Consider the following 71,600-nt stretch of genomic DNA (forward strand, 5'->3'; position numbering starts at 1 on the left):
TTACCCGCACCAACGCCTGGGAGACCCCCTGAGATAAGAAGTGTGAGCCGGTCTCCCTCTCATCCTGGAGCAGAGACTTCTTACACTGCTACTGGTCCTGTGGGCTTCCATCCCAAGCTCTCCCCTTTCCTGCTGCTGGTTTCAGGGCTGACCCACAGAGATCCCTGCATTGTTTCATGGGGTTGGTGCCACCGAACAATGACAGCAGTGTAGTGGTGGCTTCTCCCCAGGCTCTCACCAGGGCAGTGAGGGGCAGACACTCCACTGCACAGGATACCTAGATGGGGCTGGTGCTGGGCTCTGTGGGCTGAGCTGGCTCCCACAAAGGCTGCAGACTGCCTGCCTAATTGTTATCCACATTTATGTTTTACAAGCAGCTCGAGGGGTTTTTCCTGTGATAAATCATTCTGAACTTACTTCATTCCCACATCTACCCTCTAAGTGTTTGGACTAGACTTTGGTTTTGACTAAGAGGCATTAGTAACCATCCAGTTAAATGCTCCAGGTCATTGGATTTTTACTTAAACAGAGTGGGAGAAAAAAATCCAGAATCTGAAGTTTCCTTTTGCATGGTTGGACAAGTTTGGGCTGTGCAGTGGAATCGATCATTGATTGCTGAATGGCCTGAGGGAGGGGAGTTCTGCTGTGCTCTGTCAAGGACCTCTCCTGATGCAGTTGAGGGCATCTGGACATACACAGATTAATAATGTAGAAATTGCATAGGACAGGACTTGGTGCTGTTGTGGGTGCCTGAAGGAAGGTGTGCCTGCTCTTCTTTCCTCTTTTTTAGTCCCTTTGTTCGTATTTTCATACAGCCTTCTGTTTGCTGGTGCCTGAAATACAAATCTCATGGGGGAATAGCAGCTGCTGCTGGGGCTTGTGACATGCCAGAGAATTGCTTTTATGCTTTCTCTTCTGTGGGGCCAAGTGCTTCCATCTCCTTAACTCTGTGGAAGTCCTCTCCTCACCATTGCTGCTCTCCTGGAAGAAGGGGGAGAGCTCCTTGTGCATAAACGTTTCTGCACTTCTCAGGGTGCTGAGTGTCATAAAGGGGAGCTCAGTGGGGCAGAGCAATGAGCATGAGAACGAAATGGAAGGGCCAGGAGGAAAACAGCTCTAGGCATTCACTGGGGCTGAGCAAACATTGCACGGTGTCTGAGAGGTTCTGATGCCACGGGTCCTGTGCTTGCCCTGCAGCATGCTCCAGAGCTGCACGGTGCTGAGCATATCACGTTATGCCAAGGAACCAGTCTTTGGAGCCAGCCTCCTGTCTCACCATGTTGTACCTCAGCCTGCACTCAGTGTCCCCAGGTGCCCTTTGAACCCTGACAGTTTAAGGAAACTGCGGAATAATATGGTTTGTGAAGCCCTGCTGCTCCCAGCACTGGCCAATATCTCTCCTGTCTCCTCAAGTGGCTACATATAGGTAGTGCTGAGGACCACACACAAGCCTTTACTGGTAGGGGTCAAGAAAGACCCAACTCATCCCACAAGGATGGAGTAGAGCAGTCATGGAGCTGCATCTCTGGAGGCATCAATTTAGAAGCTGCCTGTGTCTCCCGCTTTAAGTGCCCAAGGTACAGTTCAGTCCTTTGGTCTTGGTGTGCACAGGGGGTCCATTTCATTAAATATATTTAAAACACTAAACAGCTTGACATACAGGACATTTTTCCTTGGAGTTCCAGTCAGTGGAAATATGTAATTTTCAGCTAAAATTAGGCTGGCTCCAGCTGCATTAAAGAAAAAAGGGAATTAAAAAAAAAGAAAAACCTTCCAGAACTAAACTCTTTCTGTTGGACTTTGTCAGATGTAGCAACTCCTTGCAGAAATAACTCAGCATCCATCCAGGACACAAAACTGTGTCCAAAAGTCTGATTTTCATTCGAAAAACTTGGAATTCTTGGAGACAGCAAAACAGGCTGGCAAGGCAAACAAGGTTTTTTCTCGCATGTGAGACAATGTAAATAAACTTAGAGAATAGCGGTACATCTTTCAAAGGCAATAAATGAAATCTGTGAGTAGTTGAATTTTAAATTCATTTTGCAGTTGTATTTTACAATTCTTGACAGTGGAGTGAGAAAGGAGGGGCAGAGAGGGAGTTGAAATCAAAAATGTATTTACTCATTACCTCTATAAAATTTGATATTACAGATTTAATTTAATAGGAGATGCTTGAGCTGAACCTACAGCTACCAGCATAAAAAAAACAAACCCATAGGTCCATTTTCTTTTACAGTAAGTATAACTCCAACTCCAATTTGCCTAGTGCATTAAACTCTAAACAGAATTTGGAGTGACTGGACACTGCTTTGTGAGGTGCAACTCTAAAGTGAGTGTGGAGGATAGTGGGGAGGAGAGGTGTGGACCCAAAACAAACAGGAAAACACCCAGAAAAGAATTGAAAGTTAAATACATATTTTGAATAATCTATTTCAAACGATTTTATTGAAGAAATAACGACATAGGAGTGCAAAACCTAACTACCTATTGTGTTGTTATTCCAGGCTTCACCAGCAGTTTCTTCATGTTTGGAAAGTTCTGAGACCCACTCTGTTGGACTACTTGTAACCAGTGCTTAAGACTACAAAAACCTAAGCGTGGAAGAGCCTTTCCCTTGAAGGGAGCATCCATCTCAACACTGTGGAAACTCCGTGCAAGCCTTGCAAGGCCGGAGAGCGATTTGTGCTTCCGTTACCGCACGTGTGTGATCTCTGCTTCTTATGCACTCCAGCACCCCTATCAGTTCCTTGTTCTCCTTCACCAGCCCTGCAGTGAAAAGACTGCTGGGCTGGAAACAAGGAGATGAAGAGGAAAAGTGGGCAGAAAAAGCTGTTGATTCCTTGGTGAAGAAGTTAAAGAAGAAGAAGGGTGCCATGGAAGAACTGGAAAGGGCTCTGAGCTGCCCGGGTCAGCCCAGTAAATGCGTCACGATCCCACGTTCCTTGGATGGGCGGCTGCAGGTGTCTCACCGTAAGGGGCTTCCCCATGTCATATACTGCAGAGTGTGGCGCTGGCCTGATTTACAGTCTCACCATGAGCTGAAACCACTGGAATGTTGCGAGTTCCCATTTGGCTCGAAACAGAAAGAAGTGTGCATTAACCCCTACCATTACCGGCGGGTGGAAACCCCAGGTAATTATATCATCTGTAAATGATTTGCATCTCTGTAAGTTGTAATTGCTTGTGCACTGGCAGGTCTAGTCTTGGTGCATCCTACCGAGCTGTGCTCTGAAATCTGAACAGGCAGACTCTGTTTGTTGGAAGGAAGGACCCTGGATCTTTCTCTGCCTGGTGGCATCACAACTCTGGCAGCCAGGAGTAAGGAGGGTGTGAGGAGCGTCTCGCCTCCAGCCATCTGACCCCCGAGGGCTCCCGGATCTTGTCCAGGGTGCTGAAAGCGAGCTCCCTCTCCCTGGGTGTGGGTGCTGGCAGCCCTCTAAACCCTCCCTTTGTAAACCCGTGTCCATTTGAATGAAGTCTCGGCACCAGCCTAGACTTGCCGCCCTGGCTTAGATTTATGCTTCGTTCTTTGGAAACCAACAGCTAGAAAACGTACAGGAGAAAGTATATCACTGGCTGTCTAAAGTTCAGAGTGGCAGTAAGATGGCTTATTTTGCTGTGGATATGAAACCAGGTCAGTTGATTCTTCCTGAAATGCCTGGTTGCCTCCCTTCAGTGGGATTCACTTACCTGAATGGATAGTTTATGTGAAATAAATCCCCCGAGTTCACATAACACATGGAATTTTTCCACTGACAATCCTCTTTAGACTGGACTTGGTCAGCACTGGAAACTTAGGAACTTGTTGAAGAGTCACTTGATTGGGTTTTGTGTCAGTGAAACAGCTGTTAAAAAATACGGTCAGTCGGTGCTGACTTCTGTAGGGATCTTAGAAAGCAGGGCTGGCAGAGATCTGGAGCAGTCATCCTGTTCTCCCTCTGCCCCTGCTCCCAAAAGAAAACAAATTGCCAGGTACATTCCTGACAGATGTTTTTCTAATGAGCTCTAAAAATCCCATGTGATAGAGGCTCCACAACCTCCCCAGGCAAGTGAATCCATTGCTTTGCTATCCTTACAGTTCAAAATGATTTCTAATGTCTAACCTAGCTCTGCCTTGCTGCCAAAAATCACAGTAATTTAATTTACTAATGGATACGGTTGGTAAGTGTACACTTACTATTCTGTGATTACTCTTTGTCTGGCATGAACTTTACTCTGAGGTGACATTAGGATCAGATAAGTGAACTGTGGGATGTTTCTTTTCACACAGATGTAATAAAGGGAAGACATTTGTTAACATTTGTTAAACAACAGGGGCTGCTCCCTTTTCTGATAGTCCTTCCACTGCAGCAGAGCTGTAATTTTGAAATTGTATCTGAACTGCTGTAAACATTGTCACAACTAAAATTTTACAGCTGCACTGAGCGGTGCTTGTTGTCAACAGTTTTCAGTGGAAAGAGCTGATCTTCTGCCTTGCTAAAATAAACTCTTCCAGAATTTAAGAAAAGATCCTCATAAAATATCCCATTTTGTGTATCTTTCTTTTTGAAGGCTGCAGCCTTTAGTGTCTTCTCATTGCTTCTGGTGTAACTCCAGTGTAGTTAATGGAGTCTCCTCAGCGTGGCAGCTGACAGCACTGCACAACGCAGATTTCCACCCCGGCCTTCAGATCTGCTCAGTGCCAGCTAACCAAGAGGAGCATTGGGATAATCCAGCAGCTGCTAAGTGACTGCCAGAGGTTGTTGTTCTGACCCTGAGACTCAGAAGGTTTCAGCTGTGAACACGCCTGTGTCATTTCTCTGTGCAGCAGACTGGCTGCGTCTCTGCTAGTAAACGAGACAGGGCCGAGGTGCAGGTATTGCTGAGTGGGTGGCATGCTCCTGGGCACAGCTGTGACCCATGTGGGCTCACGTGGACTGGCAGTTCTCCACAGGAAGGACTTTGGCTGCTATGGACATCACCACCTTGTTTTGGAGGTGAAAGAGAGCGCAGCTGCCAGGATGAAAGCTGTGCTGTGCCAGTTGTCTGCAGGACTCAGGAGTTGTTCTTGGGCTGTTGTGTTCACCCTTACTGCTCTTCTTACAGGGGTAGCTTAGCAACTGGATCTCACTTGTGAGTCACCTCACTGCTAAAGATGAGGTACAGCGGGAAGTAAAACCTGGGGCAGCAGCAGGAGAAGGAACCTAGACCGCTGCAAGTGACTGTAATACAGGTCTGAGCCAGAGGCAGGAGAAAGCAGTGCTGCAGGGAGGTGGTGGCGAGGCAAGGGAAGAAATGAGCTTCAGGAGAAAGAAGTGACAGTGAGATCACCACAGAAAAAGCTGGGAGTTGTTGATCTAGGTGTGGGTCTTGAAGCAACAGGCCTCTGTTAACTACAGGAAATCTTGTGCATCTTGGCTGTTGGTGATTTTAGGCTTATATGAGTTTCCCTGAGTCTCATCCTCTGGAGCTAAAGAAATCAGTCTGCAGTGCAGTTTTTTATAATCCCCAAGTGTTATGTTCATACAAATGTCAGTCCTTTGGGGGCTCACTTTCCATCACTGCAGCCTCTCTTGCAGAGTCAACTGTGCCATGACCAAATCTGTTAACTTTTATTCAGAATAAATGAGTTGTGTTAAAGATGGGAGGGCCTCACCCTTTCCTTAATAGCCTGGAAGATCCCTTTTATTAGAGGAAGACCCCTTTTACCAGAGAGCAGCATTAAGCCCCTATGTGTGATTCAGAGGTATCATTGCCTCCTCTGTGTCCTCAGGCTGCCCAGATGCATCCTAGTCTATGCTGACCAATGCTGCATGGATTATCATAGAATCACAGAATCATAGAATCAATCATAGGGATTGGAAGGGACCTCAAGAGCCCATCAGGTCCAACCCCCTGCCAAAGCAGGGTCCCTAGCTCATATTGCACAGGTCGGTGTCCAGACAGGTCTTGAATATCTCCAGAGATGGAGACTCCACCACCTCCCTGGGCAGCCTATTCCAGTGCTCTGTCAAATGCATATCTTTTTTTTGCCACTACCCATGTCCCCAGCAGATCTCTTCTCAGGTTGCTGAGCAGTAGGTGCCATTTAGAAAAAAAAAAAAAAGCAGCAAACATTTCCTCTATTTGTGCAACATCTCACTGCAGAGTGGGGTTAGGCCACCTAGCCTAAAGGAGATAGGCCTGGTAGTTAGGCTGTGCTTCCCATGTCATTGTTTTGTCCCAAAGAGCTGGTCAGAAGTCTGAATGGGTTGCTGTTAGGAGCAGCTGCAGCGTTCAGAAAAATACAGAAGCTGCCTAAACATGTAACCTATTATTTTTATATGAAATCATTCATGTGTAGATATTGCAAAATCTAGTGTGGACCATTGCTGCAGAGAGCTGGAGACTAAATGAACTTTTGACATGGTCTTGATTTTCCAAGTGGAGCAAAGATGTGGTAGGCTCCGAGTTTGAAGACCACCTGATGGTCTCACTGTTGGTGTTTGTGAGTGGTCATGGGCATAGGGAACAGATAGATCTCACCTAAAGGTAGGTCTCCAAAGGTAGTAAACTCTTCAAATTGTGCAGAGGTGTGAGAAATAGCAGTGTGGATGTTGTACCTGGAATTAAACTGTGGGGCAGATGTGGTTTGCCTGTTAGCACCTGCAGTCTCTGGGTACAGCCAGGTTTCCAGCAAGAACTCTTGCAGTAAAGGGAACAGAAGACAACCTTGTGCAGGGAGGGCAGTGACAAGACTTGGGACATGACCATATTTGTCTGCAGTTCAACTAAGATCATAAGCACTTGGACATTCATAGAAGGAAGGATCCACCCTGGCTCTTGGTGGAGAGTAGCAGGTATAAGAAAAGGATCCCGTTGAGTGGATACAACACAGATAAATTATGAGGACAGGCAGGTCCCAGTGCACTTAGTCACTCAGTTTCGTGCCTCTGGCCACACTTCCTTCAGAGTGGTTGAGCCCTGGAGAGTGACATCTGTTACCAAAAGAACAAGGAGAACAAGGCCCTCTGGGGAATTTTTAGCCACAAACAAGAAAATCTCTGAATTCCTCATCGCCACAGAGGCTTTAGCCCTCTAGGCAGCCACAGAGCAGTCAGTGGAAAGACTGACTGAGGTGGCAAAAAATGTACAGCAGAGCAGAAATGAAGAGTATCCTGGTCAGAGCTGGGAAGGAATTCAAGGCTTGAAAATTCCTCTTGCTGACTCACTCAGGGCGAGCCGAAGTCTTTCCCTGGCAAGTGCTGTTCATGCATCCAGATTCTCTGCTTTTGTTTACAGAAGGAGTTGCACTGACTTCTCACAGGGCTGAAGAAGGCTGCTTCCTTAGCAGTGGTACCCACAGCGAGGTGCCAGCCTCTCAGTGCTGCAGTGCAGCTGTCCCTTGCTCAGCACCTCTGGGTGCAAAGGGATCACCGGTACCCCATTTTCTAGGGCTGCTGGTCACATCTGGCTAAGTAGCAGCAGAGCTGGCAAGTTTCATGCAGCAGCAGAGGGAAACTCCAGAAGCAACAGGGGTTCACATGTTCCTATGATTCTGGGAGGGATCCAGCTCACCAAAACCACATCTGCAGTGGTGGGACTGGCTTTGTCCCATGATAGATAAACTGAGCATGAAAAGAGTCTGTTTCCCTCCATTGTCAGTGAAGATATCCATGGGGGACAGGGCAGTGCATCTTCAGGTGTATTCTCTGTATGAATCCTACCTGGGCAGCCTAGGAAATCCAAAAAGCTAAAGGAACTGTAAAGAAACAGAAATACCTTTCTCTACCAAAGCACTTCAGAGGGTGTCAACAAAACCTTCATCCCACAAGTAGGGATGTATCAGAGGCAGAAGAAGCAAAAGTATTTTCCACTATCCTTACGCTGGCCAGAAGCTAATTAAAAATGTATTGGGACAGGGAAGGGCCTGTGTATAGTCTCTTAAAAGGTATCTGGGTGCCTGTTCCCAGGCAGGTAAGAAGATAACTTTGGAGTGAACCCCCTGCCAGCAGGCCAGTGTTCTGTATGGTTTTTTAGGGCTCACTTCTTTTGGTTCACAGGTGACTGGCAGCGCAGTTTAACCCAGCCCTGGGTGCAGCATAGTGCTACATGAAGCAAGAAGCTGTAACCCTGCAGTTGGTACCAGGCAGGTCCTCCTTCTCCTCCCTTAAACTGCCCCAGCTCTCTGAGCAATTGATACACATTGAGGGTGCACTCCAGAGAGGGTGTTCCCCCCCAGCCTCTTACCATGCACATGGTTTGCATTATCTATGTATTATTTGCTTTATAACAATTACTCCACTCTTTCATTATGCTGGATAAAGGAGGGTTCACTGTAATTAAAAGGTGTTAGCTAATGTAAGTAAAAAGAGTTTGCCTTACTTGGAAAAGAGCTTTTGGGCTCAAAAATACATGAAAACAGGTTCAAACCTTGTATTCCTGTCAGCATTTGTAACCAGGAGTGCACGCTGCTATTTGTTTCCATAAGTGCACTGAAGGATTACGTGCTGCTGGTTTTAGGCCAGAGGAACTCTGGGCACTGGGTCAATCGATACAAACGTGCTGAATTGTTCCTGGTGTTGGGACGATTCATCCTTGTCACAATAACTCACATTGCCTCCTTATCTTATCCGGTGGCTTTTAGATCTGCACAATAGCAGCTGGGGATTCATTCCCAGTTTAAGGACTTAACTAAGACAGGCACTACGTGAGCTACTAACTAACAGAGAAATCGTGAGGTACATGAATTGCCTGTTGTAGGTGCTGTTCACCTCACGAGGACTAGGGGGGACTCAGTTAAAGCCTCAGGTTGAACTCCCATATGCAGAGGTATTCAGGAAGCCTCTTTCTGTGTTCCAGCCTAGGGCCAAATCTTCACAGGTAACTCACTAATTGGATTTGCTAAAGTGTTTTGACTCCAGTTCTGCTCTCCTGGTATGTCAGAATCCACACTGATTTGGGTCAACTTCAGGTTTCTCAATGCAGCAATGTTATGACAGCACTGACAGTATGCTGAGTGATGAGAGTTTGTGAAGAGAGGCAGTATCCTCCATTAGACCAGATCTTACATGGATTAATTTGGATTTTAGTTTTCTGACCTGCATTTTTCATGTCTTAACTACCAACTATTGGCATTTGCCTCCTCATGCTAGATCTTTTCTAACTGTATTGCAAGAGCTAAATTAATATTACTGCGATATTTGAATTGCTATTTACATTTCCTTTTAAAGATCCCACTGTCTGGCTGGCAGCATTTTCAGGTACCTGAAGACCTTTTAAATCTGGTGTCTAGCGTCAAGTCTGTGCCTCCTTTTACCCATCTGTAAAACACTGGCAGTGAAAGATGCAGTGTATTGCAGAGCACTGTTGTTATTAAACTTGGCTGTGGTTTTAGCAAATCTTGGTGACAGTATTTAGGAAAACCCTGCCATGCTCAGCCTTTCAGGAAGGAAGGACTAGTAATTTTGAGAGGGAGAAATGTGTCCCTTGCATTTCTGCAAGAGGGTTGTGTGCACGTGCCATACCTGTGAATTCAATGGTATGTTGCTCAGTTGGGACTGAGTCCATATTTTGTGATGGAATTGCTGCAAGTGACCACAAATTTGGAAAAAAAATGAGTCCGAGAGTCAGCTTTTGATGCTTGTTTTTGGACAGGTTTGTTGCTCTTCACTGACTCATACATAGACAGCAGTCCTTGGTCAGCGTGGAACATGCCTCTCTAACTTTCAGAGACGTACTTTCAAGAGTGCAGTTTTAAACCAGATGTTTTTCTGTTCGTGTTTTTTATTTTCAGTCCTACCTCCTGTACTCGTTCCAAGACACAGCGAGTTTAACCCTCACCTCAGCCTCCTCGCCAAGTTTCGAAACACTTCTCTGCACAGTGAGCCACTGATGCCACACAATGCCACCTATCCTGATTCTTTCCAGCATCCTCCATGCACCCCTTTTCCATCATCACCCAGCCACATGTTCTCCCAGTCGCCTAACAGCATCAGCTACCCCAACTCGCCAGGAAGCTCTTCTGGACCAGGCAGTCCCTATCAGCTCACGGGTAAGAATGAACTTTCAAACATCCCAACTGAGGCAGTCAAGATTTTTGCCTGGGTCTGGGGTCAGGTGCCAATTCTGTGTGCTTCCTCTTGGCTGTAGCTACAGATTGAGCTGTTGGATAAGGTATTTTGGAACGTGATGTCTTGTGAATGTCTTCTACTATTTACTGTCTCTCGGTGCTTCTCATGGATGCTCAAGGGACTAAGAGTTGTGGTCATGCCTCTCCTAGAAATGTCTGGATGAGATTTCATGATTGCTGTAAGAGGATAGTTGAGAGGAGTAAGTATGCCAGGTCACCTGCCTAAAGCTGCCCATCCAAGTTTCTGATACAATCCATGGAAAGAGCACGTGCAACAGCTAAATTAGGTACCTCTAATAGAGGTGGTCTGGTTAGGGATATTTAGAAAGTCCATCAAGAGAGACAGGATAAAATGAGGAAATCGGTATTCAGAAATATTTTTTAATGTGTGGTGATCCCACTGACTGTATAAACTTCAGGAAAATAAGGTCTTTAATAATCTGGCCCAGCACTTGGTGAAGCCATCAAGCAAATTCCTGTGACATTGGAATGCGTTTCCTCAGCTCCCTGGTTCTGAAGTCGCCAGGGTTAAGTCACTCAAATTGTTTGTGTTGTGAACTCTGTACCTATTACTGCTGTAATTACCTGAGAATTGAACTATGCTTCTGCTGTTACGTATTCCAAGAAGGTGTCATGCAGCACAGCTGAGAGCTGGCTTTAATATCAAAATATGGTGGTGGTGGTGTAACACTCAGATAGTTTCAGTGATCTCAGTTTTTCACAAAGATGAATTCAGATCAGAGTCTTGTAGTTTAATGTTTGAATGTCTCAATTACAAAGCATTTATATTCATGTCCTTAATGACATGCCTGTTTTGATTTTTAAGTCCAAGAAAGGTGTTTATTTTTACAAAGTATTTGTAGTATTTGAACTTCCTTTTAAGCTGGACACTTTCAATACAGAGCGATGTTTTCCTTCCCTCTCCTTTGATCGAATGAACCTTCATTCATTTCTTCTCTAGATCTGTACTTTAGATTAAATCATATTTAGCAACATTAAAACACTTCAGCAAGTAGTAGGACTTGTTTGTCTTCTCACATCTTTTTCTTTTACCTCTGTATAACCAAGCTGCATTCACTTGAGCTGGTCCTGACAGGTAAATCAGGCCCACGATGACTCTGACTCGTGCATTTAACTGAACTGGGGACCTTGCAAAGCTACTTAAAAATGGAAGTGGCTCAACCTGAGCTTCAGTATATCACAGCACACGGCATGCTGATAAGCATCATTTGCCTGTGTAACAATTAGGGATGGAAGCCTATCTAAGGCAAACTGGAGTTACATCAAGAACCTTGAGTGGGATTGGTGTGACCAAATATAAATGTCAACAATGCAAATTTTTACATATCATGCAATTGTCTACGTAATCAGTGGGGAAAAACAGGCACTCCTAGAACAAGATTCATTGCATCTTAAGGCCTAAAGTAGCTGAGATGCACTGTTTGCAGGTGCCTGTTTTTCTTTAGTGGGGATATGAAGAACTTACGGTGCCTTACTTAGGTATAGACATCAAAAATAGCTGTATAACCACATTATATTGCTTTCTGTGACTGGTATTCGCTTCTACTTTCTTGATTTTGTTCTGCTATTCTAGTTCATTGCATTTTCTGTGGAAGGGTTATGTGATCTGTGTATAAGAAATATTAAACAGTGTGTGAAATTCCTAAATCCTGAACAGTGCTTAAATGGAATAACATTCCTGTGCAGTACTTACTTGGAAGCTGTCTGGATGGTTGTCTTACAAGACAGTCCACATTTATCCACTCTGGGTGAAGTTGCTCTGTTTTGAGGGCCAGCCAACAGACCCCAAACACAAGAGGAAATTTTAACCTAGAACCCAGTTAAACCTTGGTCTTCTTAAAGAGACCTGCAAGGTGTTATAAGGCTGTACCTTACACATAAGCTCACTGGTTTTCTGTACAAATTAATAAAACCACATTCTTTTAGTGCTTACACAGTGAACGTCGACATTTTCTAACATGAAAACGAAGTCCCTTTTCCTTTGGCTTTCTAAAGCCTTCTGTCTTTTGTGAGAATCCCCACTACTGAGTCCACCTTCTGTTTTCGAGCTTACTGTGCCATAAATGAAACAAATCAGGAGCTGGGCAGACTGTGAGTTGATATTTCTTTTCCATATTTTTTCATAATATCCGTTGGGTTTTGATGGGAGACTGAACAACCACAAGACGACCGGTCTTCACTTGTAGGACAGAAATTAAAAGGACAAATGTGAAGTGAGTTTTGCCAAGTCTGCGTTTAGAGTAAAGGCTTTCCATAGGCTTTTTTTTATGGCCTGTGAAGAAAGAGACCTTTCTCCCAGATAACTTCTGAAATCATCATCTTCAAGCTTTAAACTTGAGAGGAGTCTGGAAGTGAAGGATAAAAATGTGTTACTTTCTTGGGGTAACAACTGGTGTTAACAGAGAGCTTGGGTGGACCACCAGTCTAGCCTCAAGGCGCTGTTGTGACTGTTCTCTTTGAAGTGCAGCATGTCCAACATGACAGCCCTTCCTTCCCATCCCCTACCCCCTGTACATGTAAGGGTCTTAATCTGGAGACCAAAGGGAAGTCAGGTTCAGATTTGTGCTCTGTTTCCAGCCCTTCTCTAGCTCAACAATGCTGAAGAAGCATTAAGTGTTCACAGAGAAAAGCCAAGGAGAATTTACCAACTGATGTATTGATTTAGGTGTCTTTTCTTTCTTTTCTTTCTTTCTTTCCTTCTTTGCACTAGTGGAAACTCCACCCCCACCTTACCATGCAAGAGAACCTCCAGGAACCCACAATGGGCGGTCAATGGATGCCATAGCTGAAAGTCAACTAGTGCTGTCTTTGCCCAATGGAGGTAAATCTGCCGATGGAGAAGCCGAAAGTAAATAACCATTTGTACTATTCTTCAAAGAAAAACTGTTAAGCAAATAAACTGTTATTTGAACAAGAAGGTTCAGTGAACTGCAGTAATAGGTTTCAGACAGTTTTGCAGTAGGGCTGTGTACTAGACCCATCCATTAGCGAGCAGAATAGGTTGATTTAAGAATTCAGTGAATTATGTGTGAAGTTACAGAGTTTAGACCTTATTTATATCCATTGACTATTGCAGTTTGAAAGCTGTTAGTGAAAGCAAACACTGTTATCTAGGTTGTAAAGACAAAGATATCAAATCAAGGATGGTGAGGCAATGTAACACACAAGAGCACTATCAATATCAGAACTGATTTCTTTATCACCTTCAGTTCTGGGTTTCAAGTACTTTAAAGCCTTGTGGTCAGGACCTTTCTTACTGCCATCTTTGTGCTAATGGTAAGTTGCTGGCTGGCTAGAAAAGACAAAGGCATGTTCTAGTGAAGTACAAAGAGGTTCTTACAGAAGGCCAAACTCTTTGTGTTCATTTAAGAATGCTGTGGTGGGAGAGAGCATGGATGGTAGGAATAGAAGAGTCTGGGATCCTCCTCACCCCCCAGTAAAGCAACTTCGTGACCTTTCCAGCTTGATCTCTGCTACCTCCAGCGTAATAGTGGCAGGTGATGCCTCCATCATTCAAAGCCCATTACTGCACAGCAGCAAGGGGAAATGGAGTTCCCCTGATGGGTTTTCCTTTGGCTTCCTGCTGTCGTGAAGGAAAATCATGATTGTTCTTTTAGTCCAGCATATTATAGTCCCAAACAAATGTTCCTTATGGCATGAGGACTGAACACTGTGCACAGACGTGCGCATTAAGAAAAAGCTGCCAGTCTTCTGAAACAGCGAGAAACGTGTGTGTATCACAGAACTGGACCAGAAGGAAGGTGAGGGTGATAGTGCTAATTGCAGATGAGTACACAGAATGACCAAATAATAACTAGTTATCAGATACCAACACTTGTAAAGAAATTATCAAGATACTTGAATGTCTTTGCCATAGTTCCTCATCTGTGATCACTGCCCTAGTGAATATTAGTTGGAGGTTTATTAGAGGTTATGTGCAGAGCTGCCCTGGAGGCAGGGGCACTCACATGCCTGTGGTGGGCAGGCAGGATAAGGTTTCCCGCTGATTCCTGTAGGACAAATGAGACTCAGAGATTCTGTTACATTTTTGAGTCTGTCTCTGAGTTAGAAAAACTAGGCAGAGGTCTATCAAAAAAGAAATTACCTTGCTGACATTTCTGCTTACAGTCTTACACGGAAGAGGAAAGCCCCCAAGCATGCAAAAATCTGGGGGGAGTGATTGATTACTTCTGAACTTCAGTGCTTGGTATTAGGTTGAAAGCTTGGCTCAGTTTTGTCTTGCTTTGAGCCCATCTGTCATCCCTAGCTCCTGCTGGTGTGCACAGCAGATGTATCCCTTACTATTTTCAGTGTAGAGATTGAGCCCCAAGGTTCAGCAAGGAATGTCAGCATGTGCTTAATTTAATGCAGTGGAGTTATCACTTGTAGGAACAAGTGGGGCTCCTCAGAGGCTTAGAGTTAAGCCGGTGTGCCAACCCTTTGCATGTTTGGGGCTTCAGTCATAAAATTAAGAAGAAACAGAAGTTGCAGTTGAGATAAAGTCTGACATAAGTGACTTTAGATGAAGAGTTGGGGGGGGGGGGGGGAGTGGGAGGGAGGAAAGGAGACAGAGAATGATTGTTTAAAAAATATTATTGAGACCTGAGCAGCTGATTACTTTTCTTCTTTCTTACAGATTTTCGACCTGTTTGCTATGAGGAACCCCAACATTGGTGCTCAGTTGCCTACTATGAACTCAACAACCGGGTAGGAGAGACTTTCCAAGCTTCCTCTCGAAGTATCCTCATAGATGGATTTACAGATCCTTCAAATAACAAAAATAGGTTCTGCCTGGGACTACTCTCGAATGTAAACCGCAACTCTACTATAGAAAACACCAGGAGACACATAGGGAAAGGTAAGAGGAAATCCCTTCTCATTGGAAATATTCAGAGCTTGAAAGAATCGTGCATTGTGTTAAGAAACCTAGCTGATTTGTTAGATGTGCTTGTCTTGAAACCAAACTTTTGAGATTACTTCTGAAATAGGAGAAAAGCAGCTGATTCTTTTCTGGCTGAATAGCTATCAGCAGAGGAGCTCCTTACAAAAGCTATTTACTTGGACAGCAAAGAGAAAAATGTTGTTTATAGTTGAGTGTTCTAATTTAGCAGTATGTATTTTCATTTTATTTATTAGAGCTTCTGGCAACTGGGAATATTGCCATTGAAATGCCACTAAAAGGATAATTGCTGGTGCCTCAGGGCTGGTTCTCTTACTACCAAATAACAAAGGGAGATGGATGAAACACTTAGTAGTTGAGTTATTTAGCTCTACCAGAGTTGCCTTTGTAGCTCTCTCCCACTCTACCAGTCTGATTCCTTGTCTTGTCACCTTCTTGCCAGTAAAACGAAGTGCTGAATTCTCCCTCCAGTGGTTGTCCCTGCATGCTCCACTTCTGGTGCACACACCCCCTTGTGCACACAGGGTCATAGGATGCTGGTGACAAGTACGAGGAGACCACACCTGGATGCGCCTGGCTGCACACACTCCATCCCAGCTCGCTGGGGCTGTGCAGGGCCTGGTACTCTCCCAGAACTTACTGTTGTTTGTGGCAGTGAGTCAGAAGCCCTGTACTGTCCACTTCTCAGTGCAGACGAAGATTTGCCTGTTCTGGTATATCCAGTCTAGACTCATTATCTTGCCAACCCAGCCTCTCACCAGTAGCTGCCTGGGAATGGATTTCCCACTGGGCTAATTAACTCTAATTGTTCCACTCCTATTATCTTGTCAACCTCACCTCATTTCCCAGGCCTAGAGCAGTGTTTTAATTGGCTAGTGGTAGTCTGGTGTTGAATGAATGCGAGGAACCTCTGAGACAAATGTGACATAGTTCTTACAAACAGCCGTGGACCTGAAGGCTGGTGCGAGGGGTGCTGTTCTCGGCTCTCACACTGTCCTCTGAAGGGAGAGCACTTGTGTGGTGGATGTACTGTGTGAAGCCGGTGTGGTGCCACAAGTGTCTGTCATGTTAGTTTGTTGTGAGGCGTGGAAATGAGTTATGCACCTAGTTCTGACTTAGAAAATAAAGCAAAGCTTCTCTGACAGCCGAAGCTGTCAGAGGGGTGTAGATCAAAGCTAAGCCGGGCCCTGAAAGAAGAATGACAGAAGATCCCAATCAAAGCTGTCATTTGAGGATGTTACATCCTGTGACTTTCTGCCCAAAAAGAGGAAGAGACAGAACAGAAAGAAAATGAGGTAAATGCTAATGGTCCTCATCCATTCAAATCTGAAGACCTGTCTTCACTGATTAAAAGTCCTTTAAAGTCTTATGCTAGGAATCTGCCCAAGGGGAGGGAGCAGGTTGCTCAGAGAGGAGCTTAGTGTATCAGAGATCCTTAATTTTACTGCTCTTCCCTGCTTATGCAAATCTTTAAAAAACCCCAAACAACAGTGTGTTCAAGTGGAATAGAAGTGGCACCAGTGCAAGCCTGCTGAAGAGCACAGAGCGGCTCCAAAAGCGTGTAGTTCAAAGGGGAGCTGGACAGATGAAAGCTGCTGAAATGGATACAATTGTCACATGTTAACCAAGGAGAAAAAAAGAGTGAGTAAACAAGATTAGCTCAGTAGGATAAGGATATGTGATTGAATTGTCATCTAATGTATCAGCGTGAAACGGTTTCCTATAAATACCACATCAAAGCTGAAAACAATCCAGAACACAATGCAACATCTACTAGCAATTGGACCTGTTTCAGCAGTAAGACTTCAAGGACAAAAAGGGGACTTCTGATCAGAGTGTCAAAAAGGTGTGGATGCTTGGAGCCTGCTGAATTCCCAGTTTCTGCAGGGAGCAATGAAAACCCACCAAAACATATGGACCCCTGATTTGGTCTTCTACAATTATGTATTCAGCTGCTTGGCTTCCTTGAGGGTGCTTGTCTCTGGCAAATGAATACCAGAAGAATGGGAATACACACTCACATTTCATTACTGCTGTATTTATTGCTTTTAAAAAGTCCAGAAGGAAAAAGCAAACTGTAGCCTTTGCTTTCAGAAGTGTTTCTGTGGCTGTTGTACACGGTTTGGGCAGCGCCTTTGAAAGCATTCATTTTTTTTCAGACACTGGGTTACTCAACATACACTGAAAATCCAGCCTTTAAAGTATTTCACTTTTGCACCCAGAAGTGTGGTCACCCTAAGTCAGTGGCCAGACCTTAAGATTTGAAATGTGGTGAACACTGATATCCTTTTTCTTCTCTGCCTACTCTGCGTTCTCACTCCATCTGCGTATTTCAGAAAGTAATATGGACCCATCATGGTCACCTAGGACCTTCCTGTTTTCAGTCCAAAGGAGATGCAGGTCAAGTAATAGCAGCCACAATGTGCAACACCCCATAATGTCTGGTGCAGTTGGACTGGAGCTGATGACTAGTCTAATGGAGCTGTCATCTCACCGATGTTCCCAGTGCAATACTAGTGCGTGCCCTGAGCCACACACCCCTGCCACTCACATTTAATTTGAGAGCTCGTGGGTTCATAGAAGTAAGAGTCAAGTGATGGCTTGAAGACAGACTTCAAGGTTCCCATCTGAGTCACTTTAGAAGTCTATGGGAGAGTGTATTTTTCCCAGATTCTTTTCCCACTCAACCTGCTTTTCCCCAAACTTTTCCCACTTCTGTTTAGAAGCTGCTTTTGTCCTAAGGATGTGCTGCTGCCCCTTGCTGTCATGACCACAGAGTGATGAAGAGACTGGGAATATGTAACCAGTCTATTTTGTATGAAAGACAAAAGGAGTAAAGCTAATTACAACTGAATTATTAAAGCATAGTTATCGCCAGCTTTGCAGGCAGTCCAGTGAGACTCTGTGAAACATGTGCAGCTGTATGTAAGGGCTTGAATGCCATACCTGGGAATAGACAGGAGGATTTGGTTTTTATTTAGTGGTGGTTTTTATGAGAACAAAGAACTGAGTTCTTCCACTTCTCTTGGCCATTGGGAGGGGTCCATCTCACCTAATCAAGCCATGAGAAGGGTGAATGTCTAAGCATCTTCACAGGATGACATGACCTCCTTCAGGGTGGGGTTTCATCCATGCATTTAAGCAGTCTGGGGTCATCATTGCCACCCTTGCACTGATGAAGATCTCACTGCACATAAATCTTCTTTTGCTTTGCTTCTTTTTAAGTTTATGAGCTGGTTCAGTACCCCAGTCTGGATGACTGCCCAGTCCCCAGCTGGCTTGGTAGCAGGTGTGGGAAGAAGCATCAGGGGCAGGGAAGGAAAGAGCCTTTTCAGCACCTGCACAGACTTCTATCAGTTTAAACTGGCTTAGAGCCCATGCTGTGCAGTGGATGGAGAGAATCATCTGGTCACAGTGCCTCTCATCATTTATCAGCTAGAGATGGTGTCTACACAATTAACTTACACAAAATCCCTAAACTTAAGATTGATGAGTTGGGCTGAGAGATATTCTTCCACCAAGTTAGGTGCATTTTCATGCAGGCTGACACCAGAGTCTTTGAATGGATAGAAATGCTTCTACCTCCATTCCCTCAAGGCATGGTAAAAAATTTGAGAGTTAGTGTTGGTAAGGCACTCAGGCACCAAAAAGTCCAGAAGGAAATCAGTCATTTTCTTGCTCAAGGTTACTTTGAACAGGATGTGATGAGTAAGTCATGACATGTAAATGCAAGTGTGTGGTTCTAATCTGGTGGATAAAGCAAAACACAGCAAAGCTATTTTAGGCACATGCGATGCTGTGTGTTTGAACTGTGTGAGATAGGATCCTGTAGTGAAAAATAGCGTGCAGTAACGTGGCTCTTGGTCAGCATGCATGTGCTCAACAGCAAAAACAGGCTTAGATGTGTAATGCATAACAGATTTGTCAGTCCTTTGACAGTTTTGATCTGTGCTTTGTACATGGTTGACATATGTTTGACATTTATGTGTGTGTATGTATGTGCGTGTGTGGGTCATAAAGTATTATGCTGTTGGGTTAAAGAAGGAAACCAACCTTCACTAGAAAGAAGGCAGAAGATCACATGCCAAGACTAGACTAGTACCTCCAAATAGAGTTTATGACAATTTCCTCTTCAAGTTGGTGGGTCCTTTGTACAGATGCGTGGATATGCACACAGTTTACTGCCTTTGAAAAGGCTGTGTATGGCTGGGCATCATGGAACGATCCTGGGCTTGTATGCCCACACCAGTAGAGTAGTTAAAAAGCAATTACTGGTATAAAGTGTACTGGGGACAATGGAGAAATAACACACGCTGGTTTTTTTTCTTTTTCAAGGTGTTCATCTTTACTATGTTGGTGGGGAAGTTTATGCTGAATGTGTGAGTGACAGCAGTATTTTTGTGCAAAGCCGCAACTGTAACTACCAGCACGGCTTCCACCCTGCCACTGTCTGCAAGATCCCCAGCGGCTGCAGCCTCAAGATCTTCAACAACCAGCTCTTTGCCCAGCTGCTCGCCCAGTCGGTCAATCACGGTTTCGAAGTGGTGTATGAGCTGACCAAGATGTGTACGATTCGAATGAGCTTTGTTAAAGTAAGGATCCTTTGTTTCCTCTTGCATTTCTGAAAAGGCAAACCCCATCACTGGCCCAAAGGCCCCATCAAATCCTTCCCAAGTGGGGACTTAGACACCCAGCCTGAAAATAGCAATTCAGACTGCCTGTTTCCCAGAATTGCCTTAAATTTCCAGGTCCTTAGAATCAGTAGCTATTGTGGGCAACCTGGAAATTTCTTAGATTCCAAAATTTAGGTATTCAATAGGCTTTTTGTGGGAAAAAAGGAGAGATTGAATGGTGATGTTCCCCCATTGATTGCATAAAAAGCTCCATTTAGAGGGGCTTAGTAACATGTAAAAGTTGTAGCACATACCCTACATATCAGTTGTGATCTCTTCCATTGTTACTGGTTTGCAGTAGAGCTCAGTAGAGCCATAGGTATGGAAATAACAACCTTGTTTCTCTAGACTAACTTGCAGTCTCACCATTACCATAGACCGGTATATATGTTACCAGTCAAGAAACACCAGGTCCTCCATCAGCCACCACTGAGCTTGGAATTGGTGCTGTTTGCTACCTGTCTGATCTCTGGCAAGAGATTGCCTTAATTTCTGATGACATTCACTCAGGCCAGCCATACTACCAGATGGGCATCTTGCAAGCAGAATACAAGACCCAGAAGAACATCTGACCTTTCCCCTGTTATTTGGAAGAGACAGGAGGCCACCAAAGCCATTACTGTTTCCATGTCTTTCATATATGAGTTTTGCAGTCTGACTACTCTGTGTGCCATGTCTTTGTGGGAGTTTCTTTAATCTTCTGAGCAATCTTCTCGCCAGAATGAGATCTCTTGACTCCTTTTAGCACTTAGGATTTATTTAGGTGCCTATTGTAGCATCTAAACCCCAGAGAATTGTATTTCAAGACTGTTTACAGATGCACTAGACTGACTTCTATAGCGCTGCTGGGGAGAGCTGGCAGGCACGTTCAGCCTGCAAACTAGAGACAGGGCACCATTAGAAGCAAGTTGGTCCTGCTAGGTACCAGAAGAAGTGGCTTCAGCGTGTCCCTTTGACTTGCAGATTTGGTTCTATACAAAAGACTGGATCAAACTGATGGATTTCATATCTAAGGTACTACAAAAGCTTGAGGCTCAAGCCCAGTTCCCCTGTATTCTGCAAAGCAGATGAAATGATCCCCACATGACTTTCAGTGTTTGACTTTTTCCAGCCATCCTTGGGGTCCCATCTCTTTAACTCTCTGAGAGCAGTAAAGAGTGCGTGGTAGCTTCTCTCAGGAGTCCAAGCCAAAGTCTGCCTGCCCATGACCATGCTGTTGGTGTTTTCTTGGGAAGGAACTGACGCATTGTTCACAGATAAGCATTAGGGGGAAAAAAGAAAGCAAGAAACCCATCAAACAGCATTTTTTAAACGGAAGACTTGAATGGGCATGTTGTTTATAAAGGCAGTTATGCAATATTTTCATTTGCTCAGCAACTCAGGGGCAGTCTCTTTGATGTGTTATCTGCCTCCATGCCCAGCATGGCAGCAGAAACTGTCTTGATGCACTAAATAGCACTACTGCCATATTATCACCTTGCTTTGTTGTACACAACAGCAGCCACTGTAGTGCCTCAGGCACAAGAAGACCAGTGCAAGGTGTTATTTTGAACCCTTTTCCATGACCTTTGGAAAATGGCTATGCAAATCTCATCCAGGTTCTTCCCTTTTGGCCTGTAAAGAAACTTTTTCTGTACCCGGTCTTATCCAGTTGTTTCTCTCCCAAGGGGTGAGCCTTGGTGTGTTCAGTCTGGGGACAGAAACACCCGTGGGTGTTGGGTAAGCCATGCACAGGGAAGCATGTTGGCTGTCAGAGCCACACACCAAGAGCCTCCAGGTGCAAGGCAGTCCTTTGGCCTGATTCTGGTCTCTGATTCTTGACCACCTGCTGCTGGTCACCTACAGGCCAAGCAGAGCTAAAGGGCTCAAGGACCTACCTCATGCCCCACCAGTGCTAGAGTTCTAGGAGGCAGGGATGGGTAGGGACCAAGTTGTGAGAAACTTGCTAGGGCCACATAATCTGAGACATGGGAGAGAGGATGGTGAAGGTTCTGTTCCCTCTGACACCATTATGTGCCCACTGAGCCCCTGAGAGGAGCTCAATCCCGAGGCAAGTGTTTCAGCAGTGTATCGCCATCAGTTTCCATCCGTTGAGCACTGCTGATACCCAGGCAGGATGGCTATTGTCCCCTCTCCACAGATGAGGCAGCTGAACCACAGTGGAGAGACACAGTTTCTCCAAGTCAAAGCCTGAATCTAGAACCCACCCTTTACATTCCCCCAGGTCCTGGGGCTACAGGGCTACCCAGCAGACTTGGTTGTGCTCCGGGATGATGTTGGAGCTGGGACTGTGAGAGAGCAGTCATCATGGGAGGTGAGAAGGGCTGGCAGGAGCAGCAGGATCCCTTGGGTGATCTCCCCCATGCTGGAAGGCGCATTTCTGGTCTCTCCGTGGTGGCGCCCATACCCCCTTTCCACTCTGGAAACCACTGCCACAGTCGGTCCCATTTCATTCTCTCGGTAAGAGAGCTCTGCCGCCGAGTGCGGCTCAGCCCCGGCGAGGACTGACAGCGGTCCGGGAGTGATGTACCCAGGGGCAGGGCAGGGAGTGCCGCCCTCCCACCGCTTTCCCGGCTGGGAGCTCCCGCGAGCGGCCGGGCCGAGCAGGCCGCTGGGAGTGCCCGGGAGTTGCCAGCAGAGGGAGATGGACGGCCGCCTGCTGCCAGACGCTGCCTCGCCGAGCAGGCTGTGCCTGCAGTGCCGATTCCTCCGCCTCTTCTGTCCCCTCGGCCAGGAAGAGGCGCGCCTCCTCCTCCGGCCCCGGCCCTTCTGGCCGCGTACCCTCGCTGCACCTGAGGACTGGGGATTTCACAAGCTCAGAAGCCCGACGGTGCTTGTTTAAAGAGCGGCGTTTCCTGCAGACGCTTCCAGAACAGGAATCTGAGGTGCCTTTCTAGCCTGATCAGGAATCTGAGGTGCCTTTCTAGCCTGAGAAATGCTCTGCAGGTCAGGAAAATGCTGCTGCCTGTACTATTTGGGCTGCGGTAGGTCCTTACTCTTACTTCCCCTCCCCGCCCCTTTTTGTCACTGAGTAGAAGTGATTGTCATCCAGAGGACTTCTTTCAGCATCTAGTTGTGGTGTTGATCCTAGTTTTGCAGCTGATCATCTAGAGAAGTGGGTTCTAGCAGCCTCCATTGTCTGAGTTGTTCAGCACTCTGCACTTCAGGTACCTTTGGTCAGCCATCAATCTTAACATACCTCTGTGTCCTTTTTTCATTACAAGAATATCAGCCCACCTGACTAGCGTAGGTTGAGGTAAGGCTCAGCTGCTCTGATCGGCAGCCTACGAATCAAGAGCATCATCCTGCAGTGGGACCACATTTTACATGTTGCCCTATGGAAATCCAGGCTCTGATCTGGCAGTGAGACATCTGGTTAGCTGTGAGACTTTGGGCTGTGACTTGGATGTCTTGTGCTGCTCTGAAAACAGGCTGCCTGTTAGACACTGTGCCCACTTGAAGTGCAGGGACTTCCGGTTCTCTTTCCTCCCTGCCAGCACTTCATCCCCATCTTCCTTCAGATGCTCCATATCCTTTAGCTCTCAAAAAGAGCTGGAAATATTACTGCAGGACTTCTCACAGCAGACAGCCGGGAACTGTGGGGGAAAAAAAGGGCATGTTGAAGGATAGAAAACATACGGAAAATATCTGTATATCAGTTAAGTTTAAGATAAAGGGGACATGAGGAACCTTGCTGGAAAATTCCAGAGGTTCAGATAAATACCCAGAACTTGTAGCATCTCAGATTCGTAGGATGTATCTTTACCAGTAAATGAAGCAGTGCCCAGGATCGTTCCCAGTTCCTGTTAAAGTGTTATGACAGGCCTGGCCTGCTTTGTGTCTGTGCCAGATGGTAGTCTGGCGGACTTGCCTGGGCATGTCTCTGGGGTGCGAACAGCAGAGACCATTCCCCACAGGCTGTTTGCAGGCAGCTGAGCTTGGAAACAGGCCTTTCCATGCCAGTTGGTCTCAGCACCTGGAAGTGTGACTGAGCACTTTTAATTTAATAGTAAAGAGTCCCTTATAACCGTGATAACAATGACTTTTAAAAGGAGCAATGTTTCTAGAGAAAATTATGCCTAGGACAAAGTGTTAAACCTCAGGAAGTCTGACTACCTGTAGTTGTGTTAAACTGTCAGCACTTGACTTGTGATTTAATGTTGGTTTGGTTTTTTTTTTTAAAAAAGAAACACCTCACTTTTTGGTCCTTTGGTACTTTTATAGGGCTGGGGAGCAGAGTATCACCGCCAAGATGTTACAAGCACACCCTGCTGGATTGAGATCCACCTGCATGGACCATTGCAATGGCTGGATAAGGTGCTGACACAGATGGGCTCACCTCATAACCCCATCTCCTCAGTCTCTTAAGAATCATCTCTAGAATTCCCTTAGGATGGATGCTATTGCAGGCAGTGGCTTATAGGATTTCCAGTGAACAGAAGCTTCTATATGTAGATGTAAATATATCTATACATAGTCTACTCTGCTCCTTTTTCTTTTATTTTTTTTCATGCTGTGTCTTGTGGTTTCTAGTTACTCTGATGCCAGTACAGTAAGTTTAGAAATTCAGGTATAATGTATCTGTTCTCTAGTACAGAATAAGCCAAATTCCTGCAAAAGTGTCAAACATTTCCTGTGAGCATCTTCATTCCCCAGCCAAGCCAGTAAACAGTGCGACTTCTCAGCACTTCCATGCGGATTCAGAAACCTGGCTGTAGCTGTTCCTAGTAGGTGAAATTCACCCCTCTGCAGGCAACCAAAGTCAAATCTCTGCACCATTTATATCCATTTTACATCCTAATTTCAGGTCTAAAAGAGGACCTGAAGTGGTGCACAGAACTTATGCCTAGACATAACTTTTATCCAGTGAACTGAAGGACTAAACTGCAATTCCAGTCTGTCTCCCTACTGCAAGGCACGATGGGACAACAGATCCTCTGAGGAGCTGAGGCACCCCTGTTTCCCCTGGGATTTGGCAGGAGGAGAGAGCCCTCGGGACGTGTTGAGCACTGGAACCTTATCAGAGCTTTCTGGACACATCCAAGTAGTCTGGTACTGTTAAGCCAGTAGCGTACGGTACTGCTGCACTGAAAAGCAACAAGCTCCTAAGGAAAAACAGAAAATCTGAAATATATGCCTCTGAGTTTTAAAACTAAGTAACTCCCAGTGCTTTTTTGCAGAGTTCATACATATTTGCATATGTATCCGGCATGTAAACTGAATCCTATCCATTATACAGTATTGATGTAGTTTGTTTTAAAGTTAGGACTGTCTGTAGTTAGACTGCTGTGCTGATGTCAAGGGTACGTCTAAAAGGGACTTGAACTGTGATTCAGAAAAGGGAAATGAAGTGTGCATCGAAGAGCTGAATACTTCCTTTACCATTCACCTTGGGATAGTCGCTGTACTGGGAACAGGAAGCCCCACGCTGACAGGAGGGGATGAGGTGGAGGTGGGACTCTGTGTCCATCCCCTGTGCTGAGCCAGCCCTCAGCATCTGACTGCAACGCTGGGGTTTGACAGTGAGGGCTTCCCTGCCACTCACCTCCTACATCCCCGTGGATGGTTTCTCCTCTTAGATACAGGCGTCATGATTTGCAGTGCTTTTGCCTCGCCTGCAGAGGACGATGAGGCCCTGTAAGCCGTGAACAAGCTAAGAGTGATTCTGTGAGCAGAACCTTTTTTTAAAAGCTCCTTGTTTGTGGTCCTGTAAGCAGGGAAATGTATTGCCCATACACTCATCCACAGAGCCAGCCTCACAAAATGCTGTTCACCTGGTAACCTTTTCTGAGGAGGCAGGTGAAGCTCTTATTACATTTGATGGTCCCCATTACCTTGCTGAAAGGGTAGAGGATTATTTCTTTCCAGGCATAAGAGTCCCCTGAAAATTGTTTTGCTTTAAGGGTCAGAAAGAGGGATAACTTACCCAATCTCATTCCTCCTTAGGACACATCAGAAGTATCCTGAGGGGGAAAAAAAAAAAAGGCTTTACAGAATGTTTCTTTCACACAATATGTGGTGCTACATATTTTAACTGCTTAATTAGGAAAGGATACCTGAAATCTTCAGCAATATCACATATGCAAATCAAATAACATTGACTGGAAAGGCTTTCTATGTCTTTTAGATGCTATGTAATACCTGTTCTGGGATGGTATTTATGAAGCAGAAGAACCAGTGAACTAGCAGGATTACTTCCTTTGAATGCATCTTCAACTGCCTGCAGAATTTGTAGAGCACAGAAGGATTACTTATTGTTTGAGCAGTAATAGCAAGTTGTGTAGGAAGTTTGTAAATGCAAAGAACCCTATTCTGTCACCATTTGACGTCAGCAGTGTCACTGTAGGATAGGAAAAGCTTTACAGTCTCCTGTAGCAATGAAATGCAGTAATAATAATGTTACACAGAAATTCCAGGCGTGCCATTTACTGTTTGGCAGACTTAAGAGAGATCAGTTTGGAAAAATACATCTTCCTCATCTCCCTCTGTCATCACTGTCACTGTACCAAGGTACTGGTAACATGTTTTTTAACGTATTTATTACACCCTTTTTCCTGTAATTTCTCTGTGCTTTTCATGTTGCTCATACATTTGCTTTCTTAGCAGCTAAGGACAGACAACATCACCTTTCCTGTCCAGGACCTAGCTCTGTCCTTTATCCTAGATTTTTCCTTGCTTTTTAGGCTGAAACCTCCTACCCTCCTAATACAGAGAGAAGCTTTGGGGTTGCTTTTAGACATTCCCAGTACTGTCATCTTCCTTGCAGAGAGCAAAGGAGGATGTTCTTCTCATCTGCCCTTGGGCACGACTCCAGAACCCAGTTTTCTGCCAAAACTGCAGAGGAAAATTGGATGGTCAGTGAAGAGAAGCAGGTTCTTCTGGAGCATCATTCGTTTCATCATAAGGAGGTGAAATACATGGTGCTCTGACTGTGCTTACGTCTTCCCATTTAGTGTGAAGGGAGCTCAGGGCCAGTAGCTCAGATGTGGACTGCTGCGTTGGACATATCCAAAAGCAGGTGGGGTGAGCCCTAGGGAAGATGTGGTGGCTTTCCCAGTCTAGTTAGTAACGGTGCTTGCTCAGTAAGTGTCTGTGGTGTCTGAGTGGAAGTCGGTAATTTCAGAGGAGTTTCTCCTTTCCTGTATGTCTACTTTTACAGTAGAATCCTCAAACAAGGAGGGTTTGGCTTCAGTGCAGTCCACACATGCATCTCATTGAAGGTAGTCACCTTAACATTCCCTTACAAGTAATTAAAGAGCCGTCTCTGGAGGGTGATTCTTCTGACCTGCTTAAAATGTCTGCATTAGGACAAGAGAAATTTCAGCAAATTCAGCTGTTTGCTGAAGGTTTGAAGCATCTTGTTTGTGAGCAATCAAAGCCAAGGCCCAGCTCAGAGCTGATACCGTTTGGGGTGGCTGGTACCGCGGTGTGAACGCTTGCCTGGTTTGATAGCTAGTAGGGCTCTAGTGGCTTAGTCCTCTGAGATGCTGTGCAGACACACTGACAGCTCCTCCCCAAGAGAAGGAGATTGCTCATATCAGCGGGAGAGGGAGAAGTGGTAACAGTGGACAAGGCCAACAAGTAAATAGGAAGATGATCCCTGCCTGGGTGCAGTGATTAAAGGAAGGTAAATAATAAACCATTTACTTCACCTTCTTATTGAACAAAGTCTCTCTTAAAGGCTATTATGTGATTTGAGATCATTTAAAAATTCAGGTTTCTCAGAATTTACAGCAATGTAACTTTGTATCTCACTGTAATGTCTCCCTGTTTTGGAAGGAAACACTTTCTGCTGAAAGGTCTTCATGAACCTATGGACCTGTAGTCAGTTTAAAGCCTTTAAATGCACTCATTAATACTCAAGCTTTGGATAGGCTTCCTGAGAGATCTAAAACTACTTACAGCAAGACTACTTAGTCAAAGGCAGATTTTTTTAAATTTTTTTTTTTTGGAGCCATCAACAATTCAAACCCTCTTGGAGGTTTGTGTGGAGAAGTACCACGCATCAGCAGGCAGCAGTGGGAGCTTGATCAGGTAGTGCCATAAAGCACATTCATCATCGTGTGTAGACTGCTTGTTTTCATGTTAAGTAGCTGAGAGAAGACGACTGCTGAATTCCTGCCAGTTCTTCAGGCAGCACCAGTGTTAATCACAGAATGGTTTGGGTTGGAAGGGACCTTAAAGGTCATCTGGTTCCAGCTCTCCACCCTGCCATGTGCAGGGACACCCTCCACTAGACCATGTTGCCCAAAGCCCCATCCAGTCTGGCTTTGAACCCTGCCAGGGAGGGGGCAGCCACAGCTGCTCTGGGCGCCAGTACCAGGGCCTCACTGCTCTCACAGGGAAGATTTGTTTTCCCCTAATGTCTAATCTAAACCTACCCTCCTTCACTTTAAAACCATTAAAGTGCTGTTTGCATGCAGAGGTGAGGGGAGCAGGTCTGGCACACTGAGTGTGCAGAGCCATTCAGTGGCACTGGTGCTCCCATGGCTCGGCAGCTGCTCCAGTATGGGACAGCGACGGCTGTAGCTTTCCAAAGCACAGCACGTGCTTTGTCTCCCAGTCAGAGGCTACGCCAGGAACATCTTTAATGCTCATGAGTATTTCATGTTTTGCTGTGCTCAGCCTGAAGGATAATGTGTGAGCAGCATGAAGGGGAACTGTGGCCCCAAGTAACATCAAATGGAGTCGATCGATTTCTTCCCGTGTGTCCAGCAGGTGCTGTGCCACAGCTGTCACTGCCCTGAGCAGCCTTCTCCGAGTGGTCCTTGCCTTGAGCAGGGACCTTGATGCCCTGCAGAAATCCTCCCCAGTTTACCTGATTCTCTGGGTCTGTGCAGGGACTCGATGATAACTGGTCGCCACAGGCAGGAGCTCTGTTAGTAGAGACAGTTTCAGGATAAAGCGTGTTTCTCCACAGCTCTTTGTGTGCGAGTTCCGTGCAGCACAGAGTTAGGAGGCACTAATGTTCCCACAGCTTCAAATCGACACTGCAAACATTTTATCACTCTAAACATCATCTCCACTGCACGACTCCTCTTAAAATAGAGAAAACCAGGCATTTTTGACTGTAATTTTATCTAATCTGCTCATGTTCTTCTTGGTTTACAACACTCACCTTTGCCTATAACATCTACTTATCAGAAGGTCTCACCAGCAATTGGGGAGCTGCACAGCTGGGTTACAGAGGCAGCTTGGGCAGAGACTGCTTCTTGGCTGGATGGAAAGGATTTATGAAGAAGCTTGATCAAATTTAGCTTTGAAGTGGTCTCAAGTATACGGCCAGGTTTTTTGGCTCATTAGAGCCTTCTGTGGTGCAGCTATAGCTTTCAGGAATCCTTGAGCACCACATGGTGCTCCGCAGAGGGAAGAAACATTACAGCATCTACTCTTCACCTCTTCCCTGGCTCCCCATAACCTAGCTTAGCAAAACCAAAAACAGTAAGGAAAGATTAATGATTCATAGGGAAGAGTAATTAAATACCATTTTTCAAAGAAGTTGAGAAGTGCTGTCCAGAATGTAGATTTGCATCATCAGCAGTGCACCGAATGTAACGTCCCACGTGTTCTCCAGGCCACAGGCAAGAGCTCCTTGCTCTGCAGAAGCCTGGAGAGGAAGCTGTTACTTGAACATCTGAACTCAAGCTCTTCTGGGTGAGTGGAAACCCCACTGAAGGTACCAAGAACGTTTTCATAGAAGACTTAGAGTTTATGGTTGGTTTCAGTAGCCAAAGCAGTTAGAGGATGAAGGGACTGGGGAGAAGGGACTGTATGACCAGATATGCTCCGTGGCCATTGCTGGAGGTGCCAAGGCAGTATGTACTTGGGCAGCCATCGTGTTCACCAGAGCTTTTTACATTCACATCTAAATGAAACATCAAGACCTGCTTTCTGAGCAGCTTGAAGCACCACAATCCTTGATCTGGTGCTTCCTACACAGTAAGTCTGTCAGCTTCCTGACTGAGCTGCTAGTTATGTTGGGGCAAACAGTGTTCCACAGGACCCAGGGAGGAGGCTCTGGCTGCATCTGGCAGTTGTGGAATTGCCCTGTGCCTCGCTGCAGGATTGATGAGTTCAGCTTTGGGACAGCCATCTACAGACACTCTGAACACATCCAGTGTGTGCTCGAAGGAAACCCCAGCCTGAACAGAAACCACACGACTGACAGGTACAGCTTGTACAGAGTGTCTGCTTCGGAGCTGCAATAGGGCAACTCACTTCATGCATGGGCAGAACATCCCAGTGCCCAACAGAGGATGGAATCAGCAGGAGCCTCTGCAGGGACTCCTGACTGAAATCACAGCGACAGCAGGAACCAGAAACACGAGTGAGCTTCCCAGAGCGCGACTAAGACAAGTCACCATCAGAAAAAGAACCTGAGAGAGCTGGTCCCGTCTTGCAGCAAGGAGATTATCTGAGAGTTCAAAAGGTTCTCAACCTGCGGCTCCTTCACAGTCCCTGAAACAGGGCGGCTTTCTACCAGCAGCGCTGGCAGCACCTTTCTGTGAGGTGGGGAAAGCCTGAGTGGCCATTTAGTCCTTGGTCAGCAGAGGGAAATCACTTTGTGTCTCTAGTGCAGATAGATGCTTCTGCATGTCATGTAACCAGCACAAAACAGCCTTTGGGTTGTACCAGTCATCTACTCACAGGAAGCTCCGAGTGGCCAGGAGCAGCCAGGATCCTGTTCCCTGTTCCCCCAGGGATTTCCGAACAGCTTGCCTGGGTGTGCCTTACATTATATCACCCTGTCAATGCCACACTTCCCTGCCAGGGTGGTGAGGCACCTGAGAGTCCTATCAGGAGGACAACTGCACTTGAACCTGGGCCAAGCTTGCAAACCTGGTGCCTGTACAGATAACCAACTTAATTTGCTGGCCATGTCTCATATGCAAGGTAGACATAACCACTACGTCACGTCCTCCGGAGTCAGCTACTCTTTGTTATAGCCAATGTGAACATTTGCAGCTAATTGTGAATGGGTTTTAGGTCTTCATAGTGTTTTTATTATCCATGGATGCTGCTATTTTATATTCCACGTTAGTATTCAAATAATACTGCATATGAATAGTGTAAGAAGAAACGGACCCAACCAGATAATAATTTCAAATACAGACCTCATCAGCAAAGAGAAGCTAGGAAAAGCTTGGTTAAAAACTGACCCCTTGCACCTTCCCAGTACTGAGCACACCGTGTTTCAGAGTGGGTTTTTTTGATGCTGAAGTGTGTGTTACTTCTTACTCGTTCACAGTTATGAGATGCTTTGTGAACAAGAGAGCAAGGGAACAAACACAACACTGATGGGCAGAGATAATGCACATTCTGATAAAGTTTCTTCGCTTACTCAAGCAATTGGAGTTTTTAATTATTTATAATAATTTCTAAGTACAAGTGGAATGCACCACAGCATACTTTTCTGCAGATAATTCAGTGTTAGCCATTTAACCCCGTCATTTCAGTATTGCCTCTGTGATAGGAACTGGGATGAGAAGCGAGAGAAGAAACAGGCCTTTTTGCGTGGGGCGGTGAAGCTGCAGGGCTGCACGTTTCTCTGCAGTCAAGGGGGCAGCTGGTGGATGTGAGGAAGATGTGTTAAGTACAAACTAATGGAGTCTGGTGCAGGAAAGAACCATGACTCATGCATAAAGGGTCCCTAGTGTCACTTTTGCCTGTGAGCGATCCTGCCCTTTTTCCATGAGAATCAAGGCAAAACCTATGCACCATCCAGTAGGAAGTGATCTGCACAGCCAGGGCTGTTCTGTGAACGAGCGTAGATCGCTGCCTGAAGAATGCTACCAGGACTCTCACCTCTTGAGAAAGAAAAATCTCAGATAAACTCAGTTTCAGGAGCCTGAGAGATCAGGGCAGCTCAGAGTGCTCCTGTCAGCCCCCAAGTACTCGATCCCCTGCCCTGACACACTGAGAAAGACATAAAAACTGGTACTCAAGTAGACTTTTTCACACGCATTCCTCCTGCTGCGGTTGATTTGAGGCACTCTAAAGTCAACATATTTAGCCTGACGTTTGAACAGTACACTTTTTAACACACTCCCTTTTCTTTGGCTGGAATTACTCTATTGTAAAAGGGATTATTCATGTCTTGTGTTTTACTGTTAATAAAGATATTTCTGATTTAAAGAGCTCTTTCCCTTGTCGGCTCTCATTTTTCTCTCTGAAAGATATCGGCCTTGGAAAGCTGCAGGTCCTGGCATGATCACCTCCAGCTTCAGGAACCAGAGCGTTTAGAAAGCCTTCTGTCGAGGTTCTGCCCCCAGCTGGGTGCTGAGCACCATGCAGCCACTCGCTCTGAGGGGGGAAAGAGGAAAGGGGAAAGGAAAAAACCCAAAGGCAGGCCTCGCGGGTTGGGATAAGGACAGTTTACTGGGACAACAGAGAAAGAAATAACAATAATAGGACTTTTATAGCAAAATACACAAAATGGGTGATACACAATGCAGTTTCTCACTGAACTGCACAAGTCAGGCTGTACAGCTCAGAGCCATCCCAGAGCTGGTCCGTCCCCAAAAACTGCGTGTTCTGGAGCTGAGTGCTCCTGCCCCCACCAGCCCCCCTTCATGCTGAGCATGACATAATTTGCATGGAACACCCTCTTCGGCCAGTCTGGGGCACCTGTCTCGGCTGTGCCCCCTCCCAGCTTCCTGGGTGCACCCTACGAACAACTGAAAAGCCCCTGACTGCTTGGCAACAACTAAAAACATCAGTGTGTTATCAGCACTTCGCCCATCCCAACTCCCAAACACGGCATTCCACCTGCTGCTAGAAAGATAACTAACTCTATCCTAGCCAAACCCAGGACATTATCCCCCCCTTATTCCACACCATTTACATCATGCCCCGATCCAACAACTCCCTTAGGCATGACCAGTTTTCTGGTTTTTCACACACACACACACACATACACACACACACACACGACGTCGGGCTCCCTCGGTGCTGACAGTCTGCCAGGGCAGGAGTAATGATATGTCACATTGGATTGGTACATGCTGCCTCCTGGACTCTCGACTGATGCACTGGGCCTGGTCCATGCTTGTCACCTGTGGGTGGATTTTTTTCCAAAGTTTGTGGGTGCCAGCTGCTGAGGCCAGTTCCAGACTATACCAGATCCCCTTGAGGTACATATCAGACTTCCCCCTCCTTATGCATTACCCACCAACTGCAGCCAGGTCCTTGAGCAAAAACAAAGGGTAGATGACATACTTAAAGGTATGGTTTAGCACAGGACAGGAACGGTTGGACTCCGTCTTAAATATCTTTTCCCTCCTTCTTCGTTAACCTTGGTGTCTGCAAAGTTTTTCACATCTCACTCCTCTCCAGGATCAGCTTTTGGAGCAAGAGTTTGGATTTTTTTTTATTAACTCTGTTACCCCAGAGCTGCCCAGCAGCAGGTCTGTCAGAGGCAGCTGGCACTGGCTCTGTCACACACAGAAGCAGCTTCTAGCAGCTTCTCACAGAAGCCACACCTGCAGCCCCCCAACTACCCAACCCTTGCCACACAAAGCCAAACCAAAGAGAGGACAGTAGAGCTGCTGTGTGAGACATCTCTACGCACATCTTCAGCAAGTTCCATTTGTTTTGAGGTAACCAATTTGTTCATCGCTGTTTTAAACACTTGTGCCCTTTTTCTGCTCTGTGGGTTGGGCTGATCAGATCTGTTCACTTAAATGCTCCTGTGAGCTGACCATTCAGAAGAAAAGCAAAGATTTTATTCTGGAATTTCAGCCCATTATTTTTACATATATTCCTGACACACTGAAAAGAGCAATCCGAGTTTACTTAAAGCTAAAATGACTTCTTATAACTGGAGCCTTGGAACCTAAAATTTTCATGCCACCTAGTCAGAGCTAGCATAGAAAACAGCCATCCAAACACAGAGTAACAAAAAGAGAACAGGCTTTGGGGTTTTTTTGTGAAGAAAAACAGATTTTACTCAAACACTTATTGGTCCAGAACTGCCAATACAAGGGTTTTTGGTTTCATTTTTAAAGAAAAACTTCCACGATGCCAAATACAATCGATCCCGACAGAGAGTTCTATCCATACACAAAGCACTGCCTGTAAGACTTCATTAAGACTAACGACTACTCCCGGAGAGATTATTCAAACTGCCCCAGTACCAAAGCAGCTCTTGTAATGAGCACTGGCACCAGTCAGAGAACCTCCATTCCGAAACGGGGTTTAATGCCAAATTTTATTTTAAAAGCAAAATGTGGGGTTCAACACTTACATGATGCTATGTTTTGGACTCATAACCCAGTCAACTGCAAGTTCCATCAGAACTGGCTGGAAATCTGAGTCCAGCACCTGAGCTGATTAGGTATCTGTTGTCTGAAGAGAAGAATTTTAACCATACTTTTTTTTTTAATAGAAAAAGTGTAAAGGAAAAAAGTATAATTTAGTTTTTTTGGATACATTTGCTGTTATGAGTTAAAAGCTTTAAAATTTAGTCACTTAAAAATAAGTGATACTCTCATCTGTAATTAAGTTATATTTCTTGTTGAAGAGGTTGGTCCTTACAAAGACTCCATCAAACGAAGTCCAACTCTCACGTACATTTCACCGAGTTCTTCTCTAAAGCATTTTCCCATTTATCTCTTCTGGAACTTCTAAACACATTTCTACATGCTTTGCACAGACAATGAAGCACTGCAACCCTACTCAACTTGCAGACATCTACCAGGAGGATCACCTGATTTACACTTTTCTGAGCCACTGGATTAACTTCTTGATGACATGCTGTCTTTAGCCTTTAGTGCAAGATTTGGCGGGGCTTAAGCTTCTCATATCCCTGAGCAAGTGCTTTTAGGTCGCGCCACCGGCCTGGCTCAGATTCAGGACTTTACTTCACAACTTCCATAGAAAGTAACTGGCTTCCTTCAATGATTGTCATCAAAGAGTGACTTGTTTTACAGTAAATCCCTATATATAAAAATGTTAATTTAGTGGAAGACTTTGGTAGGAAAAGGGTGTACAGCTAAACATTACTAATAAACAATTTGCTACTAAAAAATAAACATTAAAACGAAGTTTTAAAAATAATCAAGATCGTCTCCTCCAGATTTGCTCACAAGTTTGCAGACACCCAAGCAGCTCAAAACCTCCAAAGTGCAAACAAGAAACAAGTAAAATAGGTAACAGCAGCAACTTCAGTTCTCCTTTATGCGACATAGGTGTTCTGTTCCTCCTTCCCCACTGGGCTCATCAGCAGGTCACTGATCCATCGGTTTGGATTACCCAGGTGCTCCTTGGAACTGTTGCTGCTGCCTTTGTTCCAAAGCCTGCTGACTTAACAGTTGCTGCTGTTTCTGCAGAAACTGCACTACTTCTGGACTTCTGAGCAGGGACTGCAAGAAAGAGAAAGGGGACTGTAATGAAATCACATCTATTAAATAGCTGCCATGAGCATAGTTCTGTACAAGCAACTGCGAGGAAAATTAACTGCAGCTTGGTAAAAGCAGTACACTCATGAAAATGAGACCTAAATGACAAAACATGGTCACAAAAAAAGTCTAGGAACTTATTTCAGGACATCAGTAACCAGAACCAGCATAAACATATGCTCTGAAAGGAGATTCAGAGTGTAAAGAATATATAACATAGCAAAAGCCAGTCAGGAAACAGGATTACTGACATACTGAAAACAAACACACTTCAACTGTGCTTAAGCTTTGAGCCAATTCCTGCATTTCCCACTGCAGTAGCTCAAAAATACTGTAATAACTATTTTAATTCTACAGCAAGGCTCATGTGCCTATTGAGTTCAAGCATCCCGAGAATGGTCTCAGTCACATGGTTTAGTTTTAGGTAGCCCTGTGAGGAGCTGGGAGTTCTCATGGGTCCCTTCCAACTTGAGCTACTCTGTCATTCTACATTCACTGAGCATTCAATTATCTCCAAGCATTTCAAAATAGCAGTCCAGCCACAATGAAGGAGTTAAAAATATCTCTGCCTTTAGCCAAAAGATGCAAGTATCTAAAACTATCTGCATCTGGTTCCCAGCCTGAACAGTTGCATCAGTCTGTGATCCGACTCTGGGTGTTCGCTCTCTTCCCTGCACGGTGGCAGCACAAGTGTTTGTGAGGTCAAATGGCAAATCAGGTTGGGAAAGAAACCCTCCCAAAATTAATGCTGGAAAACAGAACCATTGTTTTGCAGTTGAATTAATTCCCTAGACTGATCACTCATTGTGTACAGTCACTTTACTGATGAGAGAAGCTGCATGCAACTCTGTAACCCAAATTTACATCCAAATGGACCAGCAACTTCCAGGGCAGGGTCTAGAGCTTCATGCTGTTAGGGGCAATTCTGCAGAGATCTCAACTGAAAGCAACCCCTCTGCACATCTGCTACAGCAGCACGGAACAGGTAAGGGACTGGGCCACTAAAAGCAGTTCCCAACAGCTGAGCCAGTGAGCAGATCACAGCCACCTTCTCCTTACTGCACACGGGCTTTATCAAGCGACCCCTCTGCACGGGGCAGCTCTGCAATATGTAGTTCTTTACCTGCTGCTGTTTTATGACATTAAGGTCATTCCATCTCTCCATCCACAGCTCAGGGGCTTCTCAGCCCCTCACCTCAGCTTTCTACATCTTTATCCAACACAAGATGCAGGCACACAAGGGCCAGCACAAAAGCCCCTCCTCACAGAGATCAACCACAGGCAAGAAACTTAACGAACACCCAAGTGACGCAGCAGTTCTGAGTGATAAACCTGCAGGCAGCTACCACTGACATGCAGTAACTTTCACACACAGAAACACAAGGTGTGGGATAGCCTTGGGCACAGCAGGCTGACAGAGACCTCTGTGGGTCCCCACGTAACCCTCAGGCCTTGTGTTGTGTAGGTATGCAGAAAACAAAGAAACACTAGAAGGAATAATGCTGAATGAGAGATACCAAGTCAGAGCAAGAGAAGCAAGAGCTAGATCTGAATCTCAATTCACCAAAATACTGTAAGGAAACCTCAACTCCTGAAGAACCTTAACATAACTCTGTGCAAAAACTCTCAAGACCTATTTAAAGAGCTTCTGGTTGCTATATATCTAGAAAAAGTAATGTTTCCTTAGTAAGGAGGAGTGAGACACGAAGAACAACAGACGTGAAAAATAATCTCCATGGCTCATCACATTTTTCTTGTAAAACTGAAAAACTACAGATACTCCTCTGAGATTCAGACATAATCCTTAAATAGGTGCTATTATTGAGAAAGAATTCAAGAAAATGGATCTATACAGCTGTATACCTGAAAGATATGATATCTCTTTCAAGGCTTTTTGTATTCCTGAACAAGGACTGCAGCACTTAAAACACTCATTCAATTCCTTTGCACAGCTAAGAGAGAACAAGCAGACAGTCCCATCAACTTCTGGAGATAGGAGACTTAAAACCAGTAACATACAAAGCTGGGATTAAGAAGCTCAAGGAAGAATCATACCGGATTATTTCCCTTCCTTGTGCTCCATTACTTAAATACACTTGCAAGAGCAACAGTAAGTTTTTCAAACTTAAACACATGGTATTCATACAGTATACAAGTATCACAAGTCATACTGCTTGCTTTCATAGTTTTCTTTACCAGCAAACAAATATGTGATCTCAAACGTAAAACGATAGGTCTAGAGCTTTTAAAAGACAATACAACAATTAAAGCTTATATCAGCCCTAAAGTCCTCACACTGTTCTATCTAAAGGTTTACAGAAAAGTTGGTTTAACAAGTTAAAAACATCTTGGTTATATTGTAAGCACTATTTACCCTGAAAAAATGACCATGTCTATTTAGTACTACCAAAACACTTGACTTCAATTGACACAGCAGTCATCAATCATTTCAGGCACCAGGCTGGGGAAGGGGCTGGAGGGCAAATCCTCTGAGGAGCGGCTGAGGGAGCTGGGGGTGTTGAGCCTGGAGAAGAGGAGGCTGAGGGGAGACCTTCTCAGCGCCTCCACTGACCTGCCAGGAGGGTGCAGAGAGGTGGGCGATGGTCTCTTCAGCCAGGGGACAGGAGATGGGACAAGGGGAAATGGGCTCAAGCTGCACCAGGGCAGGTTTAGATTGGATATTAGAAAAAAAAATTTTTACTGAAAGAGTTGTCAGGGCCTGGAACAGGCTGCCCAGGGAGGGGGTTGAGTCACCTTCCCTGGATGTGTTCAAAAAAAGGGTTGATGAGGTACTTAGGGATATGGTTTAGCATAGGATGGGAATGGTTGGACTCGATCTTCAAAGGTCTCTTCCAACCTTGTGATTTTGTGATTCTTCACACAGAGGTTGACAAATGTCCAATTTGGGAATGTGCACATGTAGCATATGACTACTAAAATGATTTACATCCCTCACAAAGGTGACAGTTAAACATTGTTAGGCTGCCTTTATTTACATGAGTTCAAAACCTCTAAGAACACAAAACTTACCAGCCTCTTTTTATTCAATACTTGTTCTAAAAGGGTAGGTCTCGCTGGGCGATCTCCAATGGATCCTGTTCTCTGTTTTGTAACAGAAACTGAACCTTCAACATTATCCTGCACATTGAAGAAAATAAAAATAGAGAAGTGAGACTATAAACCCTGATGCAATGATAAATTTACTTTTCACCACAGGAAGTCCCAAGAGCAAAGGCTGTTTTGCCTCCTTAATCTGCAGAGGAAAACAGCAGCACCACAGTGGCAATGTTCCTGTTCAAAAGGTGGTCAGTTTCATCCATCACAAGAAAAGCAGTGCAGCTGAGTTAGCCTTCTAAACTGCAAAACTAACCAAGTTACTATGGGTGATTAATGGTTTGCCTTTGTTTGACTACATCTCTTAAAAATTAAGTAATTCACAGAAGCTCAACCTCCAGCTTGTGGAAGTGAACTTGAGATTGGGTAGGAATGATGGTAACATTTCTAATAGCAAAACAAAGCATACTACAGAACACAGCTATGAACTCCTCCAAGCCACAGGAAAGACAATATATCCTACATTGGGGTTTATTTGTAAATTTGTTCTGTTCCTTGCACAATCACCAGTCATATGAATTAAGCTACAGAGCCACGTTGTTCAGAAGACAATCTGCTATAAAGAAAATATTCATGGTTTGGAAAACTTTCATCAGTGTTGCATCCTATGTGTATTAAATTCACAACTTGGTGACACTGCCATTTACCTGAAGGGGTTCAAGCAAGACCCCCCACCAACACATCCCAGTATATTTCTCTTCCATCCTGTCCACAGGAGTGACAAATTAAGCTCCTATTAGGAATCTAATTCTGACCCCACAAGACAACAGCAGCTTGTGGGGCACTGATAGGCACCACCACAAAAAAAAGCACACTGATTTAAACACTAAATATCCTGCTTGGTTCTGCAGTTCAAGCCTTGATTCTGTAACATTCAGAGCAACCTGCGCTCACAGAAACTGGGGGAAGCAAGCCCTGTCTCTTCCAACATGCAGTCATCACTGCTTCACGTTACAGATCAAAGAGTCTTAACCCTTCACTGCATGAAATGCAGGAATCATATGCTTCTCACACACTGTCCTCTTTTCTGAGCTTGCACGAGGATGTGTGTAGACACCTCAGGAACTGAGCAGGATGAAATATTAGGAGAGGGGCAGAGAAGAAGGGAAATCCTGCCAGTATATAAATCCAGAATGCACCTACATCTTGCATTCCGTGTGTCTTTTCTGTTCTCTCATCTAAAAGCCAGTATTGGGACTACAGAAGGTTCACAGAAGAACAACAAGGATAACAAAAGTAAACAACCTTTCACCTGTAAATAAATATGCTACACCTCTTCACTGGAAAAGGAAACAACTTGGCAAGCCTACTTAGCATCACAAACTGAGCAAGAATTCCTAGTTCATTATCTTCTAATGTAAACACTAACTAATGAATTAACAGTGGCCAAGTCCAAGAACCAGAAGGATGCTGAGAGTTTACAAAGGCTCAAGAAAATTCTGAGGAAGTACAGGGAACATACAGCACAGAGTTATAAGATACATCAGGAAAGCCACACATGTCTGAGCAAGTCCTCCGAGCTGAACAAGAACCTGGGAGAATACTCCCCAGGAGCACCACACAGGTTTGCCTTTTTTCTTACACACAGCTAGACAAAACCAATATATAATATTAAGTTCTTTGGTGCAACACCCAGTATGGCTGCTGTTATATTTACCTGAAGAAAAACAGAAAAAGGGAATTTTGGGGTGGTTATTTTGCAGTTAGATCAGTTCCCAGTCACATAACTCCAAAGACAGCTGCACTGACAAAAAAAAAAAAGGATAGCTTTTCACTGGGCCAGCAGGTTAAGATTTTTTTTTCCTTCTGCAGCTACTATTTTAGACTTGTCTCTTCAAGCACAAACTAGCCAGCAGCTTCAAAAGCGAAACCACTTCCCCCTTTCTACCTCATCTAAATAAAAGATCTTAAAAAGTAACTCAGTACAAGCGACCATCAGAAACCATGTTATCCTGGCCAGGTCACAAAATGTAAGGGGAAAAGAAGTTTAACAGCAGCATCAGTTCTCCCACTGACAATATTTCCCCATCTAAACAATACGTATAAGTTTATGAAAGTAAGTATGATCTATCATACTTTTAATGCTTGTTTAGTGGTCTATATATTTAGCTGCTGTTTAATATTAAAACATAATCAACAAATAGCTGGAAAAACGCACACAACAGATTTTTTCCATACAATATGATCTCATACTCAACGGCCTTTGTCACTCTTAAACCCCACACTCCAGCACCACTGGGCAAGACGACCAGCATCTCTCTTAGATCTGTACTTCCCTCTCTTCCCCTGTGCTGCACGGCAAAAGCACCTTTTAGCAGGGATTATTTATTCCCCCCCCCCCCCCATCTGGAATTTTCTGATACAATTATGAGCTGCTGTAATTTCAGAGAAGATCAAAAAGAAGCGGGTTTCCCTGCGGCACCGGAGCCCTGGGGCCGTCCCACATCTCCTGCGGGCAGGAAGGCCCCGAGCCGCCTGGCAGACACCGATTTCCCACAGGAAGCTCCCGTTCCCAGGGGACTCACAGGGCCGCCGGGATTACCCACCGGCTTCCCCAGCCGGCCAGGCCCCAGCTGAGCCCCGCCCCGCCGCCCGTGCCTCACCTCAGCCCGCGGGCCGCTCCCCGCGGCGGCCGCCCCGCCGCCCCCCAGCGCCTGGTCGCTCTTCTTGCGCTTGTACTTGTCTTTGTAAATCTTGTTGCGGTGGCGCTTGCACATCCAGGGCTTGCGCTGCTTCACCACCTGCGTGGTGGTCTCGCTGCAGCCCTGGTACGTGCAGCTCTTGCAGCCGCCGCCCGCCGCCGCCGCCGCTTCGCCGCTCAGCGCCGCCGCCGCCGTCGTCGCCTCCTCCTCCTCTAACTCCTCCGGGCTGGCCGTGCTCTCGCCGCCCACCGCCTCGGCCTCCTCCCCCGCCTCGGCCTCGCCGTCGCCGGGCCCCCCCAGCTCGTAGAATAACATGAGGCCGCCGCCACCGGGGGCCGGCAGCGAGGGGTCGGCGCCCGAAAGCGGCAGCACCCCCCCCGCCGCCCCAACCTCCTCGCCGCCGCACGGCTGCATCACGAGCAGCGCCAGCTGCGGCGGCGAGGAGGAAGAGGCGGAGGAGGAGGAAGAGGGAGCGGCGGCGGGACTGGCCCGCAGGGCGCCGGTAACCGAGCCCGCCGCGACCCCCGGCGAGTCAGACGCCCCTCGCCCCGCCGCGCCACCGCTGCGCAGGCGCCGCCCCGCCGCGCCGCGCCGCGCCCACCACGCATGTGCCCGCATGCTGCGCATGCGCCCTTAGCGGCCGGCTAAATGAAAGGCCGCGCGAGCACCGCCTTACCTCGTCCCGAGGCGGGGCTAGCGCGCATGTGCGGGCTGAGCTTGAGAGACGCAAGGGGCGGGGCCAGGGGCGCGGTGGCGCTAAGGGGCGGGGCTCGGCTCGGCTCGGCTCGGCTCGGCTCGGCTCCCGGGGCTCTGCTTGGCGGCTACTCCAGCTCCGCTAGCGTAACGCCCATCAGTCTTCTCAAGTGCGCAGAACCTCACTGGGGCTGTGTCACGACTGCTGGTAGAGATTGGCTCCATCCACCTGCTCAGCCCTCTGGCCTGCGGGGGGCCCGTGACCAGGCTGACCTACCACTGGTGGGCACAGTGCCTTCCCTGGGCTGGGCCTGTGTCCTTGCTCTCTGGTTGTGGCTAGCTGGAGGGCGGGCAGGTAGGGCTGCAGTTTGGCGTGCTCTCCCTCTTTGCCTGTTCACGGTTTTGTGGTGGTTTGGCCCTGGCTGGAGGTGAGACGCCTACCAAAGTCACTCTATCACTCCCCTTTTCATCTGGACAGGAGAGAAAATAGGCTCAGGAGTCGAGATAAGGACAGGGAGAGATCATTCTGCAGTCAGTGCCGTGGGCACAACAGACTCAACACAGAATAAAGGAAAAAAACCCTCTCTAATTTATTACACTGCACTGTCCACACAGTGAGACCAGAGTTGGATAATGAGAAGTGAGACCAGATCTTAAAGCACCTCCTCCCACCCCTCCCTTCTTAGCAGACTTCACTTTTGTCATGATTTGGCTCCCTTCTTCCCCCCATTGTGGCACAGGGAGGGGCAGGGAATGGGGAAATGGGGGTTTCAGTCAGTTCCTCAAGAGTTGTTTTCCTTCTTAGGCGGGAGGTGGGGGGAGGGCATTCCTCACACCCTTCCCCTGCCGCATACAGTCCTCAGTGAACTTCTCCAACATGAGTCCTTTCCCACGGGTCTTCAGCTTTTCACCAGCTGCCTCAGTGAGGGTCACTGCTATGGTGCGCAGACATCAATCATCATCAATGTCTCTCAGGCCCAGACTGCTCCAGCCTGATCCTCCACAGGGTCACAAGTGCCCCTCCTCCCCTCCTGCCCCCAGCAAACCTGCTTTGGCGTGCGTCTCTCTTGCTCATCTCTGTGTCTCTATCTTTCTCTATAGCCTGCAAGTGCTGGCAGAGGCTTGCTCCAATGTGGGTCACAGCATCCCCACTGTATCTCCACCTGCTCCGGAATGGTGCCTCTCTGGGGCTGCAGGTAGGATCTCAGTCTTTTCCATGGGCTGTGGGGCGACACCCACTCCACCATGGGCTTCTCCATGGCCTGCAGGGGCATCTTTCTCTCTGGCACCTAGGGTGCCTCCTCCCCCCTTCTTCACTGGCCTTGGTGCCTGCACAGTTTCTTACATCTCACTCGCTTCTCTGGTGACAAAATGCAGCTGCTTGTGGCTTTTTTCTCCTACATGTGATTCCCAGAGGCACTGTGACCATCGCTGATGGGCTCGGCCTTGGTCAATGACGACTCCAAATTTGAGCCGTCCTGTGTTTGCTCTGTCGGGCCTGCAGAGAGTTCTGGCTGCTTCTTGCAGAAGCCACCGCTGCAGCCCAGAACCCAGCCACACAAAACTGCGACAGGCTTCCAGCCTGCTACTGCGCTTGTGGCTTTCAGCTCCTTGCACTTTCCTTCCTTTAGGCATTGGTTCTGTCCTTGGCTTAATTCTATGTAACCCTTTGGATGCTTTTTTTCCCTTACTACAAGGTTCACCTGAGCAGCCACTCTTCCTTCTGCAATGTAAATGAATGCTCTATCTGTAATCTTAGCCTTTTTTTTTTTTAACCCCTTGATCCAGTTGTGGGGTTTGTTTTGTTTTGCTTTGTTTTTTTTCCAAAAGTCTTACATTCTATTCAAGAATAAATGGACCTATCATGGCTACCTTCAGTTTTCCTTCTGCTCCTTCCTTCTGTGTCACAGGCATGGAGTTTTCCTCACTCCTGCAGAGAAGCCCCGCTGACCTCCATCTCCTTGGTCACCTGCTGTTTGCCCTGATTCATGTTTCTTATGTGGGTTCCTGCCTTTCTCATTGCACGTGTTGGTTCATCCCATGTTAAAGAAGCACCGCTGAACACCTTGTTCTCTGGCAATTACCACAGCTCCCTTTTCCTTTCATTGAGGTCAATAATGATGCTGTTTACAGTTGTAGCCATTCAGTTTCACACTTGACCATGCCTTAACACAGTTCTCCCTTGTTTGTCAAGATAGGTAATAAGGTGGTATAGTTGCAGACAAATCCAGTGAACTGAGTAAGTGTCCTCATCACCTGTGACCCACCAGTCACCTTTAACGTGAGCAACATGGCTCCCAGCTCTACTGTTTAAACTGGAATTAAGGACTATTTCTTTTTTGTCAGTGGAGACTTACATCCCCCATACCTGCCTGTCTGCCTTTTCCTCTCTGTCACAGTCATGCTGGGACAACTTGAAAGACTCAGCCTTACGGCTGGATCGGCCTTACAGCTAGGATGACTTCATGATCCTCTTTTTAGGACTGAGCCTTGCACCCATGCCAGTAGTGAGACATGTAAAAATTACATGTAGCCATGTGGGCTTCCTGCTTCTTACCTCTTCAGATGGGAGCTCCTTGACGCAGAGTTTTCAGTAAATGTTTGGAGTTATTTTCACATTATAGCTCCATTGAAATAATTTCAGCTTATTTCTTAACTTGAAACCTTGAAAGAAAGTCTACTTAAAATCCTAAGTGCTCCTGACATTAATAAAAATAAAATTCATTGTAATAATTAATAAAAGATTAGCATTTCCCACCAGCTATATTCCCTGCATGTATCCGCGCTGTAACTAATTCAATGCAAATAAGAAACGGGAAGTTGATACACCCTTTCAATCCCAGGAAGAAGAGCTGCTTGTGTCCTGCCCCAGCACTTCTCTGAAGCAGCTAGTTTTGGCATGGCCCAGTCAGACCAGTAGAATGAAGCAGAGGCTTAATGAGAAAATTATTTCTGGAGTGGAGGTTTCCATGCAAATGCTTTGCTGAAAACTCCCTCTGTCTTTGAATCAGTTGGATTCTCCCTCAGACACCCTAGTAACACGTGGGGATCTCATTAGGGAGCACGCCTGGAAGCAGACTTCAGCTACTTTGTTCCCATTTTCCTCATCTGTTGAAAAAAAAACCCACAACAAAAAAAACCCAGGAAACTAGCAATACTTTACAAAGATATTGAGGGCCTTAATTAATTAGTAAATCGATTTGATATTTAATGATCCTATTACTGGACTGCAATGTGAAGTATTATCCAATTCTGTTTACCCCAGAACCTTATCATCTGCATGCTTGAGGGCACACAGAGATAAACAGGAATTAAATTAGTGACAGCTAACAAATGAAGCCCTTCCTAAAAAGTTGCCATCAATGCTTTTGTTTTTCTTTCTGGTTTGCTCAGAAAAGAGAAACCCCGTGATGGAAAAAAAATCAAGCCAAGTGTTGGTTTCTTTGGGCTGCACTTCTGGCAATCCAGCTCTTGGGGAAGGAAGGTGAGGTAGTTTGGAAAATGTTGTCACTACCCTGTACATCATTGCCAGCCAGTCAGGAGCAGCTGTATCATGTTTTGCCTTCCCAGGTACAATTAAGAGGAGATGCCAAATGTGATTATTGAAATCTAATAAATTCATTTGTCCTTAGGCTGACAGCTTGTTGTTTAAATAGATACTGTAATTTTCTGCTTTGTCTTTCATGTGTGTTTGTGAAATAGTTCATTTTAATGTTCTAGATTTCTGTGCCAGCTCTTAATATCCAGTTCTTAATTGTCTTGGGAAGCAACATGTAATAAAAAAAAACAGATACAGGATAAGATTCAGGAAGGTAATCATCATTGGAGAGGCTGATCTGTCCTACTTACAGATCAAGATAGTACTAATGATTATAGCTGCAGTGATATTTCCAAACTGTGAAAGTTATTTTGGCATTTTCCCATGAGTGATGATACAAATTCTGTTCTACTCAATCGCTGTCTGCCTGTCTGTCTATCTTGTACAGAGAAATGCATTTGCCTTTATGGTGTCTTTTAAGAGCACAGGCCATACTAAGAACTCCAGTGAAAAGTAGGACTATGAAATTCATACATCCAGTCTTGTGATATCCCTACAAAGAAAACATAATATAAATGCAAATTATCTTGTAACCTTATTGCTCTGTTACAAAATGAAAAGGTCGAGCCAAGCAGAGCAGTTGGGGTTTGGAAACAGCTATGAAAGGTACTTGAAACATACAAGGGAATGAAGACTGCTGGAGGAAGCTGAGAACTAGTTGTTTTTAAAGCATGTCTTTTTAGAAACACATCATTTGATGAGGTAATCAAAATGCAAGCATACAGTCAAGAGAGATTTTTTCTACTTTATTGTACCTCTTACTGCTTAGCAATATCCCCATTTATTCCTCCTACCTGCTCTTGGGCTTCAAGTAAAACTGTGCCGTGACACCATCAGGGAAAGGTTCAAAAGCTCAGAAGCCTCAAAACAGATCTTTCTACATTAGTCAAGTATTTCTGTTTCCCAACAATATTAGGAAGTCAGAAACTTACTAGGCTTTGCGGTTTTTGGTTGTTTTTTTTGCAAATCATGGAAATGAAAATCTTGAAATAGGGTTGCATTATGGATATTTATTCTGGTTTTAGTATATGTATGGCATAAAATGGCCTTCAGAAATGAAGCTTCTTTCTCCTCATTTTGTGTGGTTACCTTTGCCCTGTGACAACAGATAAATAAAATAAGTCTGCTGAAAGTATGTCTCCCCTTTCCTTCATTTATACTTAATTAGATATAAATGAACCAGTTTATAAATAAAAATAGCAGCCACAATATAATGAAAACAATAAAAAATAGAGCTGAGTAAAAATGCAGGGCAGGATATATGGAATATACCTTGATATGGAATATGCCTTGAACCTCACATTGGCCCTTGTGATCTCAACACCTTTAATTACCAGAACATTTCTAAATCTCAGAACAGTGTTTCTTTGATGCTCTTTTCAACTGCTTAAGAAGGTCTGGTCTGGAGCCCATCTTACTAGTGAGGTGATTTCCATTCACAGTGGATGGATGGGGAGGTTATTGCTTTTAGCACCTGAGCAGAATCAGTGTGGTTCTGGATGTTCTCCCCACTCCCATGCAGCACCAGCATCCTTCACTATGTTCTGAGATATCTCCCCATTCTGTGTGAGTCATCTTTGGGGCATGGAGCAGTTAAGACCTTGGCAGAGGTCAGTGTCTGCTAATTCTAGTTATTACTGTTTTACAGATTGACTCCTCAATCTAAAAAGTTCGATTCAGGCCTACTTTAAAATAACGTGCCAGAAGATCTCTCTCCTTACAGCCAAGAAGGTGGGAGTAACAGAGAAGAAAAATGTGAAAATAAGGCACAGTCAACTCTGCTTAGTGAAGCAATAAAGATAAATAATGAGGTACATTACCCCCCTCCCCCCAAAAAAAACCCCAAAACCCCAACAACTCAGTTTTAGACTTTGAAATATTCTCTTCCAGGAGAAATAGGAAGAGCCTCACTTATTAGGAAAGTTAAAACTAGATGGAAGCAAAGCTCTAGATAAGGGAAGCAATCCTCTGTTGGCAGGGAAGTGTGTCAGATTGGCTGCTCTGTGTGTTGCTGACATCTGTGACTGCTGAATACAAGCAGCACATACCTGTATTCAATGTGAGCACCATCTCCTTCCTTTCTTATTATAACAACTGGAGATGTTGCTTGCATTTTTTCATGACCTAAGGGAGTCACACCCTGGGGGTGAGTTACTCACACAGGTTATGTTTTGAGCAGTCTTTTCTCACTTTAATCAAGCAGTCAAGTCTTTCTTCTGCAGTTCTAAGCAGGTTTTTCATGTCATTTCAGGCAAAAGTTGGCACAGTTATCTGGGCAGCAAAATGTATATTTTTCTATTTTTGGTTAAATGTCGCATATTTTTCACCTATTAAGTGTTATCAAAGGTGTCAAGTTTTTTTTTCTGGAAGATGTATTTCACGTTTAAGAGTCCCCTTCATGGACAATGATGGATGTAACCCCTTAACAGGAATTTCTTCCACTGAATCTCTTTTTCCAGACTTTTCTATCACTTTGTTGAAGCCATGAAGAAGTAGCAACTTTGCCGATTCCTTTACCCAGCAGTTTCTCTGCTTTGTTTTCAATATGAAGTTTGGTGCTTTTTGGTTTGATTTGTTCTTTTTCGGCCACAATTCTTTAAAAATAAAGAGAATCATAATCCCTTTGTCTTTGTATTGCAGCAATGGAGGGAGCACCCATTCTTGGAGAAAGGGAAGGAAAAAGGCATAGAATGTTCCAGACACAGGAAAGTCAAAATGCCCTGGTTTATGAAATTGCATGTAAAGAACCGCCAGTGAGTAAGACTTGTAGCTCACTCTTCTCCTTTACAGAGAATCAGGGGAAAAGCAGTCAAGTTCATGGCTTTTTAACTCTTCTATTGCATTCTTCTCAATAACTTGTTCCTCTTCTCTTTGAAATGCTTGGCAAATACAAGTACAAAGGGAATTCATGTATAATATGGTCAGATTCAGAATACCAGAGATCGAAAGGGACTCATTTTTGCAGGGAAGAGAGGGAGGAATTAGCACTCTACAGCACTGAAGCGTGGCTTGATCCACAGAAAATAATGAATCTGCCCAAGAAGCTATTTCTTCTCTCTTTTCTCAAACTAATGTTACAAGACTTGTATATTTAGTAACAGGAATAACATTTTCCAGACAAGGATGCTGTCTTTGTACTGTGTGCATACAGCTTTTCTCTGCCTTTCATCTTGACAACCAAGAACATGTCTAATTTGGACCTGAATGCCTGCCCGCAAGCATTCAGGATTAACAGCCTGTTGGAAAGTCCTTGGGGACCCACCTGTTTTCAAAGCCATTCTATTAAAACTGGATGTTTAAACAGTATAATTCTGGCAGAGTCAGGGCCCAGACCTCCAACTGGATCAAGTTGGTTCCAAGTGCAGGAGTCTGAGACCAACCCTCAGAGGATGCCAAAGGGAGCTGTTACTGGACTGTCAGAGCTCTGCTTAGTCATATGCTTATCTCAATTTTCATTGCCTTTCTCCTTCTGTTTCAGTGATACAGGGCCAGCTCCTTGGCTAGTTACTAGGTGGCCTGGCACTGCTCCTTCACATGAACCATTTTTCTCAAACGTTGAGTTTATTTGTCCCATCACATAACCACCCCTCAAGCACCCGTATTGATTTACAGGCTGTTTACCACATTGGCATTGCAGCCTCACACACCTGGTGCAAGTATTTCTGGAGGCGTATTACAGGCTTTGTTGTACTTCAGCATCAAAAGCCATTTATAGGCAAAGAGTTCCATGTATTTTTTTGGAAGCTTTTTGTGAACCCAGAAGTCCCTGGTGGCTGCCAACCCATTTGGCCGAGGCACATCTGTTTCTGCATAATTGTTACCCATTCCAGCCAGAAGGATAAATGTGATTCACGAGCTGAACTTTTCCCGGTTGGGATCAATGGCTTGGACCATTCAGTAGACACTCAGGCTCTGTCCAGATCCTGGATATTATTTTAGAAGCAGCTATTGGCATACAGAAAACTAGAAGTTAATTTGGTGACTGCAGACTTAATGACTATGCTGAATATTGCTATTGGCTGCATATTCCGGTACAGGAAAATTAGTGAGGATTATGTTGCTTTGTACATGGGAGATGATCAGATTCAGATCCAGAGTTTTTTCTAAGAATAAGCAGACATTCATGGAGCTTTGTGAAGGAGTTACCGTGTTGCTTCAAGCCATAGCACTCAGAGGAGATGACCTCCTTAAAGAAGCAGAAAACAGTGTTCCCCTTCGCACAGTGCCACCCTGACTGCTGCAGATTTTCTGTAACTTTGTTCAGCACAGGGAAGCCAAGCTGATGGATGGCAGTGGTGGGGTGTTGTGTAACATTTTTTATGAGTTGTGGATAGCTAATTTTGATGGTTTGACCCTGTCTGGGGGCCAGACACCCACCAAAGTCAGTCTATCACTCCCCTTTTCAGCTGGATGGGGGGAGAAAACATATGTTGAGAGGCTTAGGAGTCGAGATAAAGACAGGGAGAGATCATTCCACAATCAGTGTCAAAACAGACTCAACATGGACTAAAAAGAAAAAAGGCATCTAATTTATTACATTGCAGACACAAAGGGTGAAACCAGAGTAGGACAACAAGAAGTGAAACCAGATCTTAAAACACCTCCCCCTACCTTTCCTTTCTTCAAAGACTTTATTCATAATTTCTTTCCCTTTACATCCTCCCAGGATGACATGGGGACACACACGGCGTGATGAGGAATTAGGGGTTTTGTCAGTTCCTTACGAGTTGTTTTCCTTCTTAGCCTCCTCCAACATGAGTCCCTTCCCATGGGGCTTCATCTCTTCACCAACTCCCCCAGCATGGGTCACTTCTCTGGGGTATAGTCTGAGGCCCAGGCTGCTCCAGCCTAGTCCCCACAGAGTCACAAGCTCCTCCCAGCAAACCTGCTTCAGCATGAGCCTCTCTCTCCATGGGCTGCAGGTCCTGCCAGGAGCTTGCTCCAGTGCAGGTCACTGTGTCTTCCATATGTCTTCCCTCGCTCCAGCATGGGGTCTCTCCATGTCCTGCAGGTGGGGTCTCTGCTCCCCATCATCTTCCATGGGCTGCAGGGCCTTGAGCTGGCTGGTATTTGCTCTCTTGGGCCTAAGGGAAGCTTCTGGCTGCTTCTTGCAGAAGCCACCCCTGCAGCCCCCCTCCTCCACCAGACCCCCACCATGCAAAACTGCAGCACTAATAATTTTGAGTGGCATGAAGTGACTTGCAGAGAAGTGGGATTCCTCAATTACCAAGGGCCATACGTACCATCCTAGAGGAAGAAATGAGTTGTTGAGTCTGCAAGTCTGCTTTACAAGGTATACGAATATATTGCTGTACAATACTATGAAATATAAAAATGTGGTTCCCATGGTATTATTTCCTTAATATAAATTACTCTTCACACAAGGGCTTTAGCGAAGACAATTTTATACCATGTAACGTGCAAAAGTTGACTATGGAGCAGGTAATTCTTCCTTGGCTGTTTTTTTCTCAATAAAGAATTGTAAGTAATGTTTAGAAACATGTATAAGTCTGAAAACTGTAAATCTCTTCCTCTTTGCTTCTCTTTGGCATTGTCAGTCCACCAAGAGTTTCCTCTACTACTCTTTATCCTGAAATGAGGAGGGCCAGTAGCTTCAGCCCAGTGCTTTGAGGATAAAGCTAATTGACAGTCTGCAGTGTAAAGAGTACACAGATGCACATTTTGGGCTTCATTAGTGGTGATGAAAAATGCAAATCCTGTGCTTTAGATAATAAACACAAGCTGGAAGTTTAGATCATTGTGCTCATCAGAAATTGTCTGTATTACAGATTTAGATGCAGAGAGTCTAGATTTTACAGCCTGCCCTCTGCCTATTTTGAATAGCACTATTATCTTGATTGTTTTTAAAACAGTATTAACAAAGTGAACCTGTCTCTGTATACATTTGTTTGTTATTTAGTATGAAGGACCATGAATTGCCAAATTCAGTTCTGATTTAAAGCCTTAGCAGCCACACAGGAATCAGTGAGAACAAAGCCAACCTTGCCAGTTTCCACACAGCTATGCAAATACCACTCAAGGCAGAATTTGGACCTATAAGCCATTTATTTGTTGACAGTCTCTTCTATGACTTGAGCCTTGCTGTCAGGGAAATCACAATGCCTTCACTCACTCAGGCAGTGTCTGAAAGATTCGTCTTGCTTGTAGAAGAAAAGAGAAAGAAACATTAACAGAAAAATCAGTCATCACTGACTGGAGTGATGTCCCTGAAGGCCACTAATTTATTTTGCTGTGTTTAGTCCTCCTAGTTTCCCCATGACCTGGATCTCTCCTTACAAGGGTAAGCGTGTCAGAAGTTTGCAGTGGCATAACCAATTGCAGCGGTGCTTGGCCTATTTCCACCAGCATCAGACATGAGCTTGTATGTAATACCCTTAATTTCTTGGTAGCTTGCTTACAAGCAAGACAGCCAGCACTACTTAGTGTATTAATGTAATCCATGAGAGTTGCTCTTTAACCCATGCCTACCCTTGTTAGTCTTATCTGCTTTTTTACTCCCACATAATAAAGTGATTGTACTTAAAGTAGGTGTCTTTCAGACATGTCCTAGTCAGGAAGATCAACAAAACTTTTGATCTTTTTAACAGTTTATTCTTTAAGAAATACATTATCCCATTATGTTAAGATTGTAAAACACCAAGGATGGAGGGCTCAGACCTCCAGGGCTCAGACATTGGTAGACTTTCTAAAAATTTGAGACAATAATTTTCTTACATGAAAGATGCTGTACTGTCTGATTATGATAAAGAAGAATTAATCACAGAGTGGAAGACTGGTGGACCAGTAACCAAGTCACTGGGGAATAAAGATTACCCTAAAGAGCAGTTATAAAATTACATACAGCACATAAACATGCACAACGTGTTACATTTTTTAAAACAGAAAAAATTGCTTAAAAATATAAATAGTTGGTTTCAAAGAAGAAATTATTAGATGGTTAAAAAAAAAGACAATTCCAATCTATCCGAAAGGAAAACTTTGGCTTAGAGCCCGTCTTGACACAGTAGCGAAGCCAGGGCAGGATTTGTGAACAAAAAAAAATGTTTGTTAAGGACCCAAATGCAAATATGAAATAGGAAAATTGCGAAAGAATGTTTGCATCACAGAAAAAAATTGCTAAGATGAGGATTATTAGAAAATAAATCATTCTTAGGTCTGTTCCTAAATGGAGAAGATAAAGTTATTAAGGAAAAAAAAGAAGCAGCTTATTAAATATTTCTGTTAATTCACTAGAAAATGCACCATGCTTTTTTTCTATGATAATACAAAATGAAAAGTACTTTCTGTTTTCATAGCAACTAAGGAGGATGTTAAACTTCTGCAAAAGGGAAAAAATCGTTAAGTTTGCATGCCTGTACAATTTGTACCCAGAGACCTGAGGAGCTGGCTAGGTAGAGCTCGTCTTGAAATTGTGTTTTAATAAACCTTGGAAAACAACAACTGTTCCAAGAGACAGGAAGACTGTTAATGCTATGGCAATATTCCAAGAAAGGGATGATGGGTCAAAGTAGCATATACTGGTTATTGTGATGTAAGTCTCAGGTATAGAAATCTTCAGTAATGAAGACTAGACATGAGTGGTAATCACTAAAGAGCTGGATATCAAATACAGAATAAGTGCCAATGAGGATTAAAGTGAGCCTAGTTTTGGTTTTGTTTGATTGGTTTTTTTTTTTTTGTTTTAAATTGTGTTTTTAAGATAGCATATGTTTATTTGAGAAAAGTGCAAAATGTAATTTATTTAGGCTTTGGTACGAAATTTGGCCGTATACCAGTGCATTCTGATAAAGTTGGGTATTGCCTATGAACAGCAAAGGAATTATAAGAAAATAACCTGGGAAGAGATTTTTTTAAACAGATGCCAGTGATGAATTGTCCCCACAGAATCATAATGGAATACAAATGTCTGTTGTCAGGTTTTACATACAGTTGTACCAATCCTGATATTTTACTATATTTGAATTAATGATGTGGAAGTAAATACAAGCAGCTGGTTAAATTTGCAGGCAATATGAAGATTCACAGTATGGCAAATTGCAGTGAGGCTGTGGCTGTGTCCCTGGCACCCTCAAGAAATGCAGTTTACCACAATGCAGAGCTGATAACATGAAATTCAAGCCAACCTTACAGCATGGGGAACTTTTACTGCAAGAGCATGGTTCTGAAAATGATTTAAAGGTCACTGTTTGTAAGTATCTCAGCAAAAAAACCCCATCAACTCTGAAATTCAGGTAAAAATGTCACTTTCAATACTCACAGTTAGGGAGACAGGTTACTTTTCCTGTAGAACATTCATGAAACTTCATTCTGAAATACTACTGATTCTAGCTTTTATGCCTTAAACATATAGAAAATGGAATGTATGCAAAACTCTCTTCACAGCAGGGCTTTAGGGGACGTGCAGGAATAGCTTTAGAAGGACACATGAGTTCAGCCAAAAAGAAGACCTGAGACAAGCGTAGTAAGGGACTTGAATTAAATTGAATTAAAAAAAGAAAACCACAGCAAAAGAACAGTTTCTGGAAACTAAAGCAATAGAGATTCAAATGGGACATTAGGCACAGATTTTTAGCCGTGAAGCTGATTACCCATTGGATTAAGCTAATAAAGCAGCGGTGGATTCTCCAGCTTTCTGTTTCTTGGATCCAAGCCTAGCTAAATTGCTGGAAAATGTGTTTAGCCAAACACAAGATACCGGAACAAAAGGGGAGCTGGGTGATACATCTGTGAAATTGTCTGTGAAATACTGAAGATTCAAATCCAATAATCTAATATGTCCTTCTCTCTAAACCACCTTCAGTCCAGTTATAGGTACCATAAATCTCATGACAGTACTCACGTTATTAATATCAGTGACCATAAAGCTCAATCACACTAGCTAAAATAGTTTGCAAAACTGTGTATCTTTTAAGTATAATGAGCCAGCCAAATCTAGTGGAAAGCTGTTCTGTGGATATTTCTTTCCCCTGTATTCTGGGAGGGATTATTCCTTTGTTAACATAGGGTTGTGTCTTCTTTACCATGGCGAATGAGAAACTTGTCTTTTTTACCACCTCTTCCCTTTTTACTTCTGAGTTGTTCCCTCTACTGACTCACAGGAGTTTCCTTCAACAAGACAAAGGTCAGCTTTGCTACCTGGGGTGGAGAGTTTTCGGTAACAGTGAGCTACAGGGGTGGCTGCTGCAAGAAGCTGTGAGAAGTTACAAGAAAATCCCCCCATGTCTGAACTGCAAGAAATTGCAAGAAGCTTTCCCCATGTCTGACAGAGCCAATACCAGCCACCTCCAAGAGGGACCGGCTGCTGGTCAAGGCTGAACCAGTAAGCAACAGTGATAGAGCCTCTAGGATAACAAGTAAGAAAAAAACCCAAAAATGCTAGTGGCAGCTTTCACAGCCAGAGAGAGGAGCACAAAGATGGGAGAAAGAGCAGACACCCGGGTCAGTGACAAAGGAGGGGGAGAAGGTGCTGCAGGAGTTAGAGCAGAGATTCCACCTGCGGCCCATGGAGGACCCCACACCAGAGCAGGTGGGTGCACCTGAAGAAGGCTGTGATTCTGTGGGGAAACCCATGATGGAGCAAACCTGTGGCAAGAGGAGCCCATGCTGGAGCAGATTTGTAGGGGAGACTTACGGCCCTGTGGGGGACTGTGCTGGAGCAGTCTGGTCCTGAAGGTCTGCACCCTGTGGAAGGGACCCACACTGGGGCAGTTCATGAAGACCTGCAGCCCATGGGAAAGACTCAAGTTGGAGAAGTTGCTGGAGGCCTGTCTCCCGTGGGAGGGATCCCATGCTGGAGCAGGGGAAGAGTGTGAGGACTCCTCTCCCTGAGGAGGAAGGAGAAGCAGAAACGTGTGATGAACTGATCACAATCCCCTGTTCCCCATCCCCTTGTGCTGCTGGGGGGGTAGGAGGTAGAGAAATCATAAGGCTGGAAAGAAGGAAGGGCTGAGGGGAGGTGTTTCAAGATTTAGGTTTATTTCTCGTTACCCTACTCTGTTTTGACAGGGTAATTAGATAAATTTTTTTGAAGTAGAGTCTGTTTAGACTGGGACAGTAATTGATGGGTGATCTCTCCCTGTCCTTGTCTGGACCCAGGAGCCTCTCATTCTGTCTTCTCTCCCCTGCCCAGCTGAGGAAGGGGAGTGACAGAGCAGCTTTGGTGGGAACCTGGCTTCCAGCAAGGGTCAAACCACCACACTAGGGGAGGCTTCTATCAGCTCCTCAGAGAAGCCAACCCTGTAGCTCCCCTGCTACCAAAGCCTCACCATGTAAACCCAAAACACAGGCCTTTTCACCGCTCTCAAAGCATGATAGTAAAGGACTCAATCAGAAAAATGGAAATGTGAGAATCATGAGGGACTATTGCTCTCCTACTACTTCTGAGTATGTAGTAGAGTATGATTCTCTCAGAGATTGTGGAGTCAGTACACAAACTGCAAGGCAGTAAGGAAGAAAGGCCATTCTCAACCCCTGTATGAGCAGAAACTCCACCAATGCTGATTTCATGCAGTAGGGTTCCTTTCCGTTCCTGCTTCATTGTTGCAAACTCTAGTGCTACTACTGAAACAGCAAGCTCTAGTCTTTATCTGAAATGAACTGACCTTCTTGATTTGAAGGTAAGGGAGTTAGATTTGTCTTCACACAATTCCATGGGATTCTCCAGTATTTATATGGAAATGTTCCAGATTTCCTCAGAAAAGGATGCCTGAAATTGGGAGTGCTTCAGGATCCTGCTAGGGCTGTTATAGTATAGTTTTGGGAGTCTAAATGTAGAACAACATGTGAATAAGTGAATGTACTCTTAAAACCTTTTTTTTTTCTATGTTATCCTCAACAGATCTGTTCTGTGGATGAGTACCAAGAATTGGAAGTGTTCCTTTAAACATCAGCATCTCTGAATTTACCAACTCAAATTGAACCTGGTACTGGAGATGCCACGGATCACCCATACCTAGTTTTAAATTAGTCCTCTTCCCTTTGGCTTCTTTTTCCTTTATTGGTCATTCTCAAAAGACACGTTTCCATCAAACTTCTGTTTTCCCAGTTTCCTTATATATGCCATAAAAATTGTCAGCATTTCTCTCCAAAGCTCTGACAAAATGACAATGGCAGTTCTGGTTTTGCTCTCATTCAATTGATGCTAATCTATCTCTGTTCCTTTCTTTTCATATACATTTTCTTGTTTTCCTGATTAAAATTCTGCCTGTCATTACTCAAAATTCAAACAGTAGTAACTTATCAATGCCATGAAAACTCTGAGAAGCCCCCTCACACTGCCTGTCCTCCAAATGGTGCCATGTGTTTGTGTTGACTCCAACTAAATCTGTACAGAAAACACTGAGCCAAGGAAATTACTTTAGTCTTCAAAGGCCTTTTGCTGAACCAAGATTAAATCAGTCTTGATCTTTCAAAGTTTAAAACACAGAAGTAGTTCCTCCCAAATGAAAGTCCTGGAATTGCTGGAGTCCTGTCCCCAGATGAGAACCGTAAAGCAACAGTCTCGATCTCCTTCTGGCCCAGTAAGTTACACAATACATCTCAAATGCTGTCCCCTTGGAAATGTCATAGCCCTTCCGTAGAACAGTAAATGCTGGCAGGAAAAGCATGAGGTTAATCAAAGTGTTATTTTAAATAAAAGCTCCCATTTAAGACAGTTCCTTAGGGTTCAGTAGGAGGCAGCAGCCTGAGTTATTGCCATACGTGTGACTTACACCTGTAGCATCTTTGCTGGGTTCGTATTTGCTATGCCAGGATCAGTTCATACCTCATTGATGCTAAGGGATGATCTAGGCTATTTCTTTGTTATTTCTCTAATATATTTTTAATTGTTCTGCCTTTTAGCAAAAAGCCACTAGTGTATTAAAAATATTAAGAAAACAATAACAATCTAAATGGAAAATATTATGCACGGTGTACCTGTTGGATGTACTTGGTACAGTTCTGAGTCTTCTATCTCAAGGGTGATAGCAAAACTAGAATACAGAGATGAGTGATAAGGATGATCAAAGGTATGGAACTGCTAAATAATAAATAGAGGAGTAGACTGGCAGAGAGATAACTGAGAGGGTAGAAAGGTCTGTTTAAATGAGCAGCTAGAAAGGACAATTATAAATTGTTATTATAAGCTGCCTCATGCAGTACAAAAGCAAGAGAACTTCAAATGAAACCAGCAGATGACTAGATAAAAGCAAACAAAAGAAGTGAATTTTCATGCAATATTCATTTGAGCTGTGGAATTTTTTACTGCAGGAAGTTATGGATGCTACAAGTTTACATTGGTCAAAAAGTGACTGGACAAATTAATGAAAGACAACTTTGACCAAAGTAAAACTCAGCTGTGTTGTGTTATATGCAGTAGTGCTATATATAACTGTATACAACATATATTTTAAGTACTACATTTGTGTACTACACAATTGTATTAAACAATTGCATAATATGGTTGTAATAGACCTGGTGACCATATCTCTAACTCAGGAAGTCCTTGAGTGATTATTTGTTGGATGGCTGCCACGAGAGCACTTGGAGTGTACTACTCTGAGTGTACTGTTCTTATTATTGCCTTTATCAAGCATACTAACTGCTGTGTTCCTAGGGATCATTGTTGTTCTTTTCTTTCTTTTTCTTTTATTTTCCTCCCCAAGACATACAGGTCTTCCTGAACTGAATGTCAGAAACAGCTCTCTGGAGTGTTTCACCAAACATCCCTTAACCAGAGGGGTATTACCATCAGTTCCTGCCACCTCTGAAGTCTGTCTGATACCACAGGCACAGGATTGGCCAAAGCCTTGCTCCACTCTACTGGATGGTGCTTTTGTCAGTGGATGGGAGAAAAGGGAATGAGAAAGTAAGAGGTGCTGGGATTTCAAAGGGTCTCATCTGACATTGCCCTTGTATTTCAATTCTGTGATTTCCAGAAGCACCAGTCCAAGTAATGAGATGCCTCCCACACAGATATTACAGTAGCTAACATGTAGCCCTATAGCCTCAGCAAATGAGCCACAGGATGTAAGTCAGGAGCCAAGGCAGACAGTGTAAAGAGTCAAGACATGGAGCACACTATGGGGTGATGCAGGAATCTCAGCTAGCACCACCATTACAGTGAGGTGGTAGAACCCAAAAGCAGAAGAACATCCAGCACTTCACTCTGTTTTCTGCACAAAGCATAGGTGTGTTCCAGTGCACCTCCAAAGAGCAATCCAGAAAGCCCAGGAGTTTCACACATGGGAAAAGGGGTGGTCGAACTCCAGACCTGTTAGAGACTGTTAGAGATGGAAACCTACATCAAGTGTCTCCATCAGAGTGCTCCATCCTGAAACAAGTACTTCACAGAGCAGAATTCACATCTTCTAAGAGTCTAAGTCATCCAGGAAGTGTACAAATTGGATTCAGCATCCTCATCCATCTCAGAGGATGCAAACCCTTCCTTCCAACAGTGTGTGTTGACCTCTAGGCTGTACATGTGAGAGGGGCAAGGTACCTGCATCACCTCCCACCAAGTGAAGTCCCTAAGCACCCAGGAAGGCAAGCACAATGGGGTCAAGAGATCAGTCCCCAAAAAAAGACTCCAAGTCTCACAGCTAAGTTGATAAGGTGAAGACCTGGGCTTCCTCCTCTGAAGTGATCACAGAACCTTGAATAAAGTCAGAAGTTAACCCTGTGAACAGGAACCTCAATGCCCAGATCCCCACACCCAACAGAATATTTTGTCTATCCCACATCTTGTGTAAAGTGATCCCTGTCAGTCAGTACCAAATTCTGGTATGGAAGCTTTCAGTTTCCAGAGATTTACGCAAAAATTGGGCATCTAGGTCCCCAGAGGAGAGCACATTGAGCAAAACCGGTGCTTAAGTGCAGGGTCCTGGGGAAGTTCTAGATTAGCAAGCTGTAGAAACCTCCAGGATGAGGTTGCCATGCGAGTCAGGGCTTTGGAGTGAGCCTTTGTCATAAGTTTCAAGCCCATTCAGCTTTAAATTCAAAAACAAACAAGCAGATATTCCAAAATATTCTTGAAAGTGTTAATTTCAAAGTAACTGTCCCAGATGGCTAGCAATGGAGAATTTTAAAGGTCTTTGGTGGTCTGTGTGGGGAGAGAATTGTAGACCTCTGTGTGTGAGCTGTTTCAACAGAGAAAAAAAAAAGACTTAAAGAGTGCTTGGTTCCCTCTTGCAAATATGGGTAATTCTTCCAAATTAGGAAGGAAGTAGCTCAAAAGAGAAGTTGGAGGAAACCTGCAATAATTTTGTTGTACCATTAATGCCTGTTAATCTAGCTACTTACATAAAACCACATTTCCTTATTAAGAGGCAGCAGTGATTGCTCAGGGAGATGGCCAAGATCATGGTAAGGATCAAATGACAGGAAGGAAACAACAGGAATCCATTTCAGAGGAAGACAATGAGGAAGAAGAAATAGTTCCTGGACTCACTGTTCTGCAACAAGTGTAAAGATGCAGAAGCTTGTGCTCAGCGCCCTGCTAACCTGCCATTCCACACCACCATGTACTTTCACGTGGCCACCCCGTGAAAGGAGCCATCAGGATGGCTTCTGTAACAGAGCTCCTGGCGCATTCTCTGCCAGCTCCCACACTCATGCACTGGCACAGAGCTGGCCTGCATCAGACACAAATCATGATGATGATGTCAGACATCAGTGGGGAGAGCAGAAAATGGCCTTCAGCTTCAGAAAGCTCCTCATCAGCTGAATGCAGCCTCCACTGGTTTGATGCATACCAGGGGTTCTGCTAGTGCAGCAGCTTGGTGTGTTGCCTGACAATGCGTGTCGGAGGCATTTTATTGCTACCCTTGTTTGGGGAGTGCCAGCTGTGTGATCAAGGACTCTGAAAAGTTCAGTGATTACACTCGGTGCAGGAACCAAGCCATCAGGAACAATTTATAGCCCAGCTCCCTCTTTGCTGCCAAGTGTTGCCCCTGATGAGATGCAGGATCCCTGAGGGCCAGGTCTTATACCATGTTAGTGAGTAAAGCTTTGAAAAATTGATGTTTTATAAAATCCATTTAACTGATAACACTACCCAGTCACCTTCCAAGCTTCCTTGACTGTCCCGCATCTCTCATTCTGATTTAAAATGAATTTTGTTCTTCAGGAGCACACAGTAATTCCCAGTGGTGATTGTTACTGATAGCTTATAATAGAGCTCAGCTGTGTTGCTCCTGGGTTTCTAATCAGCTTAGCAATGACAGAACTCCTGTCAGAGAATTGCACTAAGCCTATTTCATATTCAAAACTAGACATGCACAAAAAAAAAAAAAAAGAAAAAAATTAAAGTTAATATACTTTTATCACCAGAAAATGGGATAAAATAAAAAGAGGCGACCACTTTTCACCTATGGGGCATATCTTCTGCTAATCCTTGGAAGTTAGTTGGAGTGACTGCACAAACAAGTTACCCCAAGGCAAGTTTACACCATGGTAGCCATTCGGCTGGGGGAGCCTGTGAGAACGTTTTCACCCCCCAGCAAACATGAGGTAGTTAAGCCTGTACCCACCAAGGCACAAACCACTGGACACTTAAGGGCAGTTTAAAGAACAGTGACTGCAGGGTGACCATTACTTTCCAAATCCTCAGCTTGTCTCACCTCTTAGTAAATTGTGTTGCTGTGTTCAAAGTATCAGAGAGGTTATCATCAAGTGGCCCCATCAGCTTTCCTAAATGCTGGAAGCAGAAGTCAGGAACAATGTTTGGTTGTAGTTTTGAATTTGTATTTATCAGATTCATGTTCCTTTTCTGCAATGGTCATGGACTTGCTGATGACCTTTAGCAAATCAGTTTGGCTTCGATCCTCAGAGCTAATTAGTCCCACACTTCCATTGAATTCATGATTAATCATCTTTGAGGATCTAGGATTAATCCTTCATTTCCTCAATTGAGGAACAAAGGCAGAAGCCAGTATCAGTCCTCTTTATCCTTTTTGTCTATACAGCCTGTAGTCTTTTTTGGTATAAACTGCAGTGACTGCAATGTAGTATAGGTCTACCTAGCTGTGAAGTAGGGGGTTTGTGGTGGGTTTTGTTCCCCAAAGTAATAGCTCCATGTTGGGGGAGCATGCTATGATGTTTTGTAGAGCTACAAAGCATTTTTCTCCTTTGGTGACTGTCACTTTGAAACCAAACCAACTCATTTGAGATTGGTAAAAAGTGCCAGCTATTGATTGTCACATTCACATGTTTATTCAGCTGTTTGCCCAGAAAGGGATATCTGCCACATTTGGTCAGCATTCAGTGAGGAAAGAAGCTCTCTGGGACACTGATTTTGGATATTCATGACTAAAATAAGGAATTTACATCTCCTGAACTGAATGTGTGGCTAGTCTGAAAGATTCTAACCTTATTTTCATTCTAGGCACAGTGTGGATACCTCAGATCATTTAACATTTGTAAATCAGTGAGATGATTAATTTAAAACCTGAACTGGATGCACTTTTTCTGTCTGAAACCTCTGTAATGAGACACAAAACTGCATTTCAACATGGCAAATTGGTTTAATTCATTATAATTATCTATATAGGGCTGAGACACCTTCCAGTTGGGTTTCACCTCTCTCTGAAAAGGCACCTTTGTGAAATAGGAGGTCTGAGTGTAATGTAAAAGTCCTCACACGGGAGAGGACAGTTTCTTCACAGTTCCTTTCTAGTCCTCTGCTCTCAGTGAACCTCATTCTCTGTTTTGGTTTTCCTCCAAGCATTTTTTGCAGTGAGCAGCCTCCTGTGTTCAGACTGGAGATGTTTGAAGGGTGGCTGTGAAAATGCAAGAGAGAATGGTTAGGATGTTTATACTTGATACTTTAGGCTTCCCTTTCTGTCAGTGAAATGTGTAAGTGTAGTAATTGTAAAACAGGTAAAGCCCTCACATTGCCCATGTTTGATCACAGGCAGCCCCAGGTGCTCCAAAGTAGGTACCTGGAGTACAAGGTAAGGCAAGACCAACTCTGCAACTATGGGTTACAGAGACTAGAATTTAATTTTTTTATTGTTATCCAACACTACTTTTGTTGTCTCTAAACCCTCTCATGACTTCTGACATTGCAGCTTCACTAACTTCTGCTGCTAGCTTTTATGCTGCTTCCTGTGCGGGCTCCAGTTAGCACTCTGGCTGGTAAAGGGAAGAGACTATTATAAGCAATTGCAGCTTTTTTTGAGCCCCTTTGCCATGGAGAGATAACCATCCTTCTCTGAGTTGCTCTACTTTCAAAGCTGAGAAAGCAACGTGACCCACCCCAGCAGAGGAAACAGCAAATCTTTTTTCCCCTCATTGCTGAAAAGGTTCTTGCTGCATACAGATGTGTTCATTTGGCTGTTCTCATGGCCTGACATGGGGTCCTTCAGAAAAGGCTAGTTTTCTACAGGAATGTGGCTGCTTCTTAAGTGGTGTAAAGATGAAGACACCTTGAATGTAGAAACACATCACTGAGGCCTCATATTTTTAGCATTGTATAGCCCAGTTGCTAAAAAGAGAGTTAAAGATGCTATCAAGGTGGCAAATGATATAATTAATCACTGTCTCAGTGTGAACTCAAGCAGTCAGCAGAGTGAAAACCAGAGGTGTGTGTTATAGTGCAGTGCAATAGCTGTGCTGTCTGTCAGATGCTTCTGGGTGTTATCAGACTTGACTTACCTTGTCTGACCCTTCTTTTCTAATAGCTTGCTGGCTATGCTGGGCTGTTGGATTGGCTGCAAGACCCTTCCTAAATGGGTCCTTGATGTCAGCTATGGCAGAAGCAGCCCAGGTTTGTCAGCTGTCCTAAAACCAGTCAATTCACCGATGTGTTTGCATATATCATCATAACTTACAGGAGCAGTAGTACAAACTGTGTGTTAATTAAAGATCTCTATAGTCAAAGGGCACGTGTCTGAGGCTATGGTGCAATGATGTCTTAGGGCACTGCCATCTTCTCCATCCCTGTCCTTTACTCCACCAGGCAGTTCCCCTAGAGTTGTGCTGGCAGGGCTGTTTTTGAAGGTATTCCATGAATATAAGCAACTAAATCAAGCTTAAAACAAATTTTAAAATATAAATTTTTGTTCATTTGCCTCATCCAGCCCACTAGTACTACTGGGAGGGTAAGCCCAGCTGTGGGAAGGGACCACCTTAGGGAGAAAAATGTTTGACATGTGGAGTTCTTCAGTCAGTAACTGTATCTGATGTTCTTCAGAGGCAAAACCACCATTGTCTTTTTGAGTGTAGAAATAATGAGTAAGGGCATCAGGATTTAATTACAAAACCTCTGAAAGGGACATTAAAATCCCAGGGAAGCAGAGGTGCTTTCAGGAATTAATTCCCACGCTGGAGTCTTTGTGTTACTTTGATCACTTTGTCCATGTAGTCTCCTTTGTAAATTATTAATGCTTTTCAATGCTTAATTATTCTGATACAAAAAGATAGATGACTTTGGGCTTCACTTTGGTTGATGATTCCCTAAGAATATTTGGATGACAAAGAGCTTGAGTGTCCTGCTCTGTAATTTGAAAGATGTAAATAGTGAAGTGCCTGTTGTGAACAGTTTTTCAGAATAAAAATATGAGGCTGTCACAAGTATTTGTGACCAGTGCAGACCGAGACTGTTATTACTCAGCTTTTTCCTGAAATCTATTTAACAAAACAGGACTCATCAGTCTTCTACTACCTGTCTAGTCAATGAAGGACAGGTTACTCTTTGTCAAGATCTTGTTTTGTTTTTACCTGTGGCACATTAGCATGAAATCCATGACAGGAGACAATTTGGGCCAAGGAATTTAAAGGTATATATAGTGATTTTTTTTACTTAATCTGATTTTGTTGCAAAAAGAGCCATTATGAAGCAATGCAAACTGAAAGGAGCAGGATTTTAGATGCTTGCCTGACGAACACTAGCCCAAAGTGGCTAGAACCTTTAAGATATAGTCTAGTATATTGAACTGGTATTTTGTTAAATTCTACATCACCATGTCCCCCTCAAAGGTACTGACACAGATTCATGGGGCTTTTCTGGGTGCAAATCTATTTAAGATCACTTTATGCCACACTTAGTATCCTATTAAAAAGATACCCTGCCAGATGCTAGTGTACCCCTTTCACCTTAGGTATCTGAGCAAAAAGAGGCTGAGTTTCATGCCCTGAAGATCCAAAACCAGTTTCAAAAAACCACCATGAACATTTGAGGCCTCAGCTTCAAGGATGTCTCCTGTTTCCATTAGCTGTGTGTCTGGATCTGTGTCACGACCACACTGACGAGATCAGAGGGTATCTGAAGCAGCCAGGGAACTTGAAGTTTATCTCACAGTGACCTACCTCCCCAGTAGTTTTACCACAAAGAGAAAGTTAAGAACTGGGCAACAAAGAGTGAGAATAAGTCAAGAACAGCAATTTCCTTAACAGAAGCTGGCAACTTCCCACCCAAGGAAAGTGTTAACAACCTTCATCAGCACTGGGCCCATTTCTTTCTCTCTAAGCCATAAGTAAATTCACTCCAGTGCCAGGTTTCTCATCTCTGTTAGAAACATACTTGATGAGATTTGTTACAGAAGAGATTAAAATGTTCTACATGCCTACAGGTAAAAGAACCCCTTTTTTTTTTTCACCTGGCATTACAGAAGTCAAAAAGAAACATAGAAAAAAAATCTCTTGGTGTGCTGTGAATTTTTTATCACTGTGGCTCATTGTGTTGCCAGCATATAAAAAAATAAAAAGATGTAGGTCCTGTAGTCTTGGCAAAGCTTTATTATCTCCTTGCTTGGAAGATTTGTTAAAAGCTAAGACTGAAGGGAACTTATTAATTTATTCCTACATTGTGTGATTATGATTAACTGATTTTTTTTCCATCTCACCAACTGTTTCTTATAATCCTGCTGATAAAGGCTTCACTCTTAAGAAAACAACTTTGAGTGCCAAAGTGTTGGAAAGTGTTACTTTGATTAAACATCTCTAAAAGTCTGAAGATTCTGTTTCTACTTACGCTGATTTGCCTACCATGGATTATCAACTTTATTGTAAGGACTTTTTTCTTCACTTAACAGTGAGCAACACTGCCATCAGTCTCCTGCATTCTCTTGCAGAGAGCTCTACCCAAGCTTACCAGTGCTCTACACAGGCTTACCTAGGGAAGTCAACACAGTGAGGGTGTCAGAGATACCTGGAAACATGTTTGGTCCCCCAGAAGTCAACAGGCAAGTTTAAAGCTGAGTATCTATGTAGAACTGACTCAGCCGTATTGCACACGGGTGCAGAATTATGCAGGGATGTAGACAGCAGCATCCTGTGAGAGAAATTGTGAAATTCTGGTTCCCTGGCCTACCCTGAAGGTACCAGAGTCACTTATCTTCCATCAGTGTCAAGTAGCAAATTCAAAGTGATGCTGATGCCTCCTACTTGAATACATCAATGACATGTCAACATTTTCTATCTGATGTCTTCTGGTGTAAACTAGCATAAGCTTAAAAAATGTATAGAGGTAGACTGATGGAGTACAAACCTGGAGTCTGCCAAGCCATCTGCTTAGTGTTTCAACCATCCAGTGCTCCAGATAGATCTCAATTTTTGTACTCAGGAAGCCAATACAGGATTCACTGCCTTCACTGTCCATCTAGTTTCAGAAATGGCTACCTCTTAACGAAACCCATAGGAACTTAGAAGGCAAAATGAGATGCTTCTCTATTTAGAAAGGAATTTATTGACTGAGGAAGATGAAACCAATATTGTTTCCTGGATTGGAGGCATCCAACAAAAAAAGGAACATGCAATTTGGTTGATTCGCCAGTTCACAATGAGTAAAACTCCACCCCACAGTGAGCAAGACATACTTTCTCAGTAAACAACTGATTCTTAGGTTAAAGAAAGAGCTAGAATAAATGCTTTTAAGGCCCTGTGGATGAGCTAGAATGACTGTGTCTCCTTTGTGACTACTGTCACACAGAACAAGGTATCTGGCACTTAAAAAAGCAGGTCATAGCAAACAAATCAGTTTACAATATTGATTCATTGAAAAGAATAATTTGTCTCCTACTATAAAAGATCTGCCATATTTTATTCCAGAGGAACCTTAGTAGTTTATTATTTTTTAAATTTATTTATACTTCATTAACCCACAAATCACTTTTTTCCACAGCCCTTGAGACTCAACTTGAACTAGCAGGAGCACGGACAAATTCTCACTATAAAGTCCCTAATTCTGTAATTAAACACTCACTGAGAATTTAACAGCAAAGTGCTGCTGCTCTACCTGCCATTACTATAGCGTCATTAATTTTACACAGTGTATCAGAGTACATTATTCTGATATATTGTCAAAAATAATTATAATGTGATCACACTCTGGAAAGCAGATCTGTAAAAATGCCTTCCTCTTACCCAAGAGATCGCTTCCCTGTGCTTATACAGTCAGATCTACCTGTTTTGTGGCAGAAGCACTCTTTTTTTTTTTGTATTTCAGTTCTGCAAGCACCTTGTATGGATAATACCATTAACACCACGTGTGTTGAGTCCCCCAGGGGCATTCTCAACACGGTGATCACCGATGTGGGGACCTGGAGTCATGCACAAATTTTGAAAAAGCACATCTGGAAGATCTTAGGGCTGACAGATCTTGAATTACTTCAAACCTTGACTTTCCATAGGCATTGAAGCAGACATAAGGAGAAGAGAAGCTTCTAGGATTCTAGAAGGCAGGCAGAATTTCCATGGTTTGCAAAGCACATCTCATTGATAAAAGGAGTGTGTTTGATCTGAATGTAATTAAGATATAACAAACATGGAACCCCATAATGCATTTTACAGCACGTTTTGTTTTCAAACAACACTGTAAAATTAAGACATAATTGTCCAGTATTAAATTTTATTGTGCAAGAGCCTTGTTTTAGTGAGGCTACTCTCTTAATCACCTTGCTTCTTTTCCTAATTCACATAATCGTATAATTTTTAGTGTCTCATCAACTCAACCATGGATACAATTCAGACATAGGTTTACACACCAATTTTAACTTAAATCAATATGAAAAGATGTGGAAGGTTGGTGTTATAATGATAAGTGGCAATGCAATAATTTATAAATCAGTTCCCCTTTTCTAAAAATTCATGTACTGGGCAATTTCTTATGAGCCAATAAACATTGTCACTTCAGGTGGCACTTTTACTGTTCATATGCTCTCCAGACATGAGTCGTTACCTGCAGAAAACATATACCGTGTAGGAAGAAGAATCTCTTCTCCCTTGTGTCTTACCTACAGACTAGCTCTACTTTGCAATGGCAGGACAACATTGTTGTGCTAGATGCAGCAGTCTGGCAATAATTGGGACGGGTGAAGATCTGTTCTTCAGGGGATGACCTGTCCCACCTCTTTTTGCTTGCACCCTAAGTGCACACGCAGCTGTTGCTAATGTCTAGTTTGAATACTATTTCTACTCATGAGCTGCTGAAGCATGAGGCACATGTGCTTTGTAGTGTGCTTGGTTTTCCATATACTCTTTTTGATACACTTAAAGTCATGTTTCTTTGCAAGCCCATAAATGCCCACATGACTCCTAAGTCCAGTTGGGAACTATAAACCAAGTCATTTTTTATATCGTTCTCAGATAAACACCATGCAAACTGAAGTGCCAGCAAATGCTTTTCCAAACCAGGGAGAACAACCAAGTTTATCTTTTTATACAGTATGTCAACCCTCTTCACACTTACCCAGCAAATTACATTCTTCAGTTCAGTTCCTTCCTACACCTCAGGCAGGACTGCAAAAAACAAACAATCTGTAGCTTGGATGAATGAACTGCCTGATGATTGGTTGCTGTTGTTCTGCATTATTAGGAATATAAGTGCTCTGGTGGCATGTTCGAAGTTAGCCAGGATGGATCTGGGTTTCATAGAAGAGTAAAGTCAATGTTCCTATAGAGTCACAGAATCACAGAACATTAGGAGTTGGAAGGGACCTCAAAAGATCATCTAGTCCAACCCCCCTGACAGAGCAGGATCACACAGACTAAATCACACAGGAACATGTCAAAGTCGGTTTTGAATGTCTCCAGAGAAGGAGACTCCACAACCTCTCTGAGCAGCCTGTTCCAGTGCTCCATCACCCTCACAGTGAAAAAGTTTCTCCTTGTATTCACATGGAACTTCCTGTGCTCCAGCTTGCACCGATTACCCCTTGTCCTGTCGCTGCCATCCCTGAGAAGAGCCTGGCTCCTTCCTCCTGACTCTCACCCTTTACAGATTTATAAACATTAATAAGGTCACCCCTCACTCTCCTCCAAGCTAAAGAGGCCCAGGTCCCTCAGCCTTTCCTCATCAGGAAGGTGTTCCCCTCCCTTAATCCTCTACGTGTCCCTGCACTGGGCTCTTTCAAGGAGTTCTATGTCGTTTTTGAACTGAGGGGCCCAGAACTGGACACAATATTCCAGGTGTGGTCTCTGACCTCCTAACCACACCCCTTCTAATACACCTCAGGATGCCATTGGCCTTCTTAGCCTTGAGGGCACATTGCTGGTCATGGTCACCCTACTGCCCCCCAGGACACCCAGGTCCCTCTCACCTGTGCTGCTCTCCAAAGCATCATAGTCATCAGAGACTGCTAAAGAATTGAAGCACTCTATTTAGGGCAGCAACACGAGCTGTGAAGGCATCTTCTAGACCATCCCTCCTTTACTGTCATATAGCAAAAAATGGTCCTGCTCTAGGGCAGCCCGTAAGCCCTTCCTGAACTACAGCCCCAGCAGAACTGATCCTGCAGGGATGCCATGTTTCCATGGTTTTGGGAACAGCAGTTAGTGTTGTTTATGGGTTTTTTTCCATAGTGGTGGGTGATGTTGAATGAAATATTGCCAGAGTCAGAAAGTAAAAAAATACACATGTATTGCACTTGAAAAACTACTGCTAACAAGAACATTTGATAGTGGCAGTTCTGTAAGGTAACACTGTGAAAGTATAATTTTCATACATTAGCATTTTTATGAAAAAAATAATTATTTTCCCCTAAATATCGCACCAAGCCCAGTAAGATGCATAATGTAAATCCTGAAAATCATCTTTGTCAGCTATGGCCATGGATGGTTTTGTGCTTGTCCACAAAGTCCCAGAATTTGAGTAGCTTCTGCCTGATTTTTTGCTAGCTGTATTCTTAATAGAGGCCCCAGGGAGAATTCTGTGATGTGTAGGGGTCCCACCTGCAGCTCATACACCTCTGAGATATCTGCCCTGAATGCTGAAATTTTACTTTGGAGGATATTTCTGTTGCAGAGCGTCAGTGATTTAATTGCAGGAGGATGTAGCTGACTGCATAGACAAGAGTATCTAATCTGCAATGCTGAGCATATCCCAGCTCTGTGTGAAATAACCTCCTTATGGGGAGAAGTCGTTAGAGTAACACACCTGGAACCCCACGTTGCCATTTTTATAGCATTTCTAGAAAATGCTTGCTATAAAATTGTTAATTGACATTGCCTATTTTTTTTTACAGCAGCTGTATATTTAATGCTGCAGAATACATCCAGAAAGGCAGCCAGTCCTCTTTTCTTGCTTTTTACATTCCCAGATCTTAAGTGGTACCAGAAATGTAATTGCACTCTTAATTCTGGTTAGTTTTAGAGGGGTGAACCTGCTTTCATTTTATTTTTCCAGTAAAGAGAACTGTGCTGTGTTGTGCCTCGAGGTGGAGAAGCAGAAGACACATTCAAACTCTTTGTAAACTTTTCTTTTCAATGATAGACATGCAGTTAATTGCATACTTCTCAACACTCCAGTTCTGGCTGGGTTATCATGTTGAAACATCCATTGTTCCATAATCCTGGTTACCTTCAGCCACCCACCAGAGTTTGGATCTTCCCTGTGACATAAATGAAAGAACTGGGTCACACCAGAAGTCCATTGAGGTTGGTATCGTATCTCCAGCAGTATCAGTAAGCAGGTACCTAGGGAAGAATGTAAAATTAGAACAACTAGATATTATTTACTCCAATATTGTGTCAACTGCTAACCATTTTCAGGTCACAGGCCTCCTGAGGCAGATGTTGCATTTATTTAGAAACTTTTAGAAACTTAAACAGATAAACTCTTAGCATCCACATTTTTTGCCAACTACCCTTTGTGTAAGTGACTAGCTTCTCTGTTTTGTCTTTTTTTTCTGGCTCCTACTACCTTCATTTGCTGCTCTCTCATCCTTGTGTTGTAAAAAAGAATAACAATTGATCCCCATCCATTCTCTCCATGAACAGATAATCTTTTTCAGCATGGAGGGCCTTAAGGTGCTTTATATAAATGCCATTGCACACCTTTGAACTGGCTTCTTCCTTTCCTACTAAACTTTATGGGGATGTGGAGAGCATGCTAGAGGCAAACTATGGATTTGTCTAGTGGCATGAGGATGTCCACTGCTTTTTCCTGATTTCCTTGTCTGCTTGACCACAGCTGAGGACTATGACAGGACTACGACAGGACTACCCTTTTCATGGGACAATCCATTCTAACTCCCGGATCTCACTCAGCTCAGAACCCATGGAATGTCCAGTTTTGATAGACTTTTTTTGAAGTGTATCCTTTTATATTTGACTATGATAAATTTCATCTGCCATTATGCTTTGCCCAGTCACTCACTCTTGTAGAATGTCTGTTTTCCTTCATCCTTACAACCCTGAGTAACATAGTTTCATCACAAATACCACAACAGCCTATTACCAACCCCCTCTTCCAGCTCATCACAAATAGCAAAATGATCCCACACAGCTCCCTCCAGTATGAAAACTGAACAATTGCTCCTCGTTTTTTTTTCCTATTTCTTTACCATCTACTCATCCATAAAAGCACTCTCCTGATTGCTACATGGCTGCTTATTTTCCTAAATGACCTTTGGCAGTGAACTGAGTCAAAAGGCTCTTGGAAATCCAAGAAGATAGGATGATATTGATCACTTCCATTCATATTCTTCTTCAATGCTTCAAACAACTTATTCATAAGGGAAGATTTCTCTTCACAAAAACCTTGCTGATTGTCCTCCAATAGACCATTTTTAAACAAATGTCCACTAGTTCTAATCCTCATTATGTTTTCAATTAATTTGTCTTGTAGAAGCATCAAGATTACAGACCTAGAGTCTGTTGGAGCTTGCCCAGAGTCCTTTTCAAAACTGGCATCACACCAATTCGCCACGCTCTAGCTTTATGGTATTGAGACAACCCAGCACAACTACTTCCTGGACTACTGTGATTTATTTATTCATAGAAATGTAACAAGCAGGGAGAATGAGATTAAAACAAGAAGAGCCTTTGTCCTACTCCTTCCTTGCCAGATCAGTAGTTTTTTTCCTATTTAGGTTCCTCCAAGATTTCCCCAAGCAAAGCATCATATAACTTGCTCTTTCAGTGTCTGTGATGGTTTTCCTGCAAGCAGTTGCTGGCAAGTTACCTCTTTCTTCAGGAGAGTCTGTTTAATTCTTTAGTACCCTTGGATAGTGAGTTTTCAGTCTTGATAACAC

General features: G+C 44.1%; 2 protein-coding genes across 4 annotated transcripts; one reads left to right on the plus strand and one right to left on the minus strand.

Moving 5' to 3' along the window:
• Nucleotides 1–2,720: 2,720 nt before the first annotated feature.
• Nucleotides 2,721–24,052, plus strand: SMAD9 (SMAD family member 9; the record flags this gene model as incomplete). 3 transcript variants are annotated; one of them, XM_084264372.1, is made up of 6 exons in its annotated part: nt 2,721–3,132; nt 9,755–10,012; nt 12,822–12,959; nt 14,748–14,969; nt 19,347–19,603; nt 23,909–24,052. In XM_084264372.1, the coding sequence occupies 6 exons, from the start codon at nt 2,721–2,723 to the stop codon at nt 24,050–24,052; spliced, it is 1,431 nt and encodes a 476-aa protein (XP_084120498.1). The 3 variants fall into 3 exon arrangements, with proteins under 3 accessions (XP_084120498.1, XP_084120499.1, XP_084120500.1); XM_084264373.1 differs by having other exon boundaries at nt 12,822–12,932; XM_084264374.1 differs by lacking the exon at nt 12,822–12,959.
• A 9,550-nt stretch (nt 24,053–33,602) lies between these two features.
• Nucleotides 33,603–41,362, minus strand: RFXAP (regulatory factor X associated protein). The gene is made up of 3 exons (XM_084265384.1): nt 40,800–41,362; nt 38,113–38,220; nt 33,603–35,046 (listed from the first exon to the last, which is right to left on the minus strand). Exons 1-3 carry the CDS (start codon nt 41,250–41,252, stop codon nt 34,933–34,935), a joined length of 675 nt encoding a protein of 224 aa, XP_084121510.1. The 5' UTR covers nt 41,253–41,362; the 3' UTR covers nt 33,603–34,932.
• Nucleotides 41,363–71,600: the final 30,238 nt, after the last annotated feature.

This window comes from Gallinula chloropus (assembly GCF_964237585.1).
Source record: "Gallinula chloropus genome assembly, chromosome: 1".
NCBI lineage: Eukaryota > Metazoa > Chordata > Aves > Gruiformes > Rallidae > Gallinula > Gallinula chloropus.

What these genes read in the sequence shown, in the direction of transcription:
- RFXAP (XM_084265384.1), bottom strand. Translation starts at nt 41,252, where the DNA reads ATGCAGCCGTGCGGCGGCGAGGAGGTTGGGGCGGCGGGGGGGGTGCTG. An exon ending in GGAGCGGCCCGCGGGCTGAG is followed by an intron (nt 38,221 to 40,799) that starts GTGAGGCACGGG and finishes TTCAATGTGCAG; the next exon opens with GATAATGTTGAAGGTTCAGT. An exon ending in TATTGAATAAAAAGAGGCTG is followed by an intron (nt 35,047 to 38,112) that starts GTAAGTTTTGTG and finishes TCTTTCTTGCAG; the next exon opens with TCCCTGCTCAGAAGTCCAGA.